The 61,060-nt window shown below is 35.8% G+C and overlaps 2 protein-coding genes across 2 annotated transcripts; both read left to right on the plus strand.

The window, feature by feature from the left end:
* The first annotated feature begins 15,086 nt into the window (after nucleotides 1–15,086).
* On the plus strand, nucleotides 15,087–27,673 carry LOC128552110 (heat shock 70 kDa protein 12B-like). Its single transcript, XM_053533123.1, has 6 exons — nucleotides 15,087–15,992; nucleotides 18,125–18,515; nucleotides 19,213–19,277; nucleotides 21,064–21,205; nucleotides 23,783–24,834; nucleotides 25,167–27,673. Exons 2-5 carry the CDS (start codon nucleotides 18,152–18,154, stop codon nucleotides 24,832–24,834), a joined length of 1,623 nt encoding a protein of 540 aa, XP_053389098.1. The 5' UTR covers nucleotides 15,087–15,992; nucleotides 18,125–18,151; the 3' UTR covers nucleotides 25,167–27,673.
* Nucleotides 27,674–41,475: 13,802 nt separating this feature from the next.
* LOC128552109 (cingulin-like) lies at nucleotides 41,476–60,658 on the plus strand. Its single transcript, XM_053533122.1, has 4 exons — nucleotides 41,476–41,544; nucleotides 56,207–57,052; nucleotides 57,561–57,617; nucleotides 60,382–60,658. Exons 2-4 carry the CDS (start codon nucleotides 56,209–56,211, stop codon nucleotides 60,504–60,506), a joined length of 1,026 nt encoding a protein of 341 aa, XP_053389097.1. The 5' UTR covers nucleotides 41,476–41,544; nucleotides 56,207–56,208; the 3' UTR covers nucleotides 60,507–60,658.
* The last annotated feature ends 402 nt before the right edge of the window (nucleotides 60,659–61,060 follow it).

The following is a 61,060-nucleotide window of genomic DNA, read 5'->3' on the forward strand; positions in this document are numbered from 1 at the left end:
CCTTATTACAATTCGCCGACCATCATTTTTAAAGATATTTCTTGTTTTTCAACTGAACTGATCATTAAACAACGTATTCAGATTTCATTTATACCTGTCAAACTTTTGCAGTTATAGAAAAACATGATCAATAACTTATAACAAATTGACCTAGAAACTTCAAACTTATTTAGGTAAAGTAAATGACTTTTATTGTATTTAGGGTCACTCAATAAAATGTCAAGGTCACAGGCGCCTGAACAAGGAATACCGTTTCCGATCAATAACTTGAGAACAACTTATTGCGAAATGTTGAAACTTCCTAGAATAATAGGACGGGCCGAGTCAATGACTCCTAATAAAATTTGGTCACTTGATCAAATGCTAATGTAACATTAGACAGAATATGAAACCATTTCAGATAAAAAATACTTGAGAAACGTTTGACCTAGAGCCTTCAAACTTCCAATGATGATGGGACAAATGGAATAATTGACCTCTATGTTTGTGGGAGTTGGGTCATTTGTTCAATGGTCAATGTCACAGGGACCTGGCGGTAGAACTTTATCTTCTGTCTATTTGTCGAGAAACACTTGACCCTGAATGTTGAAATTTCAAAGGATGATTGAACATGCATAGTACCAGGCCCCTAATAATATTTTGGTCACGTTGTTAAAGTCAATGCTACTGGGCCAAAGCATGGAAATTGTTTACGATGGATAACTTGAAAACCACTTGACCCGCAATGTTTGAACTGCATAGAAAAATAAAATTGAACATGCAGGAAAAATAACCCTGGTTGATATATGGGTCACCTTGTCAAAGGTCAAGGTCACATCGGCTAGAACATGGAAAAACGTTTCTGATGATTAACTTGAAAAACATTTGAACCAGAACGTTGAACCTTCTTAGGATGACTGGACATGGAAAACCGGTTCTGATCACCAACTGGAGAATCGTTTGATCAGAGATCTTCACACTTTATAGTTTGATAAGGCGTACGGGGTAGATAGCTGCTATTTTTTATTGGATCACTCGATTAAATGTCTATTGGATAGCAATTTAATTCACATTCCTGCACGAAAAATCGGTATAAAAGTTGATAAAACCATTAACAACCACAACTATCTCCTTCTTTCATTTCTGGGATATAAGAGGTAACTTTTTTGTATGGATTGCATAACATCTAGGGAAAAAATAAACTGAAGGTCATAAAACTAAATACAATGTATCTAAGCTAAAAATATGAGATGTGCATAAACGATTCGAAACTGACACTGTACCCAGAGAAAAATGTTACGTTTAATAATGAATTTATTTCATGGAATATTTTCAAAATGAAACACTATATATCCTGATGGGTAGGTAAACGAGTTTTAAAAAAGCAGGGTAAGAACGTTTGAGTAACAGGCTGGTTAGATATCTAAGTCGTTCGTTTTTAAAACCCTAGGTTCCATCTATCGTCTCGAGGGTGATTTTATTTGAATTATTTTACAATAGATGTTCATTTCCTTATCACATTTGTCAGTTGCTTGTTTAGAAGAGGGAATTAGTAAATTCTTAGAAAATAGGCTCAAATTAAACAAAAACGTTTGTTTGCCCTTTCACCTACTTACTTAAAAGCAATCCCTGTACACATTAGCTATTTTCATTATTCCATAAGATGATTTACATCGACAACTTAAAAGAATACGAATGACTATTGCACGCATCCTTTCGTCGACTTCCGCATATTCCTTGATAATTATATGTAAGATGTTATAATAGGAAGTTATGGAAACTAGTTGTTCAATGTGATGATCTGACATGCAATACAAATGTTCTTTAATTCTAGTTTGCTTTGTTTTTACAAAGGTATGACTCTTTTCCTGACTCACTAAATTGAATTTTGTACTATTTTTGTACGTACGTAGACATATCAATAATCCATATTTAGAATGAATTATCTGTGAGGATCTAACATGCAAAGTATGGATCAGCACTTTAACTTAATTGCAGAGTTATGTCGCTTCACTGAGCTTTGCTTTTGTATGTAAGTACATACCACTTTTACGGATGAAATGAAACGTAAAACTCTTGTTCACTCTTATTATCCGACATGCAATGCACAGGCTTAAAGATTCTCACGTTTGTTCAAAAAGATTTTCTAGCTATTTTGACTTGTTTTAGCAAGTTATAGTTAAGTTCATATATGTAAGTAAATATCTTAGTGTTATTTAGCATCAAAAGAGGGAAAAAATTTATGACTTTAACATACGTCTTAACAAATTTCTTGGGCGTTTTGTAAGTGTTTATGACATTGATTCATTCAGTTAGCTTTCTTTATTGAAGTGGCATTTGAATAGTCGATCTTTATTGCCCCCTGTTAACCTTGACATTTGATCTTTTTCGTCGAAATGTGTATAAACAGTCACGAAATTAAAACAAAATTCAGTATATCATTAAACAAGCTAGTGAATCACTTCCTTTTAAAAGCTCTGTTTAGAAATGTGAGATCGGTAGACAGTAAACAAAGCTTTTAATGTTACCCTACTATTGAAATAACAATCATGCATAATTAACAATAGTATGAGTATGTATTCTTGCACTTGCGGTCTATCTTACTTAGTAAAGGCCCATGGGTCTGAATTTTCTACAACGATGAATGGTGATAACCATTGCTTTTCGTGGCCATTCCTCTCCCACTGGTGTTTTATATTGGAAAATTTCACTGCTACGCTTGAGAAAAGAAATTATAAAAAGGGAAACATATCTAATAGGAGAAAAACGCGAAAGCCTACAGCAGTGTATGCATAGATGTTAAAATTATTTGACTTTAATCAAAATACATAAGACATATTATAAAGTATATTTAACGTAGAAGAAAGAAACAAAGAAACATCTGGGCGTTGCCTTGGCACTGTCAATAGCAAAGCCACCACTGGGGTATAAACCTGTTAGTACATACTGAAAGGTGATAATGTGTACTAGTCGTGTGTTAGACCTGTATAGCAAACACTATCCTGTCGCTTAAGGTATTTCCGGCAGATCATGAAGTTATGCCTTCCACGAAGATTGTCAATTGGGCAATTGCTAAAGCAAATATTACTTCTGAGATGTGCGTCAATATGTAACGAATTGAAGCAATCTTCAACATGCATTAATTTGCTCAGTTTTAACACATTTTTATAGTCATTAGCAAGAATATGTATATACTCATTTCAAAAATTCTTGAATGAAAAGTCTAATTTCAGAATTGTTAGCAGCAACATCAGTTTGATTAAACACACTAGAAAAAGTAGCGTTCATATTGATCAACATATTAGTGTATTTCTTTAAATACACCCTTATTTTATAAGCATATACATTTAAAATAATCTAAAATAAATGCTTGATGGACATGCTTGGTTTGCCGGAAGACATATTTGAACATGAACCATTGTAAAATATGAAAGCATTACTTAGAAAGAAACATTTTTTAAAAAAAAAAATAGCAGTTGAAAGTGTTAGTCCAAACCGCAAACATCAAAAGAGATTCAGTCATCCAAACCGGTGTACACTTGTTATCCAAACCGTTACAATTCTGTTTTCACGACACTACACGTTTCGTGTCCTTTTGAAGCTTAGGTGCTATGTACATATCACAGGTTATGCATACTTATACTAAAGATTATTATATAGTGTATTAACATCCATTTAGTTCAAATAGTTTGATTTTATAGATAATAAAAATGAAATTTTGGAACATCTGACGCGAAATTGAACAATTTCCGTGAGTTAATAAGATATATTTATGCTAAATACGATTCCAGACGTCATGCCAATCCGGTGATTACTTCTTTAGACATTATAAGTGTTACTGAACAGCGTTTGGTAATGAAATTAGCAAGACGAATAAAATATATGTATGAACACACATGGCCTTCCGTTGGTTTTTGCTTTGAGCGGCCATATTGGACAAATCCAAACACACGGCTACCGTTGTAGTAACCATACAGTGGAGTAGTTAAATACAAAAGCAGATGAATTCTGAATGATAAACCGTGGAAAGGAGATGAGATGACAAGGCAAAGGAAAGCTTGATAATTTACTTTCTTACATACTCACTGGAATAATTTTGTAAAACTATACTGGCTTTCACTTCTATTAGTAATGATTATTGAGCTCATTTGACATATAATTGACGTCATGATGCACTCTTACCGCGCGTCTACAGTTGTTTGTTTGTCTCCGCTTAACTCGCAATCAGAAGATATTTTAGAATCAATTTTACACACTTTCAACAGAATTTGAATCTTAAGCACAATAATTTCCAATCACATTCGTACTTGCTTTTATGTGAATAACTTTTTACCAACATTGAGCTTCAGCATGTTGCAATGCATCAACGAGACAATCTTAACCAGACAGCACTAATTGCGGCGCAAATCTGCACTTCTAGCCATATCATTTATCGGCTTAAAGAACTGGTATAATTGCAAGCCATCGGCGTAGAAATCATGACGAAGCCCATAACGTCTGCATGTGGCACCAACAGGTTTAGTGTACATGATGAAGCTCATCGGACCAAGTACTGATCCCTGGGACGCAATGTATTTAACCTGCAGAGACGTCGACAACTCACTTTCAACGCACACAGTTTGATAGCGGTCACTGAAATATGATGACATCCATGAAAGTGCTGTGACTCCAAAGTGATATTCCAGTTGATGTGACAGTTTTTGTGACATCTGAGACCTTAGGAAGCATAGGAAACAACCAAGAAGAAAAACAGCAGAGTCGGTTTGACTGAGTCTGATCATGAGTTGTAATGAAATGTGCAACACCATCCTAGTACCAGCTTAAGCGGAACTCTTTTACACATATGTTTAATGAACGCCATAATCCCCAAGAACCAGAAAATATAACAACAACACTAAAACATGCATTTTCTATTATAAGGCATATAACATTAATCTACAACTGAAAAATGTCTGAATGCAACCTGGAGATATGATGTGTGCTGATATTGGAAACAGCAGTAGTTGTTTTGGTTGTTTTAAAATTGTATTAAAACACTTTAATTTCGTTTTAGATATCCTTCCATGGTTGCTTTTTATTTAAAAACTATTCTGAAGTGTCTTTTATCTATATAATTTATGTATAATATATTCATAGCTTGCTTTTGCCAAGTTGTTATCTCATTTAGAAAAAAATATAAAAATCACCTGTCAAGGTCACGGGGGCATGAACATGGAAGCCAGTTTCTTATGAAAAACATGAGATCCTCTTGACTCAGAATGTTGGAACTTCATAGGACGGTAGAGTAGGTGAGGTCACTGGCCTAAGGGAAAGGTCGCATAGGCCTGAAGATGGAAACATTTCTGATCAATAACCCGAGAATCACTTGAACCAGAATGTTGAAACTTTATATGTTGATTGGACATACCAAGTAGATTATCCCTATTGCAGCCAACTGTTAGTGTCTCTTTGTCTTTCGCTGATATCCTCTATTGACTACTATTGACTACTTGCCTATACTACTATGCATTGGGGGAGACATGGGCATCTTCTAGTTTGAATATTAATTGCCCTCAATTGTCTGCCAAACGCAGACTCACCTACAAACCAAAGTTCACCAAACTTCGGTTATCATGATTTTTCGATATGTCGACTATTTTCTCTTGGTCCCGACAAAGTCGAGATATCGAGAATTGACTGTACTTAGATATCAATCTCTTTTTCAGTGAAAATGTGGTTGTTTGGAGGCTTAAGTCAGTTGTCATATATTCTGGTACAAACAGAATTTTGATATGTCAAGATCCACTTGACACCAATGCGAGGAGACAAGTTTTCACCTATATCCCTATTAATAGACACATCTGACAGTTTCCTATATGTGCATAGGCAAAATTTCTTACGGACAGAATTTCCTTAAACTTTGTGTACTGCCTGAGAATCAAATTTAAAACGGAAACATGTATTAAAAATTATAGGTACCGGTGCTTGGTGTTAATTATCTGCCCTTGAAATTTTTTTTCAGTATTTTCCGACTTTCAAGGGTAACAAATCATGACCAAGGCTGGGTACCTATGATTCGCTTTATTTTATACTTCTGCTCCGTCAGTAAATACAGTTTAAAGAAAAATTTCTGTTCGAAAGAATTTTTCCCCCATGTCAATATAGACACTGTGGCAATTGTCTTTGACTATGAACACGACAAAATTATACCTCAAAGTCCTGGTCTTTCCCATTGACTAAATTTCTTTAAAGTTTGTACACTGAATACAAATGATGACTTAAACAGAAATATTAATCAAAATGCAGTTTCCGTTTCTTATTCTTGAATTATTTGCCCTTGAAAATTGGAATTTTTAGTATTTTCTGATTTTCCAGGGCAGATAATTTAAGATCAAGCACCGGTACCTGTGATTTTTAATACATATTTCCTTTTTAAACCTGATTCTCAGGCAGTACACAAAGTTGAAAGAAATTCTGTCCGTAGGAAAATTTTTGCTATATACATATAGGAAACTGTCAGATGTGCCTTTAACTCTTGCTCTTTCTGTGAAAATAAATCATTTAATGAATTATTACTTCGTCATGAAAATCATTAAAAGACGTATCCATGTTCCAAGTTTTACGACTTTGAACGCAACCTTGTGCTTCGTGTGAGAAATGTTGTATGTTTAAACAATTATACTAAGTAGTGTAAAGCAATTATGCAATTTTAAAGACGCAATCGATTATAAATATCTTTTTTTCTAATTGAATAGTAACAATGTTTTTTTACTAATACCTATAAGGAGATAAGGAAAAAAGTATTAATAAACAAGTATCAAAAGTTACGTGAAATATGCTGAGACGTTTGAATGATAGGCATACTTATTCAAATACCAATGGGAATGAAACTTACGGACAGACGAACATAAAGTGAAACAAAAAACATTGAATTCGATGCATCGACGATAATACTGGACATTGAACAAATTCGACTTTTCGAGTTACATCTATATGTTAAACACAACGGTTAACTACATGTACTACAGAAAATCGTTTCAATGCATTTCATTTGTATATAAAAAAGTGTAAAATAATAGTAGTTATTTCCTTAACGAAGTGTTTTATTGTCTGTCATTTCTTAAAGTTCAAGAGTTACATATTCATATTTCTATATAATTACCTTCATTTATTTCACATCAGACTGCCGTTTCCGGCGATTTTACACATGCCTGCAAAAACCCAAATGCAAGATTACTCTCGTGCTGTGAATTAGTTTAAATAGTATATTAATGTAAAATGCGACGAAATTAAACACGTTGAAAGTTGCATCATAGAAGGAACTTTTGTAGAATATTCATGTTTATCTATAGGATATCCTAATCGCTAGTTTTTTACTATTGGTCCCAACTGATTTATTTCATTACTTAGTAGGGACCAATAGTAAAAATTATATTCAATGTACATATATTTTCTTTCTAACATATATAGATCTGTACCATTATCATAAAATGCAATGTAATGCATGTAATTGCACTGCATTATATTACACAACTAAGTTTAACATACACTATCAACGTTTCTAAATTTAACTGTGAATGTACTATGGTTGGAATGAACTGGCAGCTCAAATTTTACAGAAATAATCAATCGAAAAGAGAACAGACGAGATGCAGACGCCAAAGATGAAAATGTTGCTAACTACTATTTGTAACAGTCCCAGTGGCAACTAGACCCACAAAAGCATCATACTAACGCAACGCAACGCTAATCCATGCAAACGCAATAACGCAGTGTTTAACGGTCCAAGTTACCGCAAAATTACATTCGAATTAAAAATTCCATCAATCGCTGGCTAGCCCGCATCACTGTACGGCAATCCATGCTCTGCAACGCATTATTGGAATTCCCAAGTACTAATGGCAATACTCCTGTGCAAACATTATATTATAATTTTCCAAAAAGTGTTCCGATCAAAGGTCAGCCTACCCTGAAAGGAGCCTTGTTACGAGAAGTAAGGCCTTAATCAGTTTTAAAATTAAGAAGGTACAGACACGCCTGATTACCTCTCGCTCGATATAATTTCATGGCCTAAATAGAGTGTCAAATTTATACCCAAAATTCCTATTGAGTAGCAGGGATGATTTTCATTAAGCGAATCCCTAATACTACCAAAATAAAATTCAAGAATAACATCGTTCAGGTGAACACCGTAACAATGAAAAAAATGCTCTTATAGCATCAATATCCGGTATAATTATCAAATGTATAACAACTGAAAATGCTCTTCGATAGCAGACGCAAAGAACAAATTGAATAATTTTTAAAAGAACACTATTTTCTATTATTTCAAAAAAGTGCGGGACTTGCCATCAAACATTATGCATGAGAAGCAAAGATGTGTATATCTTGTTTATATTAACTGACATCTATTACGAGTCATTTTTTCGGCGAACGCCGTCTAAGAACGAATTCGTTACCTATGCCACGTGACTTCAGTTTGCGAATCAAACTACTTGATAACGCATTATAGATAATTTATCAAAATGGAAGATTTATGCAACACTCTGCCTGATTGGACGAGAGTGTCAATTTCTTTCACTCTGTTGATTGTGCTACGCTGAGTGAAATGTAGACAAAACGTTTATCCTAAACGACGCTGTTCACAGTTTTAAAGCTAACTTTGGCTCAGTATATTTAGCAAGAATATTGATATATCTCAAAATGATAAGTAAGTTTAATAAATATGATAAAAACCTGTTCAAATACCAACATATATCAAATTAAAGAAAGAGCTGAATACGGTCTGCGTATCACATGAATAAGGGTGTGATAAGAGTCTATTATGTAGAGAAATGCTTTTTAAAAGATTTTCCTTGTTACAATTGTCGTCTGTATATGAAAAGGTTTCTTGCTTTTGTGACTTATTCAGATTGCATATTAAAATGAGTACTTGTTTGCTTTGATATATTTGTTATAAATTATTTAACTGATTTATTATATATGAATATTTTTCTTTAGTATGGTATGCAAATATTGAACTCAGTTGAAATCTGTTTTATTATGTATATGCTATATAATGACTGAATCTCATTATACACTGAAACGAAGGTACGCTGCATACAGTTTATCTATGTTATATGACTACGGTCAAACTTTGCTTATGAAACAGAAATATTGAAATAATTACAACTGTATGTTTTGCTTGACCTTCACTTTTTTATAGGCGTGACGTCATTGTCCAAAGATTCATGAATAGCGAATATGCATTTGTTAAAGCGGGATCAGTTGGCCTATTTTAGAAATAAATAAAAATAATAAATAAATAAATCCTTTAATTGATTTTTTCTCATGTATTCTAATCAAACTTGATTTGTAGCATCTTTATCAGGCCCGCAGCCAACTTTGTTCAGCTGGGACATTTGACCCCTTTTAGGGGCTGCTAGAGCTAAAACTAGAAATGCCTTTATACAGCGTCTCATGAACAGCTTGGTGGATCTTTGTCATACTTGGTCTGGAGCATCATTATAAGGTCCTCTTCCAAATTTATTTATATAGGAACTTGGGCCCTATTAGGGACCACTATAGCTAAAAGTAGATATGCCTTTCTTCGCATTAACCACTAAAATGTAATGGATTTTTATCAAACTAGATGTGTAACAATATCGTAAGGTCTCCTGCTATTTTGAATCTTCATCAAACTACTGCTGTAATTATTCGTCTAAGGATAAACGAAACAAAATTGCAACCCTACAAAACCTTTGCGAAAAATTAAAAGAGAACCATTTAAATTGTTAAAGTGCGGTGTTTAGTTTTGCAATTTGAAAAATGTTAGATGAAAGATGAATGTTAGATGTAAAATTCATACACTTCTTTCCGTATTACAATTCGCCGACCATCATTTTAAAAGATATTTCTTGTTATCTTATAAAGTTGGAATATATGGACATATAACAATGTTCAAAAATACCGAAGGCGTTCTGATTTATATTCCATGTGCAGTTCTAACAAATTAAAATAAGAGTTTTACATGAATCTGTTTGTCTTAAACCAAGATTTTGATTTGCGCAATAATTCTAACTGTTCATAAAAAACTTGGTTGTTAGTTCTTTCCGTAGGTAAAAACATAGTAACATGAGGATGCTAGAAATACACCATTGAAAGGATCTACTATCATAACATAACACCAAAATCGTAAAGGTCGGAATTAGAGTTAGAATCGGATCAATCTCACAACCATTTGTTAAACATCGGGTACTTCTGTATCCTCCGTCTAATGCGTAGTGATCAGATTGCCACACACTAAATAAGAATTTTTCGTTGCAAGTTTATTCTTTGTGTTGACATGAAATATAAACATACAGTTAAAAGTCAAGACAAAATATGTAAAGGGTTAACCATGAATATATCCAAATACATTTTAATATTGGTACCTCGAATTCAAAAGGGATTTTGCATTCTATTGCGAGATAGCTGATATTCCACTTAAAGTAGAATTTTTTGCACGTGTTTTCGTGACGGAAAATTAAAACTCTCCGAGATTTTGAGAAATGCTTGTTCCAGATATCTAGTTTCAACAGTTACTGTATATGATAGAAAATCAAAGCCTAACCTTATATTTATTAATCAAATGAATGATTGACCTCGTTGTTTACTTCACCTAATATTCAGTCTCTCTCTCTCTCTTTCGAACAATCTATTCTTATGTACAATTATTACTTTCGTAGTGTTCATGAAATAAATTCTTTTTAATGGTTGGCGTTTAGCCAACTGCCATTAATTTATTTTATATTAATTAGCATTCAGGTCTGGCAATTGGTCTTTACTGTTAATATCAATGGAGTGGGTTGCTTTGTTACACAAATAAAATAACGTTTCGAAGTAATTGTTATTCATTTTAAGTGAACATTTATTTACCTTTAAATCTAATATATCAACAGTGTTATAATACATCAGTAGAAGTTCCAAAGACAAGCAGGGATTTATTTTCCTCCTATATTTCGGACAACATTAAGATATGGCCATTGCTTGGTTCGGATATTATTCGTTTCAAAATTCTAAACATCAAACATTCAAATGATCTGATCAAGGCACCGAGAAGATGCTTGTTTGAAAATTCCGTACAGGCAAACATTTCAATGAGCTGATCTTCGGTATAAGAAAACAAATAACACAGGCTGGATCAGGTGATATGAGATTTTGTCAACCTCTGCTTAAAATAATTGCATATCACATTCACTTGCCAGTGATATTTATGTCATAACTCAGTCCTAAACGGAAAAGGCATGCAAACAGTATGGTTCTTTTTTGTCGATATATTTTTATTGGGGAAGCGATAATAACTGCGATATGAATTATTACAATATGTTTCACTTTCTGCTTAATATGCGAATAATGACAATCGATTAGCGACATACTGATTAATTTGCGAGGTTAAAGTATTCAATACAAGCCTGAAAGGACCTGTGTTGACACAGATACGGTTGATGAAACATTATATTGAGAGATATTAATGGATCGCGATCATTTTATTTTAACGGTACTTGGTAAAATCCAAAAACAGGTAAAGCAGGTGTATTATCCGATAAGTTGTGTTAAATTTGTATATTATAATATTTTTAACTCTAAATACGATGCGTTCTTCTATAACAGATGTGTAGTCTAGTGGACAGTGTGTCGGACTTCTATTCTTTTTTTCATGTTTGTATGGTGTAAGTTCGAGCCTTTCTTTTTTTAATTAATTTTATTTATTCATAATGCTTTTTAACGATCGGTTAAACTTTGTTTTCATTTTCCTCGCAAGAGATTTGTATGTTAATAGATTCAATATCTATTATAATATTAGATCCAGAGAAAAATGTCAACAAGTACTCTGTATAAGTGCAAATCATGATACAAATAACTTTACATGTATTCTTTCTTCGGGTAAAACATGCTGGAAAAAATAGCACGTACTGTATTCGAACCAGCACCGTCAGCTTATAAATCAGACGTGCTAACCACTAGACCACGCCGCTACTTACATTGGTATTGCGAAATACGAAATATGTAATAGAATGTGTACACCTGATTCCCTATTTCATTGTTATGGGTTGATCCGGTATTAGTAAATAAAGGCCACAGTTATCGCGTTTTGTTAATATATAACGATTCATTATTTATGTAGTAAAATGTATTTACACATCAGTACAATTCAAAACGATAATTTTAGCAACGCTATGTACCGCCATAACAACCGAGTTTAAGCAATGCAGTCTTTGTATTTTGTGGGTTCGATATCCTTCAGCCGCAATTTTTTATTTGATATTTTAGTCTACATGTATGTAAATTTTCATCTTTGACATAGTAATATGTAAATATTCGTAACAGTCTGTTGCGTACTGTAATATCTTTCTTCAAGTAAGTACAAAACATTTAATATAATTTTAATTTAAAACTGATGTATTGTATATACTTTTTGGTGGTGGCGCTAAGATTTAGTAGCCGTGATATATGTACAAATAAGATAAGTTATAATTTCATGTAATGATTTGCTAGAAACATTTCTACAGGTGGACTCTGACTCCTGGAATCCACTGACACAGCTGGCGAAACTTACCGCTAATAAAGAATTACAAATGGTATTTGAAAACTTTTGAGCTTCGCTATTCAAAAGTTTACTAAACAAACGCAGAAATGTGCATTTATTTAGATATCAGTGGTATTGCAATCCATATACAAATATATTCAAAATTGAAATTTTACAACTCTTTTTGGTCAATCAGGCACAGTCATAGGTTATATGGCGGCTTCAAGCTTTTGGTGGTGGAGGTAGAGACCAGATGCCCCTTTAAACATCATTTCATCACTGGCGGATATCTGGGTAGAGCCACCGTTCGTAAGCCAGCTTGTTGGCTTTCTCACATTTAAAATTAAACGCTCCGAGCAAGGCTTGAGCCCACATCGGTGAATGGAAAGTAATTTTTTATATCTCCGGCCTTAACAATTCGTCTATGGAGGTCCCTAGCAAAGTGGTGAGGCGCAATTATTCGGAGCCATCAACCTTAACCGCTCATACCTGGATGCCCCTAAAGTTCATGAAAAGTCAAAATATTTTGAAAGTTTAAATCTCTCCTATTAACGCCTAACTGATGCATATAGATTTATCGTCTTATGTTTAAAAAAATGTGGAAAAACTCTCGTTACAGAAAATTAGCAAAATCTGGGCTGTTCCGCTTCAAATTAAACAGAACTTGGTAGCACGGGGTATAAAAGTCAGTCACACTGCAACATTTTTTTGTTTCTTGATATATCCAAACTATATTTATAGTCATTTCCTTCCACAGAAACGCATATCGTCTCGAAGACAGACCCAAAACACATGTTGACATGTACGAATACCCTGTAACCGTGGTAACACAGTAATATGATGTCATTCACGACTTAAGTTATAAATTTACAAGGAATAATCTACCAACTTCTCTAAATTGTTTTAATTTGATAACTCTTTTAGCTTACCTGAACTTTGTTCAGGGTGAGCTTTTAGTATACTGGGTGGATACTTCGGCGTCCGACGTCAGTCGTCCAGGGTTCATCGACCATCGTCCTGCGTCGAAATTGTTTACTTAAACATCTTCTTCTCTGGAACTTCTGGCCAGAATTACATCAAACTTGGTAAGTGGCATACTGGCATTGACCGCTATCAAGTCTGTTCACAACACTGGGTTTACATCACCTTTTAGGGGCTGTCAGAGCTAAAAATAGAAAAATCTTTAACAAACTTCAGCTTGGATCTTCGTCAAACTTGGTCTTAAAAAACATTATAAGGTACTCTCCCAAATTTGTTAAAATAGGGGCACTTGGTCCCTTTTAGGGGCCGCTAGAGCCCAAATCAGAAATACAATTAAACGACTTTTTGTCATGAACCGCTTGAAGAATCTTCATTAAACTTTTTTTGTAGAATAATTATAAGGTCCTCTCCCACATTCGTTCAAATGGGGGCACTTGGCAGAAATACTATTAAACGACTTTTTCTCATGAACCGCTTCAAGGATCTTCATTAAACTTTTTTGTAGCATATTTATAAGGTCCTCTCCCAAATTCGTTTTAGGGGCCGCGAGAGCCAAAATTAGAATTACCTTTAAACGACTTCTTCTCGTGAACTGGTTGATAGATCTTAATCACACCTGGTCTGTACCATCATTATAAGGTCCTCTGCCAAGTCTGTTCAAATGGAGCACTTAGCCCCTTTGAGGGGACCGCTAGAACTAAAACTAATAATGCCTTTAAACGACTGCTTCATATGAACAGCTTGAAGGATCTTCACCAAACTTGGTCTGTAGCATCATTACAATGTCCTCTCACACATTTGTTCAAATGGGGCACTTGGCCTCTTTTTAGGGACCGGTTGAGCCAAAATTAAAAACACCTTTAACGACTTCTTCACGTGAACCGCTAGAAGGATCTTCAACAAGCTTGATTTGTGGCATTATCATAAGGTCCTCGCTCAAGTTTGTTCAAATGGGGGCATTTAGCCCCTTTTGGGGGCCACTAGAACTAAAAATAGAAATGCCTGAAAAGACTTCTTCTCATGAACCGCTTGATGCATGTTCATCAAACCTGATTGTATCATTATTATCAGGTCCTTTACCATAATTTTTCAGTTGGGAACAATTGGCTCTTTTCAGTGGTTGCTAGAGCTAAAACTAGAAATACCTTTAAGCAACTTCTTCTGATGAATGGCCAGATAGATTTTCATCAGACTCATTATAAGGTCCTCTCTCTCTCTCTCAAATTTGTTAAAATGGGGGCAGTTGACCTCTTGTAAGGGTTTCTAGGGCTAAAAGTAAAAATAACTTTTAATGACTACTTCCCATGAACCACTCAATGGATCTTCATCAAACCTGGTCTGAAGCATCAATATAAGGTCCTCTCGTAAATTTGTTCAATTTGGGATGCTTGGTCCCTATAAGGGTCAGATGGTTAAGGTCCTCTTCTGGTGAGCGACTTACGCCCAGTTGCGCCTATTGTTTCCATAAATATCATATGAGTGACTGGATTCGATAATAAAACAAGTGTTGCCTTTATGTTCGCTCAGTATATTATCCTCACTAGTAAGAAATTATCGTACACGATATGTATATGGATAACTGTTTCACTATTTTCAGAAATGGTGACACTAGAAAACGAGCATTACCTAAGGACCATTCTGCTTTTATGTGAAGGTGGTGCATATATTGCCAAACAGATTATAGGTCGAGAGCTACCAAACTATGGAGGTGACTTAGACGCATTGTTAAAACAATCTAAGAATAAACTCAAACATGAGTTCCATAATAAACAAATGGAAAAGTTGTTTCCAAACAACGGTTATGACAAAACTGAAATCAATAAATGGGATATCCAAATGCTTCTTGGCGTGATGCTTCTCCTTTTCCGTAAATCACTGAGTGACGAAGAAAAACAAAAGTTGAAAGAAATCAAGTTCATTAGGCACGAAGTTTTAGCACATAGTCCATCTGCCTCATTATGCTTAGAGAAATATGAGGACGTGCAGACAGACCTACGAGATGCGGTTAACACATTAGCTAACGGTTTTGACCAGACTACCAAAGACAAATGTAAAGAATACATTAAGACTTACGCATCTGAGCCTTTGGAGGTAAAGGCTGCAATTAAGAGATTACAGGAAGCGAAGGACACTGACGACCTATTTCAAGAAGTCATCAATGTGATCCGAAAAACACAGGAGACATTGTCCAAAGAAATACATACAGCAGGAAGGAATATTACACAAGTCTTTAAAAGTACAGAACAAAACATATCGAAAGGAGTAAAGTCGGTGGAACTCAATATAAGTCAAGAAGTAAAAGATTCCACAAAAGCAATATCAAAGGGGTTAAGTGATATCGAAAGCAATGTCAAAGACTCAGAACAAAATATATCAAAAGAGATATCAGTTGTTGAAGGTTCTGTCAGGTTTACCAAAGAAGCATTAACAAAAGAGATAGATGAAATAAAAAGCAGCGAATGCAACACATTTAAGGCTCTTATGGGTGTGAGCGATCAAATAAAAAGTAAGAAATCTTTTGAACTAACTAACAAAAAAGATTTTTTTTTTAAACGTGCATATGTTTATCCTTGTCATTTTCGACAATTTTTTATTTTCTTTATAAATGTTGCTAGATGTAAGTAATTTGCCAATAACAAGAAGTCCACGTTTTTTAAGAACAAAATCCAAAATTAAAGGCGGTCGTCAACTTCAAACAGGTTTACTGCAAGTAAATGAATTAATGCTCCCAGAATGGAAGTCGACCCACCAAACCTTTTTGTAAATGGACTGTGTATTTTTATCAGTATTCAAACGAAAAAAGCTATCATAATTATATTAATTAAGAATATATTGAACAGTCCAGGTGTGATCAGCATTAATTTTATCAAGGAATATTTTATTTGTACGTATTTGAAATACGACTCCATATACCTTTTAATTATGTTTTAGATTTACAAGCATGGTTAATGGAAAATATGACACAGAGATCACACAACAGATCATCAACAGGTAATGTCTATAAATTAGTATGATATTTTCAAACTAAGTAACTAAGTTTTGGAAAACAGCGGATGGACTTGTTGCTTTTAATTTTGTAATTGTATGATAAATTTGCTTTCAAACATTATATTTTGGGAGCAGTAACCTACTTAGAATACAACGAATCTTTTTTTTTTAATTATCAACCGCAATCAATTGGACTACAATAAGGTATCGGCCCTACATATCTGAAGATTTGTTTCTTTGTTTTTCAAAGAGGTCTTGAAATTCTGTTCTTGCAAATACGGGTCATAATTTGGACATGCTTTAGCAATATATACGTAAGGTTAATATGACAAATAACTGTTAACACCACACATTGCATAAATTGTAAAAATAACAAAGTGCATCCAGTTGAGATAATAAATCTTTTTTTGTGTCTTACAGATTTGCAACATATATCAGAGGACTTGCGCATGAAATCAATAGAAATTGATAAACGAATTTTAACTTATGACAGCGATTCCTCGCAGCCATTCGCAGATGGAGCAATCACCAATGAGAAACATTCTGCCCTATTACAGGTAATGAACTCGTTCCTAATATTTTTTAATATTAAATATATATTAATATTTGCTCAGTCAAACGATATAACGCTAAACGTCCATAAAGATATTTAACAAAACCTTAAAGTATACATAGACATGTATTTCAATTAACTTATCCTATTGTAACAATATTTTCACTTTTGTAAATGTTAGATGAAATAACAGGTCCCCATTATGTCAATTGAATAGCATTGATGGTATATTGAATTCTCCTCGTTCATGTGTGGTATTGATGTGTACTACAGTATTTTGGCATTCACCAACATGTTCGTCTTCTATTGCTATCTCAAGACTTAGTAATTGCTAGATTTAATTATCCTATGGTAAACTCTATTCTTCAAAATACTGGGTAACAGGTTTCTAAGATAATCATAAGCTAAAATTTACATATAGACTATATAGACTTTCTTTTCATACCCTGTTTACAAGGGATTATAAAATGTAAACATATGAGTCAAACTTATCAATATACTAGTCAAGTAGTATAGAACTAAATAATTCTCTACCGTATATTACATTTCAATAAAAATAATTGTAAGGTTTTTTTTCATAAAAGTCATTTTACCATTTTTTTGTATATATTGTATATAAATATTAATGGTAGTATAAATTTTGCTAGCCTAGCCTGGCCTGTTGTTTATATCAGAGTAAGTACTGAGTTTTCTCTAAAAATAAATCAAGCATTTCTGTTTTCAGTCATCAAAAAAAAAATTATATAACTTGACCAAAGTGTCTCGTTTCTGCACATAATTACTTCATATTTTTTGTGCTGACCCATGTTAGAATTACTAGTTGGGTGATATTTTGACTGAAACAAGAATTTTGTTGCGATTACGTGAATAATCTCAGTTTTGACAAAATACAAAGTTGATTAGATTGAAAATTGTAAAAGTACATTTGTTTTCAACAAACTAAGTTTAAAAGTTATTTACGGGTTATTAAGGTTTACCGATATACATTGCGATCGTAATATATTCACGAAAAGTTCTCACTAAACTACCTCGTGGTACACATGGCAGGATGTTATTTTTATCCAAGATGAGAAATAAAATTATTTTTCCTCTTACAGAATCACAAATCACATGAAAAAAAGAGGATGGTAGCGGCGATTGACTTTGGAACAACTTACAGTGGGTACGCATTTTCCTTCAGAAATGATTATGAAAGAAACCCATTAAAGATTAATATGAATTTCCATTTAGGGTCCAGAACTAGCATAATGTCAGTCAAGGCCCCAACTGCAGTTTTATTTGATGATAGGAAACAGTTACACAGTTTCGGCTATGAAGCAGAGGACACATATTACGAGCTAGTTGCAGAAAACGAACATCGTGATTGGTGCTTCTTCAGAAAGTTCAAAATGAAACTCTACACTGAAAAGGTTTGTATAACGTTTGTTCTGCAACATGTGAAAGTTATTTTCATGAAGTTAGCTCGATATTACGGCGACACTTATCAGAGTAAGAATTCTTACGCTTGGGTTATTTAGGTGGTACCACCTTCTGAATTTCCGGTGAATGACCAAAACTATCCAGTTGTTATCAAAAATAGATGTGATGGTTCGAACTAATGTTTTTCTTTACCAATTAAAAAGTAACCATTCTGATTCCTTAAGTACCCTTACTACCAAAAATCTTAAACAATAGACCTTCTTACTGGATTTCAATGAGCTCAACAATTTCTAGCACAAGCATTGTTACGGAATTTATTGTAATGTTACACACTACAATGTCCTGCCAAGATACTTACAAAAGCATTACATATGAAAAAGAGATAAAAACAATTTTCATAGGTTGTTTAAACTATTGACAAACTTTTATTTTACTTGCATGACGATGCACAATTATAATGGACAACAAAACGACTTGTAAATGATGGAATCAAAATGAAAAGTATTGATTGTCTGATATCATATAAGAGCGACAAATTGACATGTCCTATAAGATTAATCAGCATGCGTCTATCCATACCATGCGATATTTATATTATCATATATGTAGGTATCTCGGAAAACGAAGCTTCAAGCAGACAATGGTGAGGAAATGATGGCAAAAGATGTATTTGAAGCTGTAATCAGATACTTAAAAGACCATTTGATGAGAATGCTCGAAGAAAACGGGTGTGTCGAGATTCGTGTCAATGCGGACATACACTGAGTTTTGACAGTACCGGCTATTTGGACAGATCAGGCAAAACAGTTTATGCGAGAGGCCGCAAACAAGGTTAAACTTTGATAAAAATCATTTTAGAATATTTCTCGACATACATATACTATACCTTAGTGTTGACGTCTTGTTTACAATTCTTAGACAACCTTCATGCTAATATGATACTGCCCTAGGTTCATTAAATATTGCTGTCATTTTGATGACTTTTCTCCTCTTTAAAATTTGAATTATTCAAAGTCTATTTGTCTATGACAGCAAAATTACACCCCGTAACATAAAACATCATTTGTTGTTTTTTTACTATCATGCTGTCAAGCATATGATCTTATACTCCATAATCCTTATTGTTATGGTCAAATTATTCCCATTTTCGAACTCTGAAACGTTTGAATGGGACGTTTTTCCTGCATTAAATTCTGTTTGTTTACCGCTCCGTGCGAAGTTCAAAGGGGAAGAAAACACCTGCTGTTCACGTGATCACCTCCCAAAAAATGTCCTTTTGTTTGCTCGGATGGTCGTCAAACTGACAATGTCACTCTAAATGCCCGTTCAAAAGATCGAATGGCAAAAGCTGCTTTGGGATGGGCGTGTAATGTCGGGGATGCTAGAAACAGTTTGTATGTCTGTCTGTCTGTCTGTCTGTCCCGCCGTCCGTTCGAATAACTGTCGGCCATATTTCAAAAAGTATTCGACTTAGAGTCGTCGAACATGATAGGATTGTTATTCACCTTTTTTATTCTGGAATCCGCACAGTATGACAAGAGTTATGGCAAAAATATGCTTAAAGAGCCTTAAAGGTTTTGTTGCTTTGTTCTGGAAAATAAAACATTTCGTTCAGCTAGAGTCATTAAACCTAATAGGAATAGGAATATTATTCAATGTATCTGTCTGGCGTTTTGCTTGGGACGTAGTCACAATTTGCATAAAGGAGCCGTAAAGTTAGGTTAGGATGATGGCCGTTTACCAGGTAAATATGAAAAATGGGTTTAAAAGTTTGTTTCTTATATATCTAATAAGTACTTGTATATGCCCTGGTGTCATGAAACAATATAGGACTACTATTCAGCAAGTTGTGCACTTGTTTCAGAAGTAGCGGGGTATTTCACTCTGCAAGACCATAGACGTAGTCAAAATATGCACGAAAGATCTAAGAGTTTGTGAAAAGTATGTGATCTGGAGTAATGAAACTGTATAGGAATATTAGTTAGCATCCGACGTGTTTTGCACCTAGGATTTTATTTGCCGTTAACCCCACCCCTGCCCATTCTAAACCCTTCCCAAAACATTTACCTTTTCAGTTATGCTGTGTTTCTCAATTATGTTTTCAGTAAACATAACCCCCTCCTCCGAGGACTCAAACCACCAACCCAAATCGATATGAAAGATGATTTAGTCTTTCATTGTGAACAAATAACATACAATTGTATAGAGACAGGAGGTACGTGCTCTTGCGTCCTATGGACACATTTAGTAATAGTACGTTACATACTACTTTACCTGTCATTTTCATTTCTTTCACCATTACATTGTTAGAATGCTGCCCTTTCCGTCGCCTGTGGCATACCCAAAACCCCAGAAGATATTTTTACAATTGCCTTACTCTTGTAATTTCTCAGTCTCCTCATATTGTTCTTTAGTGCCTCTTCCTCCCAAACCCCGCCCGAGAGAAAAAATCGACTTTTAAAAAAAATGTTTGTGTCTCTGTATTGTTTCTTAGTATCGCCCTCATTTCCCACTGCCCCTTTTACACACTAAACACGTCTACAATATGTTGTACATGCTTCTTCGATACATAAATTAAAACCTTGCAAAACTATTCACTGCGTGCTTTGTTCATCAGGCAGGTATAGAAAATGGGAATTTGTCAATAGCTCTTGAGCCAGAAGCTGCGTCAATATATTGTCAAGCAATAGATGTGGATAGGGATCACAGATTTGCAACGATTCATGCTGGAACAAAGTATATGGTAATTGATTTAGGAGGTGAGTTATGCGAAAACGTTATCGATTCGCAATTATTATCCTCTGCAAAATGTACATCTAGTCAAGATCAGCGGTCCGTAACACAGTCAATTCTCGACTTTTAGAATATTGTCCAAGAAACAGGGTAATTACCCAAAATGTTAAAATATCTATAGAGTTTCAATCCAGTATCTGCATCAGTTTTTGAGATAGTAACTTGCATGCAACACTTTTACCAGATTTGAGTTTTTAAGTCCAAAAGGGGCACAAATAGGCCAAAATACATGTCAGAGGTATGGGACTTCATGTTATCACCTCGTTTTATAACCTCAAAGACACAAGTGAAGTTTAAAACCAATATCTGCATTAGTTTTGGAGAAACTGTTACCCTTAATGTTAAAATATCCATAGAGTTTCAATCCAGTATCTGCATCAGTTTTTGAGATAGTAACTTGCATGCAAAACTTTAACCGGGATTTGAGTTTTTAAGTCCAAAAGTTGCACAAATAGGCCAAAATGCATGTCAGAGGTATGAAAATTGATGTTATCGCCTAGTTTTATAAACCCAAAGACACAAGTAAAGTTTTAAATAAATATCTGCATTAGTTTTGGAGATAGTGATTTGCATGCAAAACTTCAACCTGGATTTCTAAGTCCAAAAGGGGACATTTCTTGCCAAAATACATGTCAGTGTAAGGGGACTCGATCCCTTTAGGGTGGTTGGTTATTGACCTGGATAAAGAAACAATAAGTTTCAAAGTTATATGCCCTTAAATAATAGCTATATGTACTTGCATGCAAAACTATAACCACGATTTCCTAAGTCCAAAAGGGGTCATAATATGGCCAAAATACATGTTAGAGTTATGGGACTTGACCTAGTGATGTTGGTAACATAGACGAAAATTAAGTTCAAAAGCTAAAGCCTTTAGATGATAGCTATACTGCATGCAAAACTTAAACAATGTGTGACGCCGACGACGCCAGGGTGAGTAAAATAGCTCGGACTATATTTATAGTCGACCTAAAATTTTATGTCACAGCTTATCCGGTGACAGAGAAATTAGGTTAGTTTCACATACCATTCGAAATTTTATTTAAACTGTTTGTTATATGGCTTCGAAACTTTGAATATTAGCTTACCGTAGTCACACATTGCCATATAGTGCAAGACTAATCCAAATCCACAAATACAGGTTCATTGTTTGTCTTATCTATTTTACTTCTTTTGTCTGAAAATCTCAAGTAATATTTTGACCATATGCTTCCATCAATTCTTCGAAAAGTCGGGCGCGCTGTCAACATACAGCTCTTGTTGGTTGATTAATTTGAAAAACTTGAATGTCAAACAAGTTTTCGCGAATAAAATCTTTTCTTCAAACTTGAGATTTAAATGCACTTTCTTGCAGTACGATCTATACTATGGTGATGTGAAATTTAAAAATCCATAAGATATTTTTGAAATGTTTGCCCAACGATATAGAGATCTACATATTTCATGCAAATGGCAAAGTTTGAAAATATGTACTTAAAGTGTCCGACATTTTGATTTCGAAAGGTAGTAACGTTACAAGTTTTATACGTTTTCTCACGGGTTTCCATTCATTTATTTTAAAAAATTCATTTCCCTATGCTGAATATTGTTCTTTATTTTATATGATCCCGCTCCTACCCTCTTTCCCTCCTACAACCCCCTCCACACAAACACACAAACGCACACGCAGGCACGAACGCACATACACTCCAAACTGGTTCCGCTCCAACAAAAATCGCCTAGGGAGCCTAGTGGTAGAGCGCCCGCTTCAAGTGCCGGGTGTACTGGGTTCGATTCCTAGCTGCATTATGCTAAAGATGTACAAAATGGTATTAGTAGCTTACTTGCTTGGCATTCAGCAGTAAGAGGATAGTGCTAGGACTGGTCAGTCCGGTGTCATTATAATTCGACTGGGCGGGGTATCATGTCACATGTCTACAGCATGACAGCACGACTCGATGCTATAAAACACACTTGTCAATATGGTGCGAAGCCTAACATAAATGACCAAATGATTACGATTATCAGTAATCTGATCTACAACATGGCCGTTTATCTCTTCATGTTTTTGTGTTTGCGCTAAGATTGTTCGGAAATGTTGCCTAGAATTGCAAATTTGAATTGCTGTTGTTTTTGTAGCCGATTTAAACTTGTTACGTGGATGCGTTGACGTCAGTACAAGTCTTAACGCGCAATCGTTACCTTTGGTCAGCATTAAGAAATGTCACAGTTGACGTTTAAGGTATACGATACCTAATAGAATGTTTAACAAATGACATTCGCTGTGCATATTCTTTAAGTCGACATTGTTTCTGCACTGTGTTACAATTTTTAAGCAACTTTTTAAGTGTTTCAACCATATATTGAACAAAATATTACTGGCTTTTTGTCCTACAGCTGGACATCATTCAAGGATTGACACTTAGTAACGAATATTATAGAGTATCGCATCTGTAATTATGATTGTTAAAAGAAGTCTACATTGTACTTTAAGTAATCTGCCAGTGTCCATTAGCAAGTATTTTATATCAAAGTTTTGAGTGCCTTTCTAAATGTTTTTACAGGAGGCACAGTAGATATAACAGTGCATGAAAAACAGAGTGATGGTGGACTGAAGGAATTATTCAAGGCTTCTGGTGGAGCATGGGGAGGGACAAGAGTTGACGAGGAATTTAATAAATTAATCATATCGATCTTCGGCGAAGAAGTATTTAGGAAGTTTTGCAATGAATCCAAAGAAGATTATCTAGATTTACAAAGAGAATTCGAAACTAAGAAAAAACAAACAGAAAAATCTGACAGGAAATTGACGGTCAGAATTTCGTTTAAGCTTCTCGAAATATACAGACAGGAAACAAGAATAACAATTGAAACTTCAATTAGAGAATCTAAATATTATGGAAAAATAACTTGGTTTGGTGATAAGTTGAGAATAGAACATGATGTTTTGAATGGCTTGTTCAAACCTTGTTGTGATAATATCGTTAGACATATATCTCATCTGCTTGAAAACGCGGCTGTGAAAGGAACGAGTGTATTTATGATGGTTGGCGGATTTTCAAATTGTCAGATAGTACAAAATGCTATCAAGAGAGCTTTTCCTTCTGTGAAAGTCATTATTCCAGAGTTAGCTCAGTTAGCTGTTTTAAAAGGAGCTGTGATCTTCGGACACCGACCATTGGCTATATCCTCGCGTATATCCAAGTATACATACGGCGTAAGCATATCGCCTTTATTTGATAGTTCCATCCACCCAGAATTTCGTCGCGTGGTCATCAATGGAAATGATCGCTGCAGAGATGTCTTTAAGAAGTACATATATGCGGGAAAAAATGTTAGAGAAGGCGATGCAAGATCTTGGAAACTCACAACTCTATGGCCGCGTCAGAAAAAAATTAAATTGAAGATATATGAGTCCACACGTCCGAATACAATGTACGTGGACGAAGAAGGCACGAAATATATTGGTGCTGTTGACATCCGCCTTCCAGAAATCGATGAACTAAGTGTTGTTAACGTCAAAATGATGTTTGGGGAGACTGAGCTCATGGTAGAAGTTACTGAATTATCAAGAAACCAAATCTTTTCAGCCCATTTCGATTTCCCCAGAACCTAGGTAAGATTGGTTACTGGATATATATATATACTTTGAAATCTGACTTGAAGAACTGTCAATATAATGATAATGAATTTCTGAAAAAGGGTGCTCTGTGCAGTTAAGGCCCCTTACGTGTCTTTGTAGGGAGACTGCGTTTTTTAAAGCGTGACTTTTTCCTTATTTTTCTTTCCCAGTTGAATAGTCATTTTTGTGTTTTTCCACTGTCCGTGACGCTCCACACCTTTTCTACCCTTTACCAAGTTTTGTATCTAGCATGTAATTAAAATGTACTTGTTTCTGAGTTTTCGAAGCAACCAATCTGCAATATTTTCCGTTTCTTTCTGTTGCAGGCCTACTGTGCGATGTATATAACGGATATGTATGCTTATAAACCGAAGTTTGTATTAGAGACACTGTGCGAAAGAAACAATGTTAGAGCTTTGCAACCAGCAAGGATACAGATCACTTCGATTTCATTGTTGAAGCGACTGGTAATTTCTAAGGAATGCACAATGATATATTCGGATATTTTAAAAATATGTAGACCTATGTATATAATTGTGTTTTACAATATGTCCCACTTAATCAGAAGATTATAAATTGGGTTCAAGAAAAATCTTTGGCCAAATAATTCAAGATTAATGTTAATATTTGGGGTAGTCCACTTGCAGACTATAGATACGAATGTGTTGTATACATGTATAGTAATTATTTGTTCGTTTTACAGTTTGATAGCTGGGTTTTGTTGTTAATAATGCTTATTAGTCTCCTACTGGCTAAAAATCAGTCTCAGGGACTAGGATTGCGATTTTCCGTCTGTCCGGCATCCTGTCATTCCGTCCGTCCGCAGTTTCGTATCCGCGCAATAATCATTTTTTTAATTTTGCACATAATCAGACAACGTGTCATGTGCACAACCTTGATCCCTCGCTCAATGCGAGGTCAAAGGTAAACTCAAAAGTCCAGCAAGGGATTTTGATATTACTTGGCACAAAAATCACATCAGAAGACGATGTGTCATGCACAACTTAAAAAGTCAAGGTCACACTTGAAGGTCAAACATCAAAAAGAATTCACCATCATTTGATCATTTGACATGAATTTATCTTAAAGGTCAAGGTCATACTTGGAGGTCAAAAGCACATGGATCTTTTTCTGTCAGGTCTGTTCAGTACTTTAAGTTTTTTGTCATGTCTGCAGCTTTTTCATTCATACAGGGATTTTTAAATTACTTTTTACAAATATTAAACATAACAGGCTCATTTGTCATATGGACCCAATTAAAAACAGTTGTGGATGTATATTCTTAATAGGGATGGGAACGATTACCGATTTTACTATTCGATTAATCGTTAATTTTTTCGAACGATTAATCGATTAATCGTATCAAGAACGGGCACTTGTTCCGTATCACGCACTAAACGTTACGGAAATAAAGGGAGGTAATTCAGTCATCAAAAGTTTACGATTCCGGGCGGCATAACGTGCATTGTATTATTGTATATATTTATTTTTCGTGCTTGTACAATATTCTTTCAAACTTTGGTTTTAGAAAGAGAAATTTTAAGAAATAAAAACAAGTCCGTTATGAAATTTTATTTATATGTATCATATATAGAACTCAGACTGTAATGCATAACAATGAACAAATACGCGACCGTAACTATGCAAGTTACTCTAGTACTTTTGTGTGTGCGTGGAAACAATTTAAATAAATATTAAATATTAATCTTAACTACTGTAAATTTATTAACTGTTCATAAATGACTGACAAATATCAAACAGACAGAAGCACATAATCCTGTTTTCAAACATTTGCGAGTATATAAATTTTAAACTGTTCTGAGTTTTGGTGGGGATATTTAATGGATGATTGCAAACCGCTAATTCGTCAAAAAGAGATTCTCATTTGAGGTGCCGATCTGCAGGTGTGGGAAACATTTAAAATTTAATATGATATGATTCTCTGGGATGTAAGTAGCATAATTACAATCTGGAACAATGCGAATTTGCAAACTCGTGTCATCAGTCAGGGACACTTCATTGTACAAATTAGCGGGAAACAAAACAAGTTTTCGCACCTCCGTGTCGATGTTTTGATAATCCTCTCCGTATTGAATGCAGCAACGTCTGGGTTAATTTTAACCAAGATTGTTTTGGAGATGAAATTAGGGAAAATTGATTTAAAGTCGATAATAAATATTTTATGTCACATCCTAGCTTAGATTATTTTATATTTCAAATAAAGATATTTTACTGTTCAATCATCATTGTTTACATCGTTTTCTTTTAAGATTTTTGTTGTTTTTTATACCTCTACAAAACGAAGTTGGAGGGGTATATAGGAGTGAGCTTGCTTGTCGGTCGGTCGGTCCGTCCGTTGGTTTTCAAAGTTTCCAGACAATAACTCATTAAAGGCTTGACAGATGTGAATAATTTTTGGTACACAGACGTAACATCAGACAATACAGGTCAAGTTTGACTTTGAGGTCCGTAGGTCAAAGGTCAAGGTCACAATGACACTGAACAGTTAAACGGTTTCCGGATGATAACTTGAGAATGCTTGGGCTTAGGATCATAAATGTTGGTACACAGGTGTAACATCACAAAATAAAGGTCAAGTTTGACTTTGAGGTCAGTAGGTAAAATATCAAGGTCACAGTAACCCAGAACATTTGAACGGTTTCCGGATGATAACTTGAGAACGTTTGGGTCTAAGATCATATATTTTGGTACACAGGTGTAACATGATAAAATACAAGTCAAATTCAACTTTAAGGTGAGTAGGTCAAAGGTCAAGCTCGCAATAACACAAAACATTTAAAATGGTTTCCGGACGATAACTTGAGAACGCTTAAGACTAGGATCCTAAAAAATGATAGGAAGGCTGGCCATGACCAGCAGAGGATTCCTAATGATTTTGAGGTCAGTAAGTCACAGGTCAAGGTCACAGTGATACGGAACAATTTAAATGTTTGTCGGAGAATAACTTCAGAATGCTTGGGCCTATGATCACGAAACTTAATAGGGAGGTTGGTAATGACCAGCAGATGACCCTATTGATTCCGAATTCAAATGATCAAAGGTCATAGTGACCAGGAATATTTAAACCGTTTCTGTACAATAACTTGAAAACGCTTAGGTCGAGGATCATGAAATTTTATTGGGAGGTTGATCATGACCAGCAGATGACCCCTATTGATTCTGAGGTCAGTAGGTTACCGGTAAAGGTCAAGCAAGTTTGCCCTTGGGAATGGCTTAGTTTTGTGACAAGGCTATATTGTGGGGGTATAATTCGTCAACTGTGACAACTCTAGGTTTTTTGGGGGGTTTTTTGTTGTGTTTTTTTTTTTTTTTTTTTTTTTTATATATATCTCAAAACATACATGCTAACACGTATATATTCAGACTGACATTATTGTGTATACATTATAGTACCACAAATACATTTTATACATGTTGTTGTCAATAAATTTAAAGGTGGTCAATCAGATTTTAATCATGTAATGAATTTGTTCAGACTTTATTGTCTGATCATTTACACTAATTGATGCTCACTGGCCGCATAATGCATGATATATGTTCACTGGTCTTTTTTTAATTTAATTTTCCTATACTTAATGCCCAACCAAGATGGGGTTATTTAAGTATATGTAAAATTTTGACTAACCAACTTTGCTAAAGGAATTATATAAATTTGCACAACGGGTGAATTGGAAATGTAAATGATCTCAGAAGTTAGACATATTTTAAAAACTTGTATCGTATTCCTGATATATATCCACTGCAAATGTAAAACTAGAAAATACATCGAAATAAAAGAAAATACTCAGCTTTTAAAAATATTTTCTTTCTGAAAAAAGGTAATTACAAAATTCTATAACAGTCAATTAAATATGCATTTGTAATAGGGATCTAACACTTTGTAATGGGTCATTTTGTTTCTTAAATAAATCTCTTACTCAAACGCTTAAAAATGATTTTTTTCGGTGTTCATGCGAAATGAAAGACAAAATATGATCGGCAAATGATTCATGTTTAATTTGCCGATCACATTCTGTCGTTCATTTTGCATGAACATCGGAAAAAAAATTTCTTATATTTACATTATATTTCCTTAGCATTTGTTAACAAGATTGTATTATAAATTGCAAACATTTTGTGGCATTTAACATTTAAATCAGCTTCTAGGCCACTCTGTTTACCAGACGGGAAACCCGCGACGTCATCTAAGGAACGTTCTCTCTGACTATACACGGGCGTCGTCAAATCAGCGGCCCGTCATTACTAAGCAGCGTTGGCACGCATTGCCTTTTTCTGTTCATACGAAATGAACGTCATAATTTTCAACAGAAAAGAATATTGCGGTTGTAAATATTATAAAATGTTATCCATATTTGATTGACCCCATTCAGTCATATTTGCTTATTACATATGTATTGATGAACTGATACGACAAAATTTATATAGTTTTTATTTAAAAAGATTATTTTAATTATTTAGGACAGTGATGGTAATCGTCCTGTCTGCGATAAATAATCTACTAGAATTGAATGTATGTTAAATATCTTCAGTTGAAAAATTCCTTTGTAAAGACTCATGAAGGCATTTTTATGACAAAATTTTTCCATTACATTTTTAAACTTTATGGTGTTATTTTTCTGGTCCTTTGGGACCATGGCATCTGTTCAATGTTTATGGATAACAGAGTTGAGCTTTGGTCATTAGATGTGTTGCACATTTCTTTACTCTTTCATGACTCACTCAAACCGAGTCTGCTATTATTTTGCTTGGTTGTGTTCTAGGCTTCCAAAGGATCTTTTGTATTGAGTTGTTTAATTTCTACATGTTTTAAAACATTGAAAACTTTCAGTGGAGACATATACAGTCGTACTGTAATTCTAAATAATAAAGCCTAAGATTGATTAATCATAGATTGCAAACAAGAGAAATAATAGCAGACTCGACTTGACTGTGTCAGTTCAAGAGAGCTAAAGAAATGTGCAACACTCGTCACCCCTCCCCTCCCCGCCCCACCCCCACCTTAAGCGGAACTCTGTTGCCTTTCATGATCAAAGGACTACAAAAACACCACTGAGTCCAAGTATGAGCGGATCTTTTTCAGCTGCCCCATGACAAATAAAAACTGTTTTTGTGATAATCAATAAAATTTATAAGTAAATCCTGTTGAAGGATAAAAATAATAATAAGAGATCCGTTTTGACTGACTTGATAAAGTCGCGCTATATCTCCACTGTGCCGCACTTGTTTGTCAGAAGAAACATCTGAGGCCAGTTAAAAATTAGTTGATTAATATCATTTTATACAATTTCATATTTACCCTGATAATGTAACCAATCAAAATGCATGAATTCCATATTTAACCTGATTTCTCGTATTGGTCCTGGTTGTTTTTATATTAGCTCTAACAGTCTCTTATTTTTTATTTAAACTGTCCCGTATGATATGTTTAGTTTAACTAATATTTCTTCTTGTATTACAAAGCTGAATAATGATTCTTGATAAGGAGAGGACAACCGTTAGCTAACATACCGTTATGTCTAACTCCTTTACTATTACGTTGTTAAGTTTCATGAGGCTATATCCGTCACATGACCGATCTGCAGAACGGTTACATCCGTTACAAGACGGATCTGCAGAAGGGCTACATCCGTCACAATGCCAATCTGCAGAAAAGCTACAACCGTCACAAGACCGATCGCGATCTGAACATGGCTACATCCGTACTAAGACCGATTAGCAGAATTGCTAAATCCGTCACAAAATCGACCTGCAACCCGTCTCTGTCCTGCAGATGACCAATCTGAGAAAGGCTACTAGTATATCCGTCACAAGATCAAACTGCAGAATGGCTACATCTGTCACATGACCGATGTGCAGAACGGCTACATCCGTCACAAGAGCAATATGTCACAAGACCAATCTGCAGAACGGCTATATCCGTCACAAGAACAATGTGCAGAACGGCTTAATCCATCACAAGACCAATCTGCAGAACGGCAACATCCGTCACAAGAACAATACGTCCAAGACCAATCCGCAGAATGGCTATATCCGTCACAAGACCAATATGCAGAATGGATATGTCCGTCACAAGACCAATGTGCAGAACGGCTTTATCCATCAGAAGACCAATCTGCAGAACGGCAGCATCCGTCACAAGAACAATATGTCACAACACCAATCTGCATAACGGCTATATCCGTCACAAGACCAATCTGCAGAACGGCTTTATCCGTCACAAGACCAATCTGCAGAACGGCAACATCCGTCACAAGAACAATATGTCCAAAACCAATCCGCAGAACGGCTATATCCGTCACAACACCAATCTGCAGAATGGCTATATCCGTCGCAAGACCAATGTGCAGAACGGCTTCATTCATCAGAAGACCAATCTGCAGAACGGCAACATCTGTCACAAGAACAATATGCCACAAGACCAATCTGTAGAACGGCTATCCGTCACAAGAACAATATGTCCAAGACCAATCCGTAGAACGGCTATATCCGTCACAAGACCAGTCTGCAGAATGGCTATATCCACCACAAGACCAATGTGCAAAACGGCTTTTTCCACCAGAAGAGCAATCTGCAGAACGGCAACATCAGTCACAAAATCGATCTGCAACCCGCCTCTATCTTTCAGAAGACCAATATGTAGAAAGGTTACTAGTATATCCGTCACAAGACCAAATTGCAGAACGGCTATATCCGTCCAAAGAACAATATGTCCAAGACCAATCTGCATAACGGCTATATCCGTCACAAGACCAATCTGCAGAACGGCTTTATCCGTCACAAGACCAATCTGCAGAACGGCTACATCCGTCACAAGAAGAATATGTCACAAACCAATCTGCAGAACGGCAATATCCGTCACAAGACCAATCTTCAGAACGGCTATATCCGTCACTAGACCAATGTGCAGAACGGCTTTATCCCTCACAAGACCAATCTGCAGAAAGGATTTATCCGTCAAAAGACCAATATGCAGAACGGCTACATCCGTAACATGACCAATCTGCAGAACGGCTACATCTGCAGAACGGCTACATCAGTAACATGACCAATCTGCAGAACGTCTGCATCCGTCACAAGTCCGATCTGCAGAACGTCTACATCCGTACCAAGACAGATCTGCAGAACGGCTATATCCGTCACAAGACCGATCTGCAGAACGGCTTTATCCGTCACAAGACCAATCTGCAGAACGGCTTTATCCGTCCTAAGATCAATCTGAAGAACGGCTACTTCCGTTACAAGACCAAACTACAGAACGGCTGCATTCGTTACAAGACCGATCTGCAGAAAGGCTACATACGTCACAAGACCTTTCTACAGAACGGCTACATACGTGACAAGTCCGATCAGCAGAACGGCTACATCCTTACCAAGACCGATCTGCAGAAAGGCTATATCCGTCACAAGACCGATCTGCAGAACGGCTATATCCGTCACAAGTCCAATCTGCAGAACGGCTGTATCCGTCAGAAGACCAATCTGCAGAAAGGCTATAACCGTCAGAAGACGGATCTGCAGAACGGTTACATCCGTTACAAGACGGATATGCAGAAGGGCTACAGCCGTCACAATGCCAATCTGAAGAAAAGGTACATCCGTCACAAGACCGATATGCAAAACGGCTTCATCCGTACCAAGACCGATCAGCAGAGTGGTTACATCAGTCACAAAATCGATCTGCAAAACTGTTCGATACATAAGAAGTCCAATCTGTAGAAAGGCTATATTCGTCGCAAGTCCAATCTGCAGAACGGCTTTATCCGTCACAAGACCAAATCTTCAGAACGGCTATATCCGTCACGAGACCAATCTGCAGAACGGCTATATCCGTCACGAGACCAATGTGCAGAACGGCTTTATCCATCACAAGTCCAATCTGCAGAAAGGCTTTATCCGTCAAAAGACCAATCTGCAGAACGGCTACACCCGTCACAAGACCAAACCGCAGAACGGCTACATCCGTCACAAGACCAATCTGCAGAACGGCTACATCCGTCACAAGTCCGATCTGCAGAACTTCTACATCCGTTCCGAGACCGATCTGCAGAACGGCTATATCCGTCACAAGACCGATCTGGAGAACGACTATATCCGTAACAAGACCAATCTGCAGAACGGCTATATCCGTAAGAAGACCAGTCTGCAGAAAGGCTATATCTGTCACAATGACAATCTGCAGAAGGGTTCTGAATGTCAAGAAGTCGATTTGAGGATACTAGGCGTGGCTGAACATGCATGATCATACGGGCGCAATCGTTAGGCTGAATAAAAGATAATTTTGATTGCAGCTTTCTGAATGATTAGTCTTAATGTTCATGTCATCTATTCGAATATTTGACATCGGTAGTTTGGAGTGTTTATATCACTAATTCATTATTGATACAACACATTCATAATTAACACTTGATGACCTGCGTTGGCGTCTGCGAAACATGTTTGATGTCTTTCTGTTACTAGTAATCTCAAAAAAAAAACAATATTGAAATAGTAAATATTCTGCATGTTGCAGGTAATAAAGTCACTTTCACTTTCTCCTTGTATTCGTGTGGTGGATAAGATCATTTCTTTCTTACAACTTTCTTTCTGTGTGATTCAATGTCAGTAGTTCTACTGTTAAAGAGCAAATATAGAAGCTATCACCGACTCTTAATACGGCGCTCGAGAACTATTTGCAGTGGTCTTTTCATCCGGAATGCTCGAACTAGTGTCAACTATCATAAATTTAAATGCCTGTATGTGAAATGTATGGGATAAGTCATTAAATATATTGACCGAAAGAAAACTGAGAGCAATTTTATACTGGTCACTAGAGCTTTCACTGCATCCAAATAAACGTGATCATCGGCAACACCAGAAAAATCATCAGAATGATGTCAACACTATGTTAATACAGCGAATCGGAGACCAGTTACCGAACATTGCTATGTGACTCGGAATGCGGTAATGACACCATATTTACCGACTTTGAAGAGAAGGCGATGATGGCCGACGCCTTGAAAACCCACTTAACCGCTACATAATTCACTTATATAAAATTCAGACAGAAAACGAAATTGCAGAACTGAAGACGAATAGATGGATGCAATAGTTTAATAGCATCTGTAAAGGAATATTAATCGGTCTTTGCTTTATGACAAATATAGTTACTCAAATAAAATTTGAAAGCTTATTATGTTTTAATCTTGAATTTACAGGTTTAAATACACAGAGCCTTGAGTGCGAAAAGTTTGTCTATCTGTTTGGTTTTTTTTTTTACTAGGAGATTATAAGCGATTTGCAATCGACCTCTAATATGTTATTCAACAGAAAGTTCGACATATCATTTACAACTATCCTGTACTAATAATGAGAAAACAGTTGCCATAAGGATCATTACTTCAGTATTAGTGATCTGAAGTGTTCTAACACTTCCCTAAATACACGCACACATCACCGCCCCCGCCACCCCACAAACCAACAGAAACAGACAGATCAAAGGGACCGTTATGTTAAATATCTACCATTTAAAATGGCAGTTGTTATGTTCATATTTCAGCTTCATTTATAATGTTAATATCTCTTTGAGAAAAAATCCAATATTTACTCCGCTTTCCGATGTTCGCTTACGAACTCCGTCAAACATGTGTAATACTGGAACCGCCAAAGAAGAAAAACTACTGCCACTTGCACAACACAAGTGTCACGCTGAACGACCTAAAAGATCGAAATATAACACACGCCTGGTAAACAACAGAGCTACCTCTTTCAGTGGTATACGGTAAATCGCTCTGTCGTTTACCTCTGAAAGAGGTAGCTCTGTAGTTTACCAGGCGTGTAAGAGCTCTGAATGAATGTACGGGGAGACGTTTTACGACCCACACACGGCACAAACAATGAGCTTAACTCGATGATAAAATGATTCATTTTCCTCGTTGGTTATGTCAATTTAAGAATAAAAAAGGAACTTTCCGTCTTATGGTAATGATTTATTTTTCAAATGGTTAGCCAAATGCAAACTGCAGTCGTGGAATTTACTTTAAAATTAGCTAAAACTCAGACGGCATATAGTTTTTAGTGTTAAAATTATTCAATGCCGCATAATTCAATTGATCTATGGGTCTGGATTGCTTTATCGCAAAATAACAATCAATAGTTGAATAAATTTTTATTTCATCGTAAGCGGTAATACTTTTAATGATTCATTGGAGTAACGTCGCACTGACACAATTAAAGACCATATGGCGAATTTCGTGCTTTGATGATGTATGAAGACCTAAGGTGCCCCTCTGGCTATTATTTCATCACAGGCGGACACCTGGGTAGAGCCAACGACCTTCCGTAAGCCAGTCCGGTGCCTTCCTCGTATGAAGAATTCAACGTCCCGATTGAGGCTCGAACCTACATCGATATGGGGCAAGTGATTTAAAGTCAACTAACTTAATCACTTGGCCATGGAGGCCCCTGTGTACATTTTAATTACAGTATGTTAACAGCGTTATAATAAATCAGTAGATTTTTTCAAAGACAACAACATGAATTTATTTTGAACTCTATATTTCGGACAACATCAAGGTATGGTCATTACTTCGAATATCACCCGACCGGTTGTTGATCTGATCAAGCAATCTGACTAAAGTACACCTCCAATTAACGCTACGCACATTGGATCTGAAGACGTGCTATTGATGGCCTCGTTCTGACGGTCCTTCCGCTAGCATATCAGAGCCTTACTTACAACATTTTGCATGTGAAAGTAAAAGTTTAAAAAAAAAATATATTTAACCTAGGTTTTTCATGTTTATTATGACGGCCACATCATGACTGCGCCGTCGTGTTTTGAGAGGTATCATATGTTACGGTACGAATTTCGTCACGTAAGGTGAGTATATGTGTCAGGCAGCCAGTTAACTCAGTCGATAGAGCACTTGCTCTATAAGCGAGGGGTCCAGGGTTCGAGCCCCGGACAAAATGCACATTTTTCTCACCATGCCATGAATATCCTACCGCTTTAGAGTTCATACAGTTTGCCGGGTTTTAGTGATGAATATAGCCAGTTTATCCCTCTGATCCATGACATTCCGTGCAAAGCATGGCTGCAAATTCATTCCGTGCAAAGCATGGTTGTAAATTATCGAAATACATGTACACTGCTGACTAGCGTACAAATTAATTTAAACCAACTATCAGTCAATTCGAGTCTGCAATATTTACATTTTGTTTTGTCCTCGTTGCTTCTGAAGGATCTATTTTTCAGATTTTGTTAGGGCCTAATATATTATGTTGTTATTAAGTGATTAAGTATTATATATCAATATCTATTTCAAGAAAAAAAAACCATTAGATAATTTTAGGATTTTATTTAATGATAACATCCTTACATCATTTAAAGATGTTTCAGCAAATAACTTTTTATTTACACTACAGTATGTTCTTTGATTTTAATGCCGACCGTAACTTTGTAAATTCTTGTCCGGGCTGTAATTCTGTCATCCATGAAGGAATTTTGAAATAGTTTGGCATAAATATATTAACCTTAATGAGACGACGTTTCATGTGTAACACTCAGACCCCTTTCTACAAGGTCAATGTCACACTTAGAAGTCAAACAGTCTGTTTTGTGTCCAGATCGTAACTGTGCCATTCATCAAGAGGTTTTAAAAGTACTTAGCATAAATGTTTATCGAAATGAGAACCCTAGCTCCAAGGTCAAGGTGTTAACAGGGTTGTTTTTGTGTCCGATTCATATTTCTGCTATCCGTGGAGGGATTTTGAAATATCTTGGCATAAATGGTAACTATAATCAGACAATGTGTCACGCGCAAGACCCAGATCCCTTGCTCCAAGGTCGGTGTCATATTTAGAAGTCATATCATAATAGATCTTTACGTGCCTGATATATAACTCAGTTATCCATGAGGGGGTTTTGAAACAACTTGGCATAAATGTTTACCATAAGGAGGCAATGTGTTACGCGCAAGACCCAGACACCTAGCTCCAAGATCAAGTTTACACTTGGAAGTCAAGTGAAAGGTTAAAAGGATCTGTTTCATATCCGATTCTTAACTCTGTCATTAATCATGTTACAATCTAAATATTTTAAATTTTGGACCAATTGCAAATTAGCTCAGTGGTAAAGCATACAGATCTTTTACCGTGTGGGTTCGAAGCTCACCATCGACATTATTTTTTTTCTCGTAAACATTTAGATTCCATCATGAACTATGTGACAACACAACAGAGAAGTATCATAAGCCGATATGGCAGATCAGAAAAGTTCACCATTATATCAAAGATGATATTGACTAAATGCATGCATTTAAGCCATGCAAATAATAAACATACTGTTGTTTTATATAAAGGCATACATACAAATACAAACCATCAAAGAAAGAAACAGAAATATGGGAATGAAAATGAAAACACACACACACACACACACACACACACATACACACACACACACACACCCAAAACATGAAGAAAAAAAACTCACGTAGATTCGACCCCACAAAATGATTACGCGCAAGACCCAGACCCCTAGCTCCAAGATCAAGTTTACACTTAGAAGTTAAGTGAAAGGTTAAAAGGGTCTGTTTCATATCCGGTTCGTAACTCTGTCATTAATCAAGAAATTTCGAAATTAATTAGCAGAAATATTCCCCGATAATGAGAATACGTATCGTGCATAACAACCAGACCACTAGCTCCACGATCGATGTCACATTTAGAGGTTAACGGTTTACATGGTGTGTTTCTTATCAGTTCCATACCTATTCCGTCGATGAAGACATTTTAAAATTACATGGCATAAAACGTTCCCTATATTAAAATGACGTGTCAGACGCAAGTCCAAAATCTCTAGTTTCAAAGTCAAAGTCAAAGTCAAAATTAGATTAAAAAGCTAACATTTATGTTTCTTGTCCAGTCAATAACTCTGCCATCATCAAACATTATTTGTCACAATTTTCCCTTTGATGAGTTAGTGTGTCATGTTCAAGACCCAGACCCTAGCTCTAAGGTCGAGGTTACCTGTCGAAAAATTAGTCATACCTTAACTATTCTGGCATATTTTGCGCATCGAACTGTAGCATTCTTAGACAAACCTCGGGGGCGTTTGTCACTAATAGTGTCATCTCTTGTTTGAGCTTCAATTCTAACTTTGAGAGTTATATATATCTGTACTTATCCCTTTAAAATGTCAAGGTCAGTAGTGGCTATTTTCAAGTTACTTTAAAGACACACCACTAACTAACTGTAACCTTTTGTATTTCCATAATGCTGTCTGACTAAAGTACATCTCCTATTACGCTATACTTACGATCTGAAGACGTGCTATCGATAGCCTCGTTCTGACGACCATTCCGTTAGCCAGGCAGAAGGCTTACTTACAACATTTCGTAAGAATAAAAAGTCTGTAAGCGACTGGTCCCGGAATCGAGTCCCTGACAGCCTACACATTTTTACTTACTTACAACATTTTGTAAGAATAAAAAGTCTATATTTAAACTGGATTTTTGATAGTTACATTTTTATGACGTAAAGTGTCAGCCGGTTAGCTCTGTCGGTAAAGCGTTAGATCTGTCGGTAGAGCACTTGCTCTGTAGGCGACTGGTCCCGGATTAGAGTCCCTGACAGCCTACACATTTTTCTTAATCTTTGACATTCGAACAAGTCGTCCGATAGGTTAAAATAAAAAAAAAATAGTTTTGCGAAAATAAAAATAGCAATTCTGGAAATCAAAAATATACAGAAGACGATTAAGAATGGGTCATTCTCGAATCTTCGTTTAGAAGATCAAGTACTTCAATCAGATTGTTCCATAATTGTAATTATACATTTTTGTATGGAGAAATGAGAAATAACAAGTGTCTAATTACAGTTTGACAGTAACAGATATAAGGCTAAGACAATGTATTACTAAATATATTATTCAAATAATGTAGTAGTATGCACGGTACTTCATGTATTAAGGTGAGTTTAGATCACACTTTGTTTCTATATACAGTGTAAGATAGTTATTATTCTATTTTTTTATAAAACTATACTGAAAAGAGAATGACTGAGTAAGTTTGCAGATGAAGTTATGAAAACCGGACTGAGCTTGTCCACCTGTCATCTTGTAGAATAGTTCTATGATACCAGTATTACCAGAATTATTTGCACAAAGTTCATGTGGGAGGAAAAAGTTAGACCAGACCACTAGGTATTGGTGGGTCTTTAACTCTTCTAATTTGTGAAATACCGATGGATTAAAATAAATGCTATAGCCTATAATTAACGGTAAATGCGAATACGTTAATGTTACACACCGATAGCCACACGAAAACTACGTGCAGATATAGACTTGCCACAGTTCTCTACTGCGAAAATCTAAAGTGGTAATTTTGACTGGGAATTCACGGCATGCCTGTGACATTCTACGCTATTTTGCTGGTTCAGCCAAATGCTTGTTGAAACGAGTCGTCTGATTGGTTCAAATAAAAACAGATTTGCGAAAATAAAAATAGCAATATCGGAAATTCAAAATATACAGAAGACGAATGTGAATGGATCATTCTCAGATCTTCGTTTAGAAGATCAAGTACTTCAGTCAGATTGTCTGATCAAGCCCCCGAGAACATACTTGTTCGTACCGGCAAGCGTTTCAATGAGCTGAACTTTGGTATAAGAAACCGACTGATACAAGCTGTATCGGATAATATGAGATAATATCAATCTTCAAAGAAATGATAACACCATCGGCAAGTGCCTCCGCTTGAAAATAACCGTATATCACCTCCGCTGACCTATGTTATTAATATAATAACACGAGTCCAAAACTGAAATGACATGCAGGCATACTTTGCTGAACCACGGGAGGGGATCCAACATATGTATTCCCAAATGGGCACCGCTTAAAATCATATGTTGTGCTTCCGGTAGTACATATGTGGTAAACATTTCGCAGAAAAATACGTGAGATTTTTATTTGTGATTGAATATTGTGAAAATGACATTGTTTTGCCAAAAAATCGCGATGCAGTGCAACCGAGTATACATTACCTAGCATGTAAGTGCATTTACCTTACCTGTATTTGTAGAAACGACAGAGAAAAATGTATCCTCCGTGAAGCGATATAACTGAAAAATAGCATCATTTTTATCAACAGGTGGAAATATGTTGTTTAGTTGCCCTGTGCCTGCTTAATTTTGCCCTCGCAACCTTCCGTATGCTAAACCCCATCCAGAAGAAAAAATATTTGGCGATCACTTTGCTAGAAAAATATTTTGGGGCAAAAAAAAACGAATGGGAGACATATGTTGTGCATGGGCTACATATGTGATGCATTAGATTTTCTAGAACTCCACAGATCTTGAGCTTAAATGGTACCAAACAGGAAATACGTGCCGAGTATATGTCACATCAGTCCAAAAATTATATACATTTGTATGAAAGGGATAACTTATAAACGAGCACAGCTTTAAGCTACTGGAGCGACCGGGCCAATAGTTCTGTATTGGGCAAACCAAAATTACCTCCTGAATTGAAATCCCAGACCTAAAAGTATTTATTACATTTTATTTTTTTGAGTCCGTTGCCCGAGACACAGATATTTAGCTCTATAACTCAGTTCACGTACATGATTCAAAGACGGACAATTTCCACAATTAACGATGCAAAATACCGCCGAAGATATATATAGAGGCACTCATGAACGAGTAAAACAAACACGTAAAGAACACTAGGTTCAATAACATATAATTACGCAGACCATATCGGCAGCTAATATGCTAACCACCAAACTATACATGCATATTTCCGACATTCACAGGTCAACACACATAAGCAACACATAAACCCCTTCGGATTTAGGAGAGATGCGTTGACTCCTTAGTGGAAATGTTCTACAGCATCATATGTAAGCTTAAAGCTGTGCTAGTTTCTAATATGTTATCCCTTTAATATACATGTATATAATTTTTGGATAATGTGACATATACTTGGCACGTATTTCCAGTTCGTTTTTTTATCCAGGTACCATTTAAGCTCAAAACCTGTGGAGTCTAATGCACCACATATGTAGCCCATGCACAACATATGTATCCCATTCGGTTTTTCGCCCAAAAGCATTTTTCTAGCAAAGTGATCACCATAATTTTCTTTTTCTGTGTGGGGTTTTGCATATGGAAGGTTTCGAGGGCAAAATTTAAGCAAGCGCAGGGCAATTACAACATATTTCCATCTGTTGATAAAAATGTTGCTAATTTCTCAGTCATACCGCTTCACGGAGGATAAGTTTTTCTCTGTCATTTCTACAAATACAGGTAAGGTAAATGCACTTACGTGCAGGTTAATGTATACTCGGTTGCACTGCATCGCGATTTTTTGGCAAAACAATGTCATTTCCGCAAAATTCAATCACAAATAAAAATCTCACTTGTTTTTATGCAAAATTTTTACCACATATGTACTACCGGAAGCACAACATATGAATTTAAGCGGTGCCCATTTGGGAATACATATGTTGGATCCCCTCCCGTGTGAACAGTATGGGTATTTTTTCTCGAATGTTTTATTGGGTGAGCGAATCCTGAATATGCCGCAGCTTATGCTACGCCCGTGATTTTTAAAGTAACTCGATACGCGACCAGTACAACAAAGAGATCCATGGATACAGCCAAGTGATCATACCCAATATGGTAGCCATATTTATTTATACACAGGTAAATTATTATTGTTTCGTTTACATTTTTAGATTATGATTGCGATTAAACATAACAATATATTTCACTTTCAGCATAGTATGCGAAATAGGACATGATCGATTTAATTTAGTTTAAGCGACGTATCCAATTAAAGTGCAAGCTAATATTTTTAAGGTACTTCCGCCATCTTGAATTTAGTGTGACCTTCATTTGAGGTGTGAAAATATAGTGAACAAAAGCTTTCGAATGCAGCTGTTCCATAGCACAAAACAGCTCAGTTTGCAAGACCTGAACTAAAAGTAGCTTTTTAAAAAGTGATACTAAAATTTGAAAATAAACAAAGCAGATATTTTACCTGTATTTTTCCAAATTTTTGGTTAGATTTATAAATCCTTTCAAAGTACTTTATCAAAAATTCATGAATGGCAAAAGTTAGTTAAAAGTTTCAATTAGTGCATAGGAGAATTGTCTTACTGAATAGAACTAAACTTATTACAAAATCTGTTTTCAAACCTGACCACTTCATGTATTAAAACGGAAATAAATTTGTACATATTGCTATTTTCAGCATACATAAAAGTAGTGCAATGTGCGGACAATGATTTTTTCTATGTATGGTGTACCAAACTGCTAAATTGTAAGACAAGTTTTCAGACCTAATGTGAACAAGATTTGGCAACGATCTAAAATTCGTTTCAAGGAGTGTGCAAGTATAAGAAAGGTTTAATTAAATATAGTGGAATTTATGTACTTACTCGCTGCTTATCTCACGAAAAATATGGTGGAAATGTAATTTTCAGCACTTCCTGCGGTACATTTTTAGACAATCTTTAAACATTTGGCCACAGTATTTCCGCATACTGGTCCGGGACATGTTCGATGTGTATAGTGATTCCTTATTAGATGTTTCATGCGTCGTAAACTAACCAATTTTGAACTTCGACTTTTTATACAATATAGAATTTATGCAACATGTTTTTACACAGTGAGAATAAATCGCAGAAAAATGTACAGCCAAATATGTTAGGAGGTAATACAATCTGTATTACATTCTAGATAACTACGAAACAAACAAAGTACAATCAACTTTTCACGCGGAAACCTGGTGAATAAATCACCAATGTCTCAAAAGTAACTTTTCTTATCTTGGTTCTTCGTTGTAAAACAATGATATTTTTTAAACACTTCCATAGATTTAAATCTGATAACAATGTGTAATGATTCCGGCATAGAAATGGACACTGACTTTACATTACAGCAGTGTTGATAGCGGAATTAGAGGTTCAGTATTAAGACTGTCTACGAAACCAAGGATAACGAGTTCTTCATCTGAAATTACGAACATTGGGATCAGTGTTCAGTATACACCTAAAAATAATAGACTTGCTATTTGCTGAGTGCACACTTGTTTTCTATCGTCGTTAATTTAAAGTAGATTAGTAAATATTCGTACTCATGCATAATCTCATTAACACTTCTTTAATAGATATGTTCTCTGAAATTAACAAATAACTGGCTCAACTGAGACACCATACTTTAAAGTAAATTCAGTTTATTCACCACGAGGTTCAAAATGCACGGGAGTCTCGTGATAGTACATGCCTTTAATTTCACATGGTTGAAGTGTAAACAAATAGATAAATTTGCTTCGTTTATTTCTCACGGAAAAGATCGGACGGTTTTTGATATTGGAATAATTATAGAACATATATGCATTTAAAGTGAAAGTTTATTGTTTTCTACAGGACGTAAAACTGAAACAAGTAAGCACGTTTACATTTTCAGCAATTGACCTCAGGTGAATTTTGACATTGTTTACATAGAGAAATCAGTTTTGTGTCGTCTTAAAATGCTGTTGTTCGGCTGAAACGTATAGTTCCCGGAAAAGTTCTAAAATGGTTTATTTTGGGGATTTTTGTTTTATTTATAAATTCAACACAATTTGCAATATTTCCAGTTTTTGAAAATGATTGAAATTGAACTTTATTTTAGAAAAAGTTCCGATCTTTCATCAATATATTGCCAGCGGATGCTTACAAATTTTAAGTGAAACGGCTTTCTTGTCCAAGACAGGTGTGTAAAGCGAAAAACTATCATTACACATTGCGTATATTCTTTAAATGTAAAGGATCGGTAACACATTAAGGAGTTCGGACAGTGCAAAACTATACTAAATGGATATCTCTAACCATGAATAAGGAAGAATATATATTTCAGAAAGGAAATCTGATGTAAAAGAACAATCATATATCTAATTCCTTGAAATAAACATGGCGGCGAAATATTTTAGAAAAACTGTGCACGTGTATGCGCATTAGAATGTTTAACGACATCTTCTTGAAAAAGTAACGCTCGTATGCACTATTTTGGCATTTCTTTGATTTGAAAATAAATATTTTATAGCAATTTAGCTTGCATACGATACCAAAATTTTGAACCAAAACTGTTCACTCATTTTCTTCCAAAGCACTGTGGAGATAGGGTTCAGCGTAGCTTTCATGCTTGCAAGTTTACCTACAGATATATCTTTTCTACTTTTATCATATATTTTTGTGTCCTCGCATTTCGAAAGCTGTTTCGAGGAGTCTGATTTTTCACATGAACTTCTAATTTTAATTTGCGGAAGTACCTTAATACAAACTTGAAGCTGTGCTCGTACGTATAATACATACTTGGAAAACTTTAACGGGTGTACAAAATAGTATTTTATTTTAGCAGCTGTTTATTTAAAGACGACTGAAATAAAATCTGTAGGACTCGACTACTTTTGTTTAAATGTCAAATATTAATTATGGAGCGGTCTGTTATTTAGGTAATGTTTACAAATCAATATAATTTCGGATATAGGCCGATTTTTAGGTCAGCGATCTGTTTATACTTTTAATATGGAACGGTGCGTCCATTATTTTCAGCATGATTCAATACGATATATTGTACGTAAGTATTGACTGGCGCTCATTTATCTTCGCCAATAGTTTCGTGCGTTTTCGTCATTTTACGCGATATTTGTATCCGTAAATTATGTCAATTAATTGAAAAAATCGATATAGTGAACTAATGGCGCAGTGGCGTACTGGTAAGCTCTCCGACCTCTATGCACGTTAATTCAAACCGTATTTTTACTTCCACGTAATGTAATTGTATCATTATTTGTTTTATTCTAAATTGTTTTATGAAACATCTTATTTTTCTCGGGAACCGACACCAATTCCTTGAAAAATCCGTTGATAGAAGGAACACTTGTCCAGCTCTGAAAATATAAGTCGACATAATTATTATAATAAAATAGTTTACTGATATGTATGTAGAGGAATAATGAATAGTAAAGTATTTCTTTACATGAACGATAAATCATGACAAGTGTGACACGTTTTTTTTTTTTTTTTTTTTTTTTTCATTTTTATTTGTTAACGCAGCGCTGCGTAGTTATGACTGTTTCCAGTCTAACTAATCAATCGTAGGCCCAGCGAGATTTGAATTTTGAGACCCGTTGCCAGATACAGGTCGGCGCCTGGATCGATTCCAAAGAATTAGATTCATATGATATAATTAAAAAGGGGCCTTAATTCAAGGCCCGAGTGTTAGTTTTGGAACATGTCTGGGTCTTGGCTGGAGTATTTATTGTTATTGTAATGTTTTTAAATGTTTATACCCCCCCCCCCCCCCCCCCCCCCCCCCCCCCCCCTAAATTGTGTCTAAATTTCCAAAATAATAAATAGATTATGAAATATATATTTAAATTTATTAAATTTTGTCATCCAGGGTTACCTTACTTACACTCCTGAAACGCCTGAGAAAAACTGCCACTGACCATGAACTACATCTATACTCTTAAGCTTTATTTTATTAATATTAAAACTTTAAAAAACTTTAAAAACACATTTAAAAAGACCATTTATATACGTCCGATAATTGTCAGTACACAGGTTATTTATAGATTACACGCCACGCCTACTGCATAATTGTGTCATATCGATAAATATGCTTACTCTATATGCGCTAAACATTCAATGTACTTTAACGATACTGTTTTATTCTATATTTTTAAATTGCTGTCATTTTGTCATTTTTTAATGTTTTTCCGATCTGTTTTTGCAATTTCTAGTCTAGAGTCTAAATTTAATGATTATATCGATATTGATTACTTTACGTGTTGTAGATCTATAGAAAATATATTTACGATCGCGCTGTATGAAATTTTGCGGTTGGTTTTATCAAAATTCGACCGTTTCTATGTGATTTTGCTTATTTTAATTACATTATCTTACTAAAAATGCTCTAGCCATATAGCTATATGCATTCTTCAGCGATTCTGACAATTTGAAGATAATCTATGAATTAATAAATGTTTTACACGCGAATCCTGTGTGTGGCAACGTTAAATGTCGCAACGCCGCTAAATGTCGCAATCACCGTTAAATGTCGCAAGGTTGACGTTAAATGTCGCAACCACCGCTAAATGTCGCAAAATCGTCTGCCGCTAAATGTCGCACCTTTAACGTTAAATGTCGCAAAAATTTGCCCACCGTTATATGTCGCAACACCAACGCTAAATGTCGCACTTCCTTTTTGACACTATGATTATCAATTCCTTGTGTATATTTACTTTTTTAAGGGAAGAAAAATTAACAGGTTTATGTAATACAAATAATTATCTTAATGATAAGTGCTGTTACGTATAGCAACAAGAGGGCCTTGTTGGCCCTAGATCGCTCACCTGAGTTCCACACCTTGATTGAACAGTCACGCCAGAAATATATTTGTGAAATTATTTTGTAATAGGGCCAGTATTTTAGGACAGAAATATTCTGAGGTTTCTTCTAACTAAATACGATTTGGTAATAGTGTTGTATGTTTGTGGGGGTTGGGTATGGGTGGGGAACGGGATGAATAACGACACAGATATCTAAGACACAAACACACAGCACCAAGACAATTAATAGAAAATATAAATATTTACATTTTTGAAGGGAGAAGGGGGGGGGGGGGGGGGGGAAAGAGGGGGTTGTGTGTTGGTAGGCGGAAAAGTAGGATAATGAGGGGAATGAGACTAAAACAAACAATTTTAAGAGACTAAAAGTAAACTAATATCAAAATTCCCGCTTTACCTGAAAGAATGTACAGAGGGCCACATAGGATCTTTCTCCGCCATTGATAGTTACCTTATGACTTAAGTGTAAACCTCCAAACAAAGATATAGAACCCATGGCTGATTAATAGAAAATCTTCGTTTTCTACAACTGGTACAGCACACAGTCTTCGTGTCGCGTAGTTGAACATACAGTAGTATAACAGACCTTGATTGTTGCCCGAGCCAATCTTCCCCCCCCCCCTCCACTCCCCCACCCAAAACCGCACCCTTGTTGGCTTACTAGTAACTTATACTCATCAAAGTTGCACCCAACATTTTTGGAAAAAATATTTTCTCAAAATGTAGACCCAAAACGCTCCAGAGGCGAACATTTTATACAAATATTTCAAAAATCCCCAGGGGGAAGAACCATTGACCCCTTAAAACGGGCAGAGTACCCCTCCAGTACTGGCCGTTGTATAGGGGGGTCGTCCCCCACCCGGCACGGGTGGCCGCCATTCGGGGAAAACTCTTGTTTGGGAGGAACCCGGGGTGAGGTGTGAGGGGGGGGGGGGGGGCCTAAAATGCTTACAGCAGTTAATAGGAGGACCCTACGGGACCTTGACTTTGGGACGGGACCGGGTGGCCGTTGTAGAGGGTGACGGTGTATGGGGGGCCAGCATAGCGGCTACCCCGGGAAAACTCTTGTTTACTCGTGAGCGGGTCTCAAACTTGGTCCGAGGCCGTTTTGGGAAATTTTCACATTTTTCAGTTTGGGCACCCCCAAATCCGCCCCAGACCTTGACGTTTGGATCGGACCGGGTGGCCGCCATTCGGGGAAAACTCTTGTTTGGTAGGAACCCGGGGTGAGTTGTGAGGCGGATATGGCCTGCCTACAATGCTTACAGCAGTTAATAGGAGGACTCTACGGGACCTTGACTTTGGGACGGGGCCGGGCGGCCGTTGTAGAGGTACCTTAAAAATGCACCAGAGGCAACCATTTTAACCTGTTTTTCAAATTTCCCGGGGAGAGACCCTGAGCCCTCGAAAATGACAGGGATAACCCCTCCCATACACCGAAATTTTGAACAAAAATGCAAGTCCAGCATTCCATACTTGTATTTCAAAATTGTCAATGGGAAAAGACCCTAACCGCCCAAATAAGGGGAGTGCCCTCTAGTACGTACCTAAAAATAGACAAAAATGCACCACAGGCCAACATTTCATACCTGTATATAAAAAACTTTCCCACAAATACGGACAGAGGAACCCCGTACCTACCGCACGTCGCCGGGGACGCTTTTGTTTTAAACTGGTGCCCCCCCCCCCCCCCCCCCCCCCACCCCCCCACCCCCACCCACCCCCACTCCTCCATCAACAATTTCTGACCCCCGGCCTGCTGTGTAACGAAATTCAGGTCGACTAAAGACATGCGATACAACGCGCAACAATACGGAGCGCGAGCTTAATGTCTCATGAGCTAAACAGACAACCATAGAATAACATAGTTCAGACCTGAAATAAATCTAGTATACTGTGGCGAGTACCACGTTAGTGCTCAAACCTTTAGATATGAAATATATAACGTATGTATGATGCGGAACCACTGAAAAGCAAACGTGCAGATTAGAGTGAAAGGTCAATGCAGCCCTTCCAAAATCAAGCATGCATTACCCAGTCTTATCTCTAAGTTGTAAAGACTGTTTAACTCACCTTATTCTGTTGTGCGACATTTAGCGTTGGTGTTGCGACATATAACGGTGAGCAAATTTTTGCGACATTTAACGTTAAAGGTGCGACATTTAGCGGCAGAAGATTTTGCGACATTTAGCGGTGGTTGCGATATTTAACGTCAACCTTGCGACATTTAATGGTGGTTGCGACATTTAGCGGCGTTGCGACATTTAACGTTGCCACACTGTGTACCCGGCGCCTAAATTACGCGTAAGAATTTTTACTTAAAATTTACCCGTTTACCTGTTGTTTGTTTACCATTGTGTGTTGACGTCTGTATGTTTCCGGATCATCGTCACTACTGGATTTTCTTATGGTGGCGTCTTTCTAGTACATGCTTTCTCGGTCCGGGCGTTGTTTATGCCACCATAGGTCCCTACCACATATATACATTTAATTTAGTTTACTAGATTTATTTAATTTTGTTGTTTCGTTTATCTGAATAAAAGAGTTAAAATTGAATAAAAGTTGGTTAAAAAGCTAGCTAAAATTCGATAAAATTTGATAAAATCAGAGTCGGCCTTTGCCGAAAGACGAAAACACAAAGACTCTTATTTCTGATTTTTATTTTGCCTAAAGTTTTTAATAAAATTGAGTTATAAAAATATATTTAAAAATAATTTAGTAAAAACTGTTGACCATCCTTGCCGAAATGTAAAGTAATTGCAAGGATATGTCTCCTAGTTTGTGACACGTCTCCCGTCTGTTAAGTTTATAGATGAAGCAAAAAATGATATGGAAAATCAGAGGATTCGGACCCACAACCCCGAGATTTGTACCTGAACGCTTTCTCCGCACATGCGACAGGGAGATATTTAGTATTTTATTCTGTAATTTTTCATCTTGATGATACTTGATAGCTGTATATAAACAGGTAAAATCCATACCTTCTCATTAGATATAGATAAAATGAAATTATTTGGAAGTCGGTTGCGTATTGTAATATCTTTTTTCACATGTGTACAAAATGTCTTATAAAATACACAATCGATGTGGTGTTTATATATGCAAATAAAATAATGCTTGGCTATAAAAAATTGTTTTCTACAGATTCATTCCGGGAATCTACTGACTCAGCTGGTGAATTTTACCGCTAATGAAGCAGTGTGAATGCTATTTTAAATTAAAATGAAATTTATTTGTAACTGACAATAATAATGGAAAAATATAATTACAAAATATAATTACAAGAATGAAATAAATTTATTTTCACCTCAAGCGTTTTCACTGAAAAGAAAAAGAACCGTCGGAGTATTGAACCCAAGCAGGTTATGTGACAAGCTGCACCTATGTAGGTAGTTATGACTAGTAGTGAGTCTAATCCAAATAAGGCGAAACAAATCATGATGAGTTCTCTTACCGGTAGACGCCTCTCAAACGTCAAAACTATTGTCCGTAAGTATTGACCTCGCACTCACGAATATTTCGAATGTCTCCTTAAATGAATTGTTGGTGCCCGAAGCTAAACAGCGATATAAATATTTAGTTTAAACATATTTATTTCGTAATGTACATTTAAGAATGACAACTGACATGACTACACACAATAGGAAAAGGATTGGAACGATAGAATTAACTAAAATAGTTCCTCTCCTTACAGATAAATTACATACAATAATGGCAGGCATTAAATATACGATCTTAAATACATTACATTGAACTAAGCTGTTTTATTAAACATTGAAATTTTTGAAAATGGTGAACAAGAAAATTTGGAAAGTAGTGAGAAGAGTACGTAACGAATTTTAAGTAATTATCTTAAATTAGTTTTTTCATAGCTACATTTTAGAGCAGTAGTAATTCAAAAAAGTAACTATGTCTTGTTAAGTAACACTAGTTGTTTTACCTATGCAACTGCCTACTGAAGTATGAAATAACTACCTCAGAAAACTAACTAGCAGAAAATAGTAATAAATATTGAAAATTGGCGCATATGCGAAGTAGAAAAGAGAGGTATTTCTGAAAAGAAAGTAGAGAAGATTGAAGAGTCGGGGAATGGTTAGGGTTCGAGTGACTTATCAGGCCGAACATACTTGGCATACTAACTGTTGTCAAATCGCCTTGATGCTACAGCGTCAAATATCAACTTGTTTTGTTGCAAGCTTAAGTTATCATCGCCGTAGAGAAGATTCTTGAGCGTGATGTCCGCTAGAGGTCTTATGCTGTCAAAGAGTTCTATTCTGATATCGGAGAAGTTGGGACAAAGGCATAGGTAATGGTATGTAGTTTCAATGGCACCACATGCGCAGAGAGGCGAATGAATAATGTTTTTTGAGAATAAATCTTGGTTGAGACCGCTACAGTCAGTTCTAAGACGAGTATGAAGAACCTGTGCTCGCCGGGCACCATAATATAACAGTGAATTGGGTTTGGGTTTATTAGTGTTCAGGTAGGACTTGAAGGAGTCTAAATGTCTGATCTCTTTGACCTCGTTGGGTAGAGCATTCCAGCTGTCAATTGCAGAGGGGAGAAAGGAATTAATGTATTGGACAGTTCTACCACGGATATAAATATTTAAAACCCAAGTGCGGATCCAGGATTTTGTGTTGGAGGCGCAACTATGCTCCCCCGGAAAATTTTGAAAATAGTGGATCCTTCTGGTGCATTCTGGGCGTTCTGAGGAACTTTATTAAGTATTTTAAAAGGACAGGTTTTGTGACAAAATCAACCCAAATAACATGCTAATTATATTCCAAGTTTTATGATTTATCAGAATTATTCTTGCGTAAATATCCCAAAATGGAATTTCTTAGCCCGAATGGATTTCTGGGGATTTTTTTTATTGGGAGGGGTTACCAAGGGCTATTAGCCTATTGTACAAATGGTAAAGAGCATTATAGGAGCTCATGCAAACTTTGTTGGATTCTTATTGTGCGAGCCTAGCGAGCAAGGAGAATGCATATTTTATATCTCTCTTTACCAAGAACAAAAGACAAATTACCAATGCGAGCGTAGCGAGCGAGAAACAATACATATTTTATATTTTTCACCCAGAACAAAAGACAAATACCTATGCAAGCGTAACGAGCGAGAAAAAATGCATATTTTGCAGTTTTTTCACCCAGAACAAAAGATTAATACCTATGCGAGCGTAGCGAGCGAGAAAAAACGCATATTTTGCACTATTTTTTACCATGAACAAAATATTAATACCTATGCGAGCGTAGCGAGCGAGAAAAAAAATGCATATTTTGCACTTTTTTTTTTCACCCAGAACAAAAGACAAGTTACCTATGCTCAGGCGATTTTAGAAAGGGGACGCGCGCCGGGTGCGCCCCACCCCACTGGATCCGCCCTTGAAACCATATATAAGATATACATAATAGCATGTGCAAATATAGACGTGATGACAAAACGTTCTGCTACCAATCTCGGAGTTGTTGGTTTGGGACCTCTGTCTGACCATATCATTATTTATTTCATCTGTAAACTTAAAAGTTGGGAAAATTGTCACACTTATCATGCTTTATTGTTCATTTATTGAAAGACACACACAAGTATTTAACATTCTTATACGTACATGTCATTAAACCGTTCTTCAAAATGTCTACTAAAATCTTCAGGACTTTCATTCAATGGTCAGTTCGAGCAAACGGACCTCAGTTCACGGTAAAAATCAAATCAAATCAGAAAATAAATACTACAAAAAAGTGAAATACGTTTCATAAAATAATGTAAGAGTAAAAGCAATATCGAAAATGTTGCATTACATTTATTTGATAAAAATGAACTGAATTCTAACCAATGTCTAACCAATGGTAACGTGTGTGCAAGTCGGAGAGTTCATCGCTACGCCACTGTGCTCATTGATTTAGTTAATGATACAAATATAACGTAAATTAACGTATCGGCGATAATAAATGAGTGCCAGGTCAATACTAACGGATAATATGTAGGTCGATTTTGAGGTCAGTGATGTTTTTATGCTTTAAATAATGGAACGATCCATTATTTAGTAAGTGTTTACAAATCAGTATGATTCAACATTATAATTGATTTTAGCAACACAAAATATGTACCCCCTCCTTAACAGGGGGTAGGACGTAAATGGTGTCTTTCGGTGGTTTAAGTGAGAATATTGTGTCTATTGGGTAAATATGGCGGATTTTGTTGACAAATCATCACATTTTGCCAAGTATGTGAGTTTTTCTTTTACTTTGGAAACATTGCATGCGTACATTCTGTGACCACGCTATCTATGTCCTTTTGACAATGTACCTTGTATTGAACGCTTGATACGGAGATAAATAGTTCAAGTCCTGCTCTAGTACTTGTGTAAAAAACGTAGAACAGTACAAGTTCGACCAAATTTATGACAGCTAAGGCTTTAGAATTATTAATTCTTACTTACGACTGCATAGCACAAGTGCAAGAACCTTTTATTGCCAATATTTTCTTGTTTAAGCCGATTTCAGTATCTTACGGGGAACTTTAAAACAACTTGGACTTCATTCAGGTCACTCTGTTCTGTGTAAGAGTTAGAGTTTGATACCATTCCAATGTACAAGGAAAGTTGCCCTAAAACACTTCTATAGCCGGACTTTTTTCAGTTGTGACGTTTCATATTTGCAAGCTAGCAGCTCATAAGACAAGTTAACAAACGATGATTTACTTTATTGTTTATTGTATTGAATTATATAAAGTTTGCGAAAGTGTAAATACGTGCTAAATGCAATTAGTAATTGTAAATAGAGGTCCAATGTTAAAAATACTAAACCAACTGGGAAACCAAGGTACGCGGTAATCACAATTTACTATTCCAACGTGTAAATGCCATAATCTATTCACAATTACTGATTACATTTAGCATGTACTTACATTTAAGCACACTTATGTTATTCAGTACAACACAATCACATAAATCATCCTTCGTTAACTTATCTTATGAACTACTAGCTTGCAAAGACGAAACGTCACAGCTGAAAACGGTTCGACTATTGAAATTTGTGGCGGCTTTGCTTGTACATTGGAATGGTATCATACTAGTAAATGCATAGTACAGAGTGACCCGAATAGAGAACAACTTGTTTTAAAGTTCCTCTTAAGATACGGAAATCGGCTTAAACAAGAAGAAAACATCGGCAATAAAAAGTTGCACTTGTGCTATGCAGTAAGTAAAAATTGATAATTCTAAGGCATCGGCTATCATTGGTCGAACTTTTTTTTTTGTGTGTGGGTGTGTTTTGTTTTTTTTTACAAAACTCGTTGGAAAAGTGGACTTGAGCAGATCAGGAACTATTTATTTCCGCATAAAGTGTTCAATAACTTTTTACGGGTAGGTACATGTACAGACTCAGGATAAATTGTCGGGAGGAGATAATAGCGTGGTCACAGAATGGACGCATGCAATGTTTCTAAAGTAAAAGAAAAACTCACTTACTTTGCAAAATATCCACCCTAGGGTGATGATTTGTCAATAAAATTCGCCATACTTTCTCGATAAACACAATTTTCTCACTTAAACCCCCGAAAGACACCATTTACATCCTACCTCCTGCTTAATAGCCGTAATGCTACAGGTAAGTTCGAGCAATGCAGCCAATATATTTTGTTTGTGTTGGTTTGATATCCATCACTCGCATTTTTTATTCAGTATTTTAATCTATATGAATTTTCATCTTCAGCATAGTGTTATGTAAATCCATAATAGATAAATGAAATTATATGGATGTCTGTTTCGTATTGTATTATCTTTTTCAAGCTAGTACAAAACATTTCATATAATACGCAATCGAAGTGCTGCAGATTTGTTCAAATAAAGTACGTTATGCTTGGCTAGAAAAAAAAGTGCTATGGACTCTGACACGAGGACCGATTGTGAATGCTAATTTGTATTTAGCTGAAATTAACCTGTACTTGACAATAAAAATGGAAACATATAATTAGTCAATATGTTAGTAAAGAATGAAATCAATTTAATCACATCTCAAAACTTTTCTATGAAAAAAAATGAATCGTCAGAGTATTCAACCAAATCCGCCTATGTGACAAGCCACTTCGCAACCACTAAACCATTTAAATTAGTTATGACTAATTTTTGACTAATCTTAATAAGGCAAACATCTGTTGTTGTTTTCCTGAAAATCCCTTTAAACCAAATAGCAATGGTTAGCACGGGGTAAGCTCCTTGCAACATTTTTGTTATTAATGTTGATAGACCACACTATATTTATTTTTATAGTTCTTTCTTTTGCGTTTTGGTCGAAACACTGTCATATGATAAGTTATAAAATGTCATTTTGTCTCGGAGACGTAGCTAAAACACGTATTGACCTGCTTGACTATCAAGAGCAAACTTATTAGGGCAATATTCTCAGTCACGTCGGCGGCATTGTAACAGAAGTACAACAATAGTTTTTGTATAACCATAGTTTTTTTATGCCCCCGAACGGAGGCATATAGTTTTTGAACCGTCTGTCGGTCTGTCGGTCTGTCAGTCTGTCCGCAATTTTCGTGTCCGGTCCATATCTTTGTCATCGATGGATGGATTTTCAAATAACTTGGCATGAATGTGTACCACAGTAAGACGACGTGTCGCGCGCAAGACCCAGATCCGTAGCTCAAAGGTCAAGGTCACACTTAGACGTTAAAGGTCATTTTTCATGATAGTGCATTCGTGTCCGGTCCATATCTTTGTCATCGATGGATGGATTTTCAAATAACTTAGCATGAATGTGTACCACAGTAAGACGACGTGTCGCGCGCAAGACCCAGGTCCGTAGCTCAAAAGTCAAGGTCACACTTAGACGTTAAAGGTCATTTTTCATGATAGTGCATTCGTGTCCGGTCCATATCTTTGTCATCGATAGATGGATTTTCAAATAACTTGGCATGAATGTGTACCACAGTAAGACGACGTGTCGCGAGCAAAACCCAGGTCCGTAGCTCAAAGGTCAAGGTCACACTTAGACGTTAAAGGCGTACGCTAGAATTCCCTGTATATGAGATGGGCGAAAATTTTCCCATTGACAGAATTTCCTTAAACGTTGGATATTGAAGGACAATCATCTAAGAAACAAAAAAATGCAAAAAAAATCATAGGTCACCGGATTCGAAAAAGAGTTATCTGCCCTTGAAAACGTCATTTTTGGGGGAAATGCCGTTTTCAAGGGCAGATAACTCTTTTTCGATACCGGTGACCTATGATTTTTATTGCATTTTTTTGTTTCTTAGATGATTGTCCTTCAATATCCAAAGTTTGAAGAAATTCTGTTATTGGGAAAATTTTCGCACCAAATTCTATCATACGTCCTTAAAGGTCATATTTCAAGATAGTGCATTGATGGGCGTGTCCGGTCCATATCTTTGTCATTCATGCATGGATTTTAAAATTATTGGGCATGAATGTGTACCAATGTAAGACGACGTGTCGCGCGCAAGATCCAGGTCCGTAGGTCAAAGGTCCTAAACTCTAACATCGGCCATAACTATTCATTCAAAGTGCCATCGGGGGCATGTGTCATCCTATGGAGACAGCTCTTGTTTCTTTATTTTTCGTTTTCTTTCTTTTCCTTTCGTTTGTGTTATTGAACCATTTCTTCTAAGTGTTCTTCTTCATTTCGTTAAACTATAAAAAAAACGCCATTAGTTTAATCTACAAATAATGAAACGAAGTGGGAAGGGCTGCTTATAATGCTGGCATAACTTCAAGTCCAACCCATTTGCTACAGACTTATATAGATCTTTCCGGAAAGTTGCAAGATTTGATCGTTTTTATGGTTTGGTCGAAATGAAGATTTACTGGCAATACATAAGTGATATAACCCTTGGGTTTAGCCCTTATTCAATATCGTTTTTCCAGGTCGATAATCCTAGGCGTTATCACTGTCACTAATACAAAATTGTATACATATATAACTTTTTCTCTGTTTTCAGAAATGGTGACGCTAGAAAACGAGTATTACCTAAGGACCATTCTGCTTTTGTGTGAAGGTGGTGCATATATTGCCAAACAGATTATAGGTCGAGAGCTACCAAACCATGGAGGGGACTTAGACACATTGTTAAAACAATACAAGAATAAACTCAGACATGAATTTCATGAGAAACAAATGGAAAAGTTATTTCCAAACAACGGGTATGACAGAACTGACGTCAATAAATGGGATATCCAAATGCTTATTGGCGTGATGCTTCTCCTGTTCCGTAAATCACTGAGTGATGAAGAAAAACAAAAATTGAAAGAAATCAAGCTCATTAGGCACGAAGTTCTAGCACATAGTCCATCTGCATCATTATACTTAGAAAAATATGAGGACGTGCAAAAAGACCTTAGAGATGCGATTAACACATTAGCTAACGGTTTTGACCAAACTATCGAAGATAAATGTAAAGAATACATTACAACTTACGCATCTGAACCTTTGGAGGTAAAGTCTGCAATTAAGAGATTACAGGAGGCGAAGGATACTGACGACCTCTTTCAGGAAGTCATTACTGTTATTAGAAAATCACAGGAAACGTTGTCAAATGAAATACATGCAGTTGAAAGTACTGTTAGGCAAGACTTAAAAGAGACACAGCTAGCTTTCTCTAAAGACCTTAGACAGGAGGTTGGAAGGACAAAGGAAAATTTAACAGATAAACTGAACCTTGTTGAGGACAATGTCAGGCAAGATGTTAAAACAACGAAAGAAAAACTAGCAGAACAAATGGAGAAAATAGAAGGAGCCCAATGTAATACTTTTCAGGGTCTGACTGAAGTTAGCTCTCAAATCAAAGGTGAGTTTACGTTGTATTATTTAAACGGATTATTTCACTTTATTTCATAAATTGCAGGAACTGACACAGCTGATTTTGATTTATACTGAAATATTACGTTTGCTTAAAGGCCTACAATTTTTAATTTAAAACGTTGAAGCCTATATGATTGATTTTGGTTGGTTATTGAATAATTATTTAATTAATTAAAAGTATACAGAGGTGTCGACAAGTGTAGGTTTTATGATTGGTGACATCGTGTTTGGTCGAACATTTGTCATGCATGGTCGGATTTATCAATAACTTGAAACAAAACTGACAATTAAAACAAGACAATGTGTCGGGTGCGCGATCAAGATTAGATTCCTACTCTTAGAGGTCAAAGATTTAAGACGTGTATTCTATTCCGGTGTATAACATGGATATCTTATTAACTTGGTATGAATATTCACTATAATATGACTTATCAACCGTTTGAAATTATAGCAACTTTCTTATGCTAATATCATTATGTGTCTTTTATTTTCAGCTTTACAGCAATGGTTGGTAGATAATTTAAAAGAACAGCGGAACAGAACCAACGAAGGTCGTACAATTATTAAGAAAAACATTTGTTAGGTCATATTTTCACACCATTGTAAAGAATACGATCATTAGCTTTGACATGTGGTGAATGGGAATGGCCAATTTTGTGTTTCACATGATTTTGTCTGAATCATTGCAGCTTGTTAAAGATCGTAATACCTCCTATTATCATTCAATACCTACCGAGAAACGCGTGCAGATATGCTGATTTAACCAGAATTTTACTGGCCGTTTGAAAATGTTGCCCGACAAATATAATATTTCGTCCTGACATTTGCGCCAACAAGAGGCATTAAAGCATTTTATTTCGTCTCGGTGCACGCGCCGTCACGTCAGAACGAAATCTTTGTTAATGGTGCGCACGCTATCGCAAAACAAAGAATTTGCGTCAACACGAAGCTATTGTTGATGGTGCGCGTCCCAGAACGAAATAAAATGTTTCATTGCACTGTGTTCTGTGTTGTTATGTCACGCTGTTAGTTTTGTTTTGTCACGTTGGCGCACACGCCAAAATGACAAACAAAACATTCAAACTTTTGTTATGGCGCATTGGAGCAGGTGCCAGGACAACTAAATGAAATGTGTTACATAAACGACAACGCTACATAACGAATTTTCTTAAATCAGCCGCCATAACTCGTCATATGTAAAAATGTATTCATAACCAATTGGTTTCAAAATTAAAAGTTTGTTCTATATCAGTATACCAACTACATGCATAAAATTCTTTACCTCCCCGTTTTATCAGCACACTGTTTTGGCTGAGTCTCTGAGTAAATAAAAGGAACTATCGAGTTATATCTTGGCAGTGTTTAGAAAAGTAAGGAAAGCAGTACATAGAATTAGCCACACTTTCCAGTAAAAGAGACTATGCATCCGCGAATTACTTTGGGGACAAACAAACACATTATTTATAACTTGGCTTTCACCTGTCAATTCATGATTGGGCAACGTGAATAGGGGGCTTTAGTAACGAAAATAGCCGAATTTCTTCTAAAAGTTTGATTTGATGCTACACCAAAAAGTTAGATCGATCTCAAGTGAATATTTTCGGTCTATGTGAAAAAAATGAGATAAATGTGAATAATAGGATCGTATTCTTCACGGTTGTGGAAAATGTGATTTGTGAAAATATGGTCCAACAAAGATTCTGTCTAAAGTTATAAAAATATAAGACTACTTTTTAAAGAAAAACAAATATTTAAACGACACCGCCTAAATTGATGGTCTGATTTCGAAATAATTTCACACAAATAGTCTTATGTAATCTTTAACCAAGATTGTTAAAACTATTTCTTCACCACAAAATGGCCCCCAGTTGGCGTGATCACTTTTCGATATATGTATAATATTGATACTTTATAAGATCTTCTTGTGTGAAACTGCTGGCCAGATTTTTTTTTAAATCTAATTCAAATGGTCATTGTGTGACCAACTACAATGTTGTTCAAATTATTCCGATTCATTAAAAAAATGCCCCCAGAAGTTGTGGTCACTTTCCCTATGCGTATATAGTAGAAATTTTGAAAATCTCCTTATTTGAAAATGCTGACCCGACTTTTGATTCATTTCACACAAATAGTCATTGTGACACCTTCTATCAAGTTTGTTCAAATTATTCTGATTCTTCAAAAAACAAAGACCATGGTCACTTTCCCCTATTTGTATATAGTAAAAACTTTTTTTTTTAATTCTTGTTTGCTAGTTTGATTTTAAAATAATTCACACACATTGTCCTTGTGTGTATTCCTGCCAAATTGTACAAATTATTCTGATTCGTCGAAAATATGGCCACTAGAGGGCGTGGTCACTTTTCCCTGTATGAATACAGTAGTGTTAACTTTTAAAAATCTCCTAGTATGAAACCACTGGTCCATTTCACACATATTGTCCCTGTGTGTCCTTCTACAAAAATTGTTCAAATTATTTTAATTCATCAAGAAATGGCCACCAGAGGGCTTGGTTACTTTTCCCCATATGTATGTAATAGAAACTTTAGTAGGAAACTGCTAACACGGTTTTGAATAACTTCACCTATAATATCCTTGTGTGACCTTCTACTTATGTGTTAAGAGATTACAAAGACATTTCGAAACTGTACAAGTTTATATAATTTTCATAGATTATTAGAACACTGTGTACTTTATGAGCGACACTAATTCGTGTAGCCAGATGGAAGGACAATCTAAAATTAATATGTCTCGCTAATTATATCGAACAAATCATAGTAGAAATGACAGCGATCATTTTAACCACTATAAACACGTAACATAAAAACTGAGTCGAACAATAATTCTAATTAGGTCAATAACCTTATCAAAATACGCATATTTACACCTAAAATTAGAAACGTATTTCTTTTAAGTTAAAATGGTTAACTTTTTAGGCAGTGTATCAGAGACCTCTAACTGAACATATTGAAGCATCAGTGTATTTTTCTAATTTTCACGCATTATGTGACACATAGTGATGTGTCTTAGCTCGATCAAAAATCCAAAGATACCCTGAAGTGTTATTTGAAATTTTAATTTAATACAGGCGTTTCGGTGTGAAATAGTATATGTGGTACTTAAGGATGACGCTTTTGGAATCGAGTCGTCGTTATTATAACCAGCTGCACCATAATTTCGAGTTTGTTTTTTTTTTTTTTTTTTTTTTTTTTTGTTGTTTTTTTTCAATATTATTATGATTTCACCCACGGACCTAATTTTATTTACGTATAATGTGTACAGAGAAGGTTACGATTAACATTCCTATATATTCAGATTTGAACAGTATGTCGCAGCAATTACAGCATAAGGCTGAAGACATTGAGTTCAAAGTACGATCATACGACGAAACCTCTTCACAACCAATCGACAGAGGCAACGTAGGCATACCGGCAAGTTGATTTCACACTTTGTTTATTAAAATGTTTCATATTGCATTGTAAAACATACAGACCTGTAATAGCAGTACTCACCGAGGACAAAGTAAAAATAATCTTTGCATAATAATTATTCAATTGAAGGTTTTTAAGTATTGTACTGGTCTTAAATTCTTTGCTTTTTAGGCAGCACGTTTGGAATTTTCAAGATAACAAAGATATCGAACACGGTCTTTAAATCATTTCAAAAGCCTTTAGATAATTTACTTGAGTATGGACTCTTTTTCATTCTCGTCAACTTATCAACTTTTGACTTTTTTATGCATTAAATTGCTGCTGTTTTGTTAACAGAATCTTCTAAAAATCGGAGGAGTAGGTTTTAGTTATATTCTATAACTATTTTTTCTGTTTTATTCAGCATGAATCATTTTGTCCAGAACAAACTTTAAAGAAGAAAAACAAGTTGTTGGTAGCTGCTATTGACTTCGGCACAACTTACAGTGGTTATGCATTATCATTTCGCCGCGACTACGAGGTAGACCCTTGTAAAATTGTAATGAACAGGTCGTGGATAGCGG

Source organism: Mercenaria mercenaria, unplaced genomic scaffold (assembly GCF_021730395.1).
Source record: "Mercenaria mercenaria strain notata unplaced genomic scaffold, MADL_Memer_1 contig_2052, whole genome shotgun sequence".
Classification (NCBI taxonomy): Eukaryota; Metazoa; Mollusca; class Bivalvia; order Venerida; family Veneridae; genus Mercenaria; species Mercenaria mercenaria.

Excerpts from the sequence above, each read along its gene's own strand:
- LOC128552110 (XM_053533123.1), top strand. The coding sequence starts at position 18,152 with ATGGTAGCGGCGATTGACTTTGGAACAACTTACAGTGGGTACGCATTT. Across the intron at positions 19,278-21,063 it reads TGCGAGAGGCCGCAAACAAG|GCAGGTATAGAAAATGGGAA; the intron begins GTTAAACTTTGA and ends TTTGTTCATCAG. Across the intron at positions 21,206-23,782 it reads TATGGTAATTGATTTAGGAG|GAGGCACAGTAGATATAACA; the intron begins GTGAGTTATGCG and ends ATGTTTTTACAG.
- LOC128552109 (XM_053533122.1), top strand. The coding sequence starts at position 56,209 with ATGGTGACGCTAGAAAACGAGTATTACCTAAGGACCATTCTGCTTTTG. Across the intron at positions 57,053-57,560 it reads AGTTAGCTCTCAAATCAAAG|CTTTACAGCAATGGTTGGTA; the intron begins GTGAGTTTACGT and ends TTTTATTTTCAG. Across the intron at positions 57,618-60,381 it reads GCGGAACAGAACCAACGAAG|ATTTGAACAGTATGTCGCAG; the intron begins GTCGTACAATTA and ends CTATATATTCAG.